This window comes from Phyllostomus hastatus, unplaced genomic scaffold (genome assembly GCF_019186645.2).
Source record: "Phyllostomus hastatus isolate PE091 unplaced genomic scaffold, TTU_PhHast_1.1 phas_contig_551, whole genome shotgun sequence".
Taxonomy (NCBI): Eukaryota; Metazoa; Chordata; class Mammalia; order Chiroptera; family Phyllostomidae; genus Phyllostomus; species Phyllostomus hastatus.
The window spans coordinates 1,569,217-1,640,934 of record NW_025333909.1 but is presented as its reverse complement, the minus strand read 5'-3'; the positions used below and the strand labels follow the sequence as shown (position 1 = coordinate 1,640,934).

At 46.6% G+C, this 71,718-nt stretch overlaps 1 protein-coding gene and 1 pseudogene across 1 annotated transcript; both read left to right on the top strand.

Moving 5' to 3' along the window:
- Positions 1–15,349: 15,349 nt before the first annotated feature.
- LOC123824250 lies at positions 15,350–19,041 on the top strand (annotated as a pseudogene).
- A 6,569-nt stretch (positions 19,042–25,610) lies between these two features.
- NALF2 (NALCN channel auxiliary factor 2) lies at positions 25,611–53,639 on the top strand. The gene is made up of 3 exons (XM_045847534.1): positions 25,611–26,612; positions 50,256–50,427; positions 50,823–53,639. Exons 1-3 carry the CDS (start codon positions 25,752–25,754, stop codon positions 51,206–51,208), a joined length of 1,419 nt encoding a protein of 472 aa, XP_045703490.1. The 5' UTR covers positions 25,611–25,751; the 3' UTR covers positions 51,209–53,639.
- Positions 53,640–71,718: the final 18,079 nt, after the last annotated feature.

Below are 71,718 nucleotides of genomic sequence, written 5' to 3'. Positions count from 1 at the left end.
ATAGAAAATCCAACAAAGAAATTGAAGTTATAAAAGAAGAAAAAATGGAAATCACAGAGCTGGGAAAATGCAATTAAGAAATGAAAAACTTGCCACATAGGCTCAATAGTAGAGTGGAGAAGACAGAAGATAAAATCTGCCCCTTTGAGGACTGGTTAGTAGAATTTACTATATCTGAAAAACAGAGATAAAAAGGATTTAAAAAAAATGGAGGGAGTCTCAGATGTCGGAAGGACAATAAACAAAAATCCAACATTCTTTTCAACAGAGTTCCATAATGAGAGTGAAACTAAAAGAGTATTTGAAGAAGTAATGTCTCAACACTTATTAAAATTGGTGAAATACAAAAACTTACTAAAAGACACAAGAAGCTGAAAGAAACCCACAAAGAATAAATTCAAATAAATCCAACCCAAGGCAAATCATAAGTAAACACTGAAGTATAATCCATAAATGAAAATTTTGATATGCTAAACTTCACCACAGTTAAAAAACATTGCTCTGTATAAGACTCTTTTAAGAAGGTAAAGTAAACCAACTAAGAAGGAGAAAATTATTTGCAAATCACATATCTGGCAAAGAATGTGTGTCTAGAATATGTAAAGAACTCTCAAAACTCAATAGGAAAAAAAGAGAACAATCCAGTTAGAAATGTGCAAAAAATACTAATAGACATTTTGCTACAGATTATATGCAAGTGGCAAACAAGCACATCAAAATATGTTCAGCATTATTAGCCATTAGGGAAATCCTAATAAAAACATACCTATCAGAAAGGCTAAAATAAAAAATAATTACAACACCACATACCGACAAGGATGCAGAATAACTGAATCACTCATTGCTGCTGGGAATGTTAAATGGTAAAACCCCTCTGGAGAGCAGATGAACAGTTTCTTTAAAAAACTAACACACAATCTTCTGGTCAAGATGGCAGCATAGATAAAGTTGGCACTCAGAACCACCCACAACCACATCAAAACTACAACTAAACTATAGAACAATCATCATTCAGAATTGCCTAAAATAGCTGAACAGAAGTCCTATAACTAAGGATGTAAGTCAGTCAACTGGATACTAGTAGTAGGGGTGGGGATGTGGTAATCAGCTAGTCCCCCAGCCACATGTGGCAGTTATAAATTGGGAGAGATATCTCAGCTGCAGAGGTCTCCCCTGAGGAGCATGAAGTCCCAACCCCACACCAGGCCCCCTAGCCCACAGTTCCAGAACCAGGAAGAGAAGTCTCCATAACTTCTGTCTATAAAGACAAGTGAGGATTGTGGTTCAGTGAGATAAAGAGTTCCTGTAAGCTCAGGCATTCATCTTAAAGTGCCTGTGCATGGACTTACTCTGACTCACTCCCTCTGAGCTACAGCACTGGGGTAGCAGCTTAAAAGGCACCAGGAACATATAAAGAAGAACTAAATTGTCTGGCTTTAGGATGAGGGCTGAAGGGGCAGCTTTCTCCCAGACAGAAGTGCTGGCAGAGGCCATTGTTCCCTTGCTGAGCTCTCCCCCTGACAGAGCCCAAAGGCTGGCACCATATCTGAGTCTCCATTGACCTGGCTAACACTGTTTGCCCCACCCTGGTGATATCCTTAAACCCCACCCCACCCAATTTGCAGGTCCACCCAAAGCCCTTTACAATGGTTTTTCCATATAAACAGCCTCTTGTGGATCATGCTTCAGACTTTCCTAAAATCTCTCAAACACGCAGCATCTGGCCTCTACATACTCTGTACCCCTTGCTAAGTGGCTCCAGGCCAAGACTAGTGGCAGCTAGTCTCAGTTCATAGCTTGGCCTCTTCCAGGCACCTCCAAGCCCAGAACAAGTAGCAGCCATCTGCAGATCACTCTGTAGCTCATGCTAAATGATCCCAGTTAAGGCACAGGCAGTGACTGACCTTGTTCTTCACCTCCCTGGAGGCCTCAGAGCCAGTGCACTGATGGACAGTTTTAGACCACGCCAGATATACTACCCAACCACCTCCACTGAAGGAGCAGACTCAGCTGGCACCAAAGCCCCACTGAAGTAAGTCCTGCCCCATAGGATTGATCCCTGCACAGCAGCTCCTCCATTATAATCATAGCGAATCTTTGCAGCCAGTTGGCCTGAGGGTCAGTTCCTCCCACTGATGCCAACAACAATCAAGGCTCAACTACAACAGGATGGTGTAGACAGCCCATGTGGTAGGGTGCATGTGAAGACCCCGGCTCAGGTGACTGGGTAGTCTATGCCACTGGGACCTATAGGACACTTAATATATAAGGCTACTCTACCAAGACTGGGAGATGTAGCAGCTCTATTTAATACATAGAAACAATCACAGGCAAGCAGCCAAAACAAGAAGACAAAGAACAGGTCCCAAATAAAAGAACAGGGGAATTCTCCAGGAAAAAACCTAAATGAAATGGAGGCAAGCAATCTACCACATAAAGAATTCAAAGCAATGGTTATAAGGATGTTCAAGGAACTTAACGAGAACTTCAACAACATAAAAAAGGGCATGAAAAACATAAAAAAGAACAAGTGAGAAATTTTTTAAAATACACTACTGAATCCTGGCTGGTATAGCTCAGTGGATTGAGTGCAGGCTGCAAACCAAAGGGTCACCAGTTTGATTCCCAGTCAGGGCACATGCCTGGATTGCAAGCTGGGTCCCCACTGGGGGCCACATGAGAGGCAGCCACACACTGATGTTGCTCTCCCTCCCTTTCTCCCTCCCTTTCCCTCTCTCTAAAAATAAATAAATAAAATCTTTTAAAAATACACTACTGAAATGAATAATATATTACAGGGAATCCACAGTAGAGTAGATGAAGCAGAGGACCAAATCAGTAATTTGGAAACTAAAGAAGCAGAAAACACCCTATCAGAACCCCTCAAAATAAGGATAGTGTAAGGGGCCCCTAGGTCAACCTTAAGTATACCAATATTCAAATCATGGGGATGCCTGAAAAAAAAGAGGGCGAGCAAGGGATAGAGAACCTATTTAAAGAAACAATGACAGAAAACTTCCCATACCTGGTGAAGGAAATAGATACACAAGTCCAGGAAGCACAGAGTTCCAAACAAGATGAACCCAAGGAAGCCCATACCAAGACACATCATAATTCAAATCCCAAAGATTAAAGAGAAAAAGAGAATCTTTAAAAAAATATTTTATTTATTTATTTTTAGAGAGAGGGTAAGGAAGAGAGAAAGAGAGGGAAACATCAATGTGTGGTTGCCTCTCATGTGGCCCCCAGTGGGGACCCAGCCTACAACCCAGACATGTGCCCTAACTAGAAATTGAACCAGTGACCCTTTGGTTTGCAGGTCTGTGCTCAATCCACTGAGCCACACCAGCCAGGGCCAATAGAGAAATACACATTTTTAAAAGAATCAAATGGAAATTCTGTGGTTAAAAAATAGAATAACAGAAATAAAAACAATTCACTAGGGGGGTTCAAGTGTAATTGGAGCTGATAGATAAAAGAATGTGTGAACTTGGAGATAAATCATTACAGATTATACAACATTAAAAATAGGAAAAAAGAAAGAAGAAAAAACGAAGAGCCTCAGAAAAGTGTGGGATATCATTTTTGATACTAAGTGTGCTAACATAAATGTAATGTGAATATCAGGAGGAGAGGACACAGAGAAAGGAGCAGAAAAACACTCAAAAAGAAATGACATGAAACTTCCCAAATTTTATGAAAAACATTAACCTACACATTCAAGAAGTTTGATCAACTCCAAGTAAGATAAAAGCAAAGTGGTCCGTACCTAGACACATTATAATCAAATGTTGAAAGGCAAAGACAAGGAGAAAATCTTGAAAGCAGCTAGAGAAAAACCGATCATCCCATGCAAGGAACCCTAATAAGTTTAACAGCTAACTTCTAATCAATAATAATAAAAACTAGAAGGCCATGGGGTTACATATTCAAAGGGCTGAAAGAAAAAAATTATCAACCTAGAAACAAATCCAGCAAAATTATTTTTCAAAAATGAAGGAAAAATTGAGACATTCCCAGTTTGGCAGTTACTCTAAATGTAAACATGGAGTTACTATATGAGACAGCAATTGCACTCCTAGGTATATACCCAAGAGAAATGAAAATATATTTCCACACTAAGATTTGTACATGAATATTCATAGCAGCACTATTCATATTAACCAAAAGGTGAGAACAACTCCAATGTTAATCAACTGATAAAAAGATAAATAAAATGTTTTATATTCATACAATGAATATTATTTGCCCATAAAAAGGAATGAAATACTGATGCATGCCACTACAGGGATGAGCCTTGAAAACATTATGCTAAGTGAAAGAAGTCAGTCACACACACACAAAAACATATATTTTATTATTCCATTTATGTCTATATCTATAGAGACATAAAATAGAGTAATGGCTTTTTAGGACTGGGACCAGGGGTAGGGGGATCTGGAGGGTGAAGGGTTTCTTTTGGGGCTAATGATGGTTGTATGACTCTGAGCATATACTAAAAACCAGCCCTGGCTGGTGTGGGTCAGTGGATTGAGCACCAGTCTGCAAACCAAAGGCTCGCTGGTTCGATTCCCAGTCAGGGCACATGTGTGGGTTGTGAGCCAGGTCCCCAGTAGGGAGTGTGTGAGAGGCAACTGATTGATCTTTCTCTCCCTCTCTTTCTCCCTCTCTTCCCCTCTCTCTAAAAATAAATAAAATCTTTTTAAAAACCCAGTGAATTAGACATTTATATGGGTAAATTGGATGGTATACAAATTATATCTCAATAAAGCTTGACTAAAAAGAAAGTTTCTGATATACTCAACAACATGTAGAATATAAAAAAAATTATGACCAAAAGAAGTAGAACCTAAAAGAGCATATACTTTGTTATTCCATTTATATGAGATCTTTTTTTAAAGATTTTATTTATTTATTTTTAGAGAGGGAAGGGAGGGAAATAGAGAGAGAGAGAGGGAAACATCAATGTGTGGTTGCTGGGGGTCATGGCCTGCAACCCAGGCATGTACCCTGACTGGGAATCGAACCTGCGACACTTTGGTTCACAGCCCGCGCTCAATCCACTGAGCTACGCCAGCCAGGGCTTTATATGAGATCTTAAAACAGAAAAACTAATGTTTGGTAACAGAAAATACATTCATGGTTGTCTAAGGGGCAAAGGATTAACAGAAAGTGGAAATGAGAGAACTTTCAAGTGTGATAGAAGTGTTTTATATCTTGATTTAGGATTGTAGAAATACAGTGTACACATTCATGAAAACCCATTGAGTTGCACATTTAAGATACATGCATTTCACTATATGTTAAGTTCTATTTCAATTGAGAGAGTGTATAGGAGACAGGAGAAAGAAGAGAAGGAGGGAGAGAAATAGAAAGGGCAGGGCCAGATAGGAGCTACTTATAAGGTAGAATCTATAATTTTGGCATCTGATAGGATACAAATGATCAGACAGAAGAAGGGGCCTAAAACAACACAACATGGTAGAGTGATATTCTGTAAGAATCCTGACTTTAACCCTGGCAGGTGTGGCTTGGTTAGAGCATAGTCCCTGTCATTTCCAGTCAGGGCACATACATAGGACACGATTTTGGACTTTGAGGTGGGTGCTTGGGGTTCTTAGGAGGCTTCAGGCTGGTGATTTAGGGGGTGAGCACACTCAGAGAAATCATCCCATTTCCAGTGTTTTGAATGTTCTTTTTTGTCCGTTCACTTCCCACATCCCTAGAAGAAATCTGAGGTAGGGAATCTGGATACAGGCTAAAGTGGGCAGCAGCACCTCCCAGTCATGGCCTGAACTTCACCAGTCTTGCAACTTGGCTGAGTGTGTCCTGCCACTGTCCCAAGAAAGAGCCATGTTCCTGACAACACTGCAGAGAGGGTGGGGCTAGCTATAAGGAGCTGGGGGTCTGACTGCATTTTATCCAAACATCACCTCAGGTAAGGAAAAGTAACCTTAGTTACCATGGGGGGGCAGCAGAGGCCAATATACAGCACCCTTGGCTTAGACTCAGAACTCCTGGGTTAGAATCCACTTGCATGTGTACAGGAGTCACAGCCCAACTCAGTTCAAAAATCTCAGGCAGGGCAGCAACACCAGCCTGCAGGCCAGTCCAGACCTGACCCAATGAGGGGGTAACCGAGGAGGGGGGACAGTTCAAAGAGCGACTAGAGAAGTCAGAGAAGAGGAAAGCCTCCAGGACAGTGGAGCAGCCTTGAGGAGTGAAAATGCCACAGTCGTGAAGCCCAAAACATGCCAAGGGAAGAAAACAATTATGTGCATATAATTAGCTTCAGTCCTTACTATGTCTGTGCACAGAAAAATCTCCTTGCCCCACTGACTCTCACATAGAACATTCTTCTCCCACTTTTGATATTATAGCCTGAGCTCTCCCACCCTAGAAGAACTCCTGCTCATAACAACTGCCTCAAGTTCTCCCCCAGATAGCTCTAGAGATGGCTTTTCTTTTCAAGTCCACCATGCTGGTTTCTCTGGCCAGGAAGAGACACCTTCTCACTGTTATGTTCCATAAATGTAGGGTACCCAGATTCTGTAAGGATGCATTGCAACTCAAGGATTGTAGAAACAGTTTCACACCTTCCACACACCAAAAGGGTGAGTCATCACTGATTTCTTAGGGAAGAGTGTGACTCCAGTAACCAGTGCTAGCTTGATTAATTACTAAATTCAGAAGATATTGAGCCCTGGCTGGTGTAGCTCAGTAGATTGAGTGCTGGCTGCAAACCAAAGGGTCACTGGTTTGATTCCCAGTCAGAGCACATTCCTCAGTTGCAGGCCAGGTCCCCAGTGGGGGCCACGTGAGAGGCAACCACACATTGATATTTCTCTCCCTCTCTTTCTCTGTCCCTTCCCCTCTCTCAAAAAATAAAGAAATAAAATATTTTTTAAAATAAAAAAAATAATATGCATTTTTTTTTAAAAAAAAAGGAAAAAGAAGAACATACGGGAGCCCTGGCCTGTGTGGCTCAGTTGGTTAAGCATCAGCCTACAAACTGAAAGGTCGCTAGGTCGCTAGGTCGCTGGTTCGATTCCTGGTCAGGCTGGGCAAATGCCTGAGTTAATGGTTTGGTCCCTGGTCAAGGTGCATTTCAGAGGCAACTGATCAATGTTTCTCTCCCTTTCTTTCTCCCTCCCTTTCCTTTTCTCTAAAAATAAGAAAAAGAAGCCCTGGCTGGTGTGGCTCAGTGGATTAAGTGCCGGCCTGTGAACCAAAAGGTCGCTGGTTCGATTCCCTGTCAGGGCACATGCCTGGGTTGCAGACTGGGTCCCTGGTTGGGTGTGTGGTGGGGGGCAGCCAATTGATGTTTCTCTTGGTGTTTCTCTCCCTCCCTACCCCACCCCTTCCATTCTCTCTGAAAATGAATAAGTAAAATCCTTTTGAAGAAGACATTGGACATCCACATCCTGAAAATGAGCCAAAAGCCAAAAGCACTCCTGAAAAATAGGTTCTTACTGGGAGAGTCCGGAAGTGAACTCAGACTTCAGAACAGGAAGAGAAAGCCTGCTAACTGATATATCCAAGCCCAAGATGGCATTTACTCAGGACAGCACATAGCTGATAGAATAAACAAGCCCAGATATGAGTTTAGACCAACCGTGAAGGTGCTGAGCTTCTCTGAGGAAGCCTCACGTGCTTGTACTCCTGAGCTCCTAGACCATGTGTCATGTTCTAGCCAACTCCAAGAGTTCTACTGGCTTCCTTTCTGAAGGCCTAGGGATTCAGCCTCTTTTCCTTTCCTCTCTAATCCCTTTGAGTGGGGCACAACTCTCCTTCAGGCTGGCTACAGAGTGAGATAAAGTCTGTCTGGCACTCCCCTAAAGACGGCCCTCAGGTAAAGCGCTCTACCGATCGCCATCAAGGCGAAACAGAACAGAGGTTACAAAAACAATACATTACACACAGTAGGTTAGGTGAATTATGGCAGTGACATGAACATAAAATGGCAAAGGTTCCATCTTCCTTAGTCCCTAGAGGAGACTGAGATTGAAGAGTTTGAGCTCTGTCTCCTGACTCCCTTCTGAGATGGGAACTGACTCTGTGAGGCTTTTTTCCCTCTGCATTCTTTATCCTGTGTGTGGATCACTTCCCCCAACACCCTCAACATGTTCCTCCTAACTCATTCCTGAGACACAAGTACATGTAGTTTCCCTTTCTCTGCATGGGTGATCAGTACCTCTGAGGATGTTTGCCCCGGTGGGTGAAAACCAGCACCCAGCACACAAGCCTCTGCTATACACAGAAATTGTCCTCTCTGGGAATTTCCTCACAGCAGAGAACCAGACTTAATAATCTGCTGGTGTAGCCCTGGCTGGTGTAGCTCAGCTGTTTGAAGCATTGTAACTGAAAGGTTGTGGGTTCTATTCCCAGTGATGGCACATACCTAGGTGTGGGTTTGATCCCTGGTGGGGTTCAGGTGCTTGTGACACTCAGTCCAGCCACATACAATGGCCATCCCAATGCCGATCCCCATTCTGGTTGCATACAGAGGCAACCAATCAATGCTTCTCTCTTGCATTCATGTTTCTCTCTCTCCCTTCCTCTGTCTCTAAGAAAACAATGGGGAAAAAAGTGTCCTCAGGTGAGGATTTAAAAAAAAATCCACTGGTGTATGTGTCTTAAGCAACAGAACATCATAGAAAGAATTAAAGGGGAAAAACAGGGAATGTGCACTTTGTCATACAAAGAACACTTCACAGTGAACTCATTTACTGAGGGCCCTGTATGAGGCACTTTAAAATCATCATGACATTTTATCTTGACAACAACCTTATGAAGGAGCTATTTTTCCTCTTTTACTGATAGGGAAAGTGGTAGGCTCTGACGGCTTGTGCTTGGAAATGCTGGGCTGGGATATAAACCCAGGCCTGCCTGATTTCAAAGTCTGTACTCTTTCCATTGCCAGTGTGCTGCTTCCTGAACAGGGTGGGAGCCATAGACTAGAGCCTACAAGGCCAGCTGAAAGAGGCAACTTCCAGATCATAGTACCATGTCCCATACTTTAGGAGGGGAACCACAGACTGTCCAGGGGTCAGAACAGCTAAGTGCCAAAGTGCAGGGTATGCACATGCCAGGGTATGCCTCCTTCCCACACATACTACCCAGAAACAGTGCAGGAGCAGGTCATGGGAGAGACTGAGTGAGAAGCTTGAGTATAGGCAACCCTGGCCTTCCTTGGGTTAAAGTCCCAGGTCATGCATGGACCATCATCCATGGTGACTTGGACTCTAGTGCTCAGTCCAATTCTGCTGCTTTAAGATGTCTACTTGGTTCCCTTTTCTATCAGCAGAGGAGGAGGCAGACAATGATTTGGTATTGAGTGGTGGAGAAGGAGACCCTTCCTTACCCCCTGGGCCTACCTTTCACCACTTTGCCACCTTCACTAGGCAGCTCCCTATGGCACAATGAGGCAGGAAGTTTCCTGGGGATGAGAGGGGCTTTCTGGCCTTCATAAGCAATCTGCACCAGGTCTTAGACCAGGAGTCTTTTGACCAAGGCCTTGCCCAGCCAACGGGGCTAGCTCCAGAGAGGATCTGAAGAACTATGCTGGAGGTGCTGCAACTGCCCGTTGCCAGCTGGAAAATCTACCTCTGTCTCTATAGGTAGGTCTCTTTTTCTAACAAGATTTTACTTCTTAATTTTTTTAGAGAGGGGGGAAGGAGAAAGAGAGGGAGAGAAACATCAATGTGTAGTTGCCTCTTGCACCTCCCCTACTGCGGACCTGGCCCACAACCCAGACATGTGTCCTGACTGGGAATCGAACTGGTGACCCTTTGGTTCACAGGTCAGTGTTCAATCCACTAAGCCACACCACCCAGGGTGGTAGGTGTCTTCTTGACCCATAAGAAAGTATTCAGTGAATAAAGAAACTGCTTCCATTCTTAGGAGAAACCCATTACACTGAACAGAGAATCTCCATGGGGGAAGAAGTTGTAGTGGTCTCCCACCCCTGGACCACTGAATATCCCCTCTCCCCTTAGGGCCCTGGCTCCTACTCTGACATCGCCACTAGCACCCCCTTGGTAAAACAGAACACAGAGTCTCCCAGATTGGAGCAAAGAAGACTTTGGGAAAGAGGCATGCAGAAGGTAAGCTCTCAGTCCCAGGACCTCCTTAGAGGGCCCTGTGGCAGAGCTCTGCTGCTTGTCCATTGCCACCTCTGCCACACACTCAGCTTCAGGCATGTGCCACTCTCTTTTTAAAACTCTGGCCTAAGAGGGCCACAGAGCCCATCTTTGGTTTTCCCTGAGTCTAGGGGAGACAGCAGGAAGCATTTGCACAAAAAACTTCCTGAAGCACTCAGGAAAGCACAAGGCAATGGCAGAAATCCAATTAGCCCAGTTCCACAGCCCACATCTCTGAGTCAGCCACAGGTAACTGTCCTCTGGGATGCCCAGGCTCTGTCTAGACTTCATCCAGGCTCCGGAGTGGCAGGGGCTTTGCTCCTTCCTTCTTTGCCCCTGGCCTGTTCACAGGGCAGGCACCTCTTACCTCAAACCTCAGTGAGCTGGTATTTGAGGACTGGGTTGCCTCCACAGCCAATGCTAAAAGATTAAAAAATTAAACAAACCTGAGTTCCAGACTTCCTAGAGGCATCCTCCCTGGCCCTGGTTTCCTCTCTGACAAACACATTTCTTTCTCAGGTGATCCTCAGGACTCTGTTGGGGTTGATGGCATTTATTATCCCACAGTGCAGGTTGAGAGTCAACCCCTGACTTTGAGAGGCATGGCTTTGACCTGTACAGGCCCCACATTCTGACAACACTTCAGCCTTACAAGACCCTGAATATCCAAATAGCAAGAATAATCCTTAGGGCCCTGAGTGATGTGGCTCAGTGGGTTGGGTGTCATCCTGCAAATGGAAGGGTTGCTATTTCTATTCCTGGTCAGGGCACATGCCTGGTTCCAGATCAGGTCCCCAGTAGGGGGTGTGTGAGAGGCAACCAATTGATGTTTGTCTCTCATATCAATGTTTGTGTCCCTCTGTTTCTCCCTCCCCCCCTAGAAATAAGTGAATAAAATCTTTAAAAAAGAGTAATCCATAGATAGTGTAATAAATGGCATCCCAATTTTCTGTACTTTGAAATGTGAGGACTTTTACTCAGCCCAAAACAATACCCTTTATTTAAAAAACTTTTTGCATACAGCTGGGGCAGTGTACTTCCAACCTTCCTATGGGGAGCATGAAGAAATAGCTTTAAATGTACATGGGAAAGCCCTGGCTAGTGTGGCTCAGTGGATTGAGCACTGGCCTGAAAACCAAAGGGTCACCAGTTCAATCCCCAGTCAGGGCACATGTCTGGGTTGCAGGCCAGATCCCCAGTAGGGGGCACGTGAGAGGCACCCACACATTGATATTTCTTTCCCTCCCTTTCTCCCTCCCTTCCCCTCTAAAAATAAATAAATGAAATCTTTTTAAAAATGTACATGGGAAAGATAAAAATTGGAAGCCAGATTGACAGTAAATGCTGGAACCAAGAGATTTAGAAGTTGAAGAGCCTCCACCCTACAACCATCTTCAATGTCAGAAAAATAGTGAACCTCCCAAATATGGACTAGCAGACAGCTCTTTGGAGGATGGAAGGAAACAAATGAGGTGATCTCAGTGAGGCTAGGATCTTAGAGTAATTTCTTCCATGCCTTTTCCATTTTCCGTCCCAGAGGATGTCTGAATCCTCTTTGCTCAAGCCACACTTTCATTACGTATCAAACCTGAGACTTGCAAAGCCTTGGATGGCAAAAACTTTAGATATCATCTATTCCTCTTGTGACTGTTTAGCCATGAGCAGCCATTCAACTTCTGCTTAGATACCTGTTTGAAGATATCATCACTGCAGGGAATCCACTGCCCCTAAAAGCAACTATGAGAGAAAGTCCCTCTGTTTCTACATGTTGTGGCTCATAGTTTTTATTAAAATAGTCATACTAACAAATCTGTTAGAGTAAAGCCACACTTCTGTGATGGGGTGAGGATGGTCTCATTGAAGTGTCTATTCACCCACTCACTCACTCATTCATCCATTTATTCGACAAATACTGAGCATTTATGTGTTAAGTGCTATACTTGCTGCTTAAGGAACAGGGAAAAACAAAAACAGACATGAATCCTGCTCTGATAGACTTTGGAGTGTAGTGGTTGAGACAGTAATAAACCAAAGAATTACACAAATAAAGGTGAAATGCAACTGAGATAATAGCCATGAAGAAGGGAAGAAGTTCTTTGAGAGATATGACAAAGGAAACTGACCTAGCCTGGGGGGACTGGTCTAGAAAACCTTCCCTGAGAAAGTGATACTGGAACTGACATTTGAGTATTAAGTAGGGTTAGCCAAACAAAGCATATGGAGGTAGGATATGGAGAGAATGTTACAGAAGAAGAGAACACATGTGCAAAGGCCCTGTGGCCACAAAGGAATGGCGGATTTGGAACTGGAAGAGAGTCCATGTGGATGGAGCACAGAGCATGAGGAAGAAAGTAGTGTGAGCTGAAGCTGGAGATGTAAGTTTGGGCAAGACCTTACAGAACCTTGTAGGCCCCATTAACAATTCTTTCTTTTATGAGCTACAGGAGATTATTGGAGGGTTTTTATACAAGATAATAACACAATCATATTTAACTTTTGAAAATGTCAGTCTGGATGTTGCATAGAAGATGAGTTGGAGAGAAGCCAGTGCAGATGTGTAGAGACCAGTCTGTTGTACTGGATAAAATGAAAGATGATTGTAATGTGGACAAGAGTGGTGGCTGGCTGTGTCATTGACAAAATGTGAATGGACTAAGCAAGTTTTAAGAAGTAAAATAGATAGAACTTGATGATGATTGCACATGAGGGAGAGGTGTTGCCAGAATGAATCCTAGGTGATCCAATGCAATCCAGCAAATTGCATAACTGGATAGTTGAGGGTATCATGCCTTGAAAAGGTGGGAAGTGGTAGAGTTTGATCTTCATTGTACTGAATTTGAGTCATTTTTCAGTCACCTCAGTAGAGATATATGTGGGGAGACCCAAAAAACCCCTGGAACTATCTTCAGGAGGGTGGGCCTCACGTAGTACTGGCTTCCCCCACTAGGTGAGTATTCTAGGAACCCATCTGTATCAGTTCATCAGCTGGCCTTGTTCTGAAAGGCTGTGTTTGGCTTCAGTGAATTTTTTTTAAGAATCTTTCAACACATTTACCCATTTTATGATGGGTGATTTGCCAGCACAACTGCCCACACCAGGCTGAGTGTTGAGCAGTTTTTGATCAAAAATGGCATGACCCCCATGCCCCACCCTCCCTATTCACCTGATCTCACCCCCAGCAACTTTTTTGTTGTTGTTTTCCAGTATGAAAAAAAGTCCTCAAAGGAAAACATTTTGCTGATGTGGAAGAGATGAAACAAAAAATGGCAGAAGCCCTAAAAGGAATCAAAACTGATTAGTTCAAAAACTGTTTTTTTTAAAGATTGTATTTATTTATTTTTAGAAAGGGAAGGGAGAAAGAGAGAGAGAAACATCAATGTGTGGTTGCTGGGAGTCATGGCCTGCAACCTAGGCATGTACCCTGACTGGGAATCAAACCTGCAACACTGTGGTTCACAGCCCGTGCTCAATCCACTGAGCTATGCCAGCCAGGGCCAAAAACTGTTTTAAGAAGTGGAAAAAACATCTCATTAGGTGTATCACATCGAATGGAAAATACTTTGAAGGCAACTAAAGTTTAAACATGTAAGAATAAATACACAATTTCTTATGAATAGATTCGGGGTTTTTTGCCCCCCCCCCTTGTAAATATGAGATCCATACCATGCACATGGATGAGATTTCCTAGTGAGAGAGTATACAGTGAGAACATAAGGCAGCTTTGAGGAACTCCAACATTTACAAGCTAGTTAGAGAAAACTGAGCCCCAAAAGAAACCAAGGAATCTTTCAGGGAAGTAGGAGAAAAACAAAAACAAAAACAAAAGGGAGGCCAACAGAAGAAAGTGTCCTAATACAGAGGAAGTGGTCAATTATGCCAAATACCACTGAGAAATCAAGTGGATTATGGCTTGAAAGCATATTTTGGATTTAATGGCATGAAGGTCATCAGTGACTAGAGTGGAAGCACTTTTAAGGTAGTGACAAGGCAGAAGCATGATTGAAGTTGGCTGAGGAGTGAATGTAGATAACTGTCTTGAGCATTTTATTGGGAAGGGCAGAAGAATGAATGATAACTGGAGAGGGGTGTGGAAGTGAGGGGAGCATTATTTTAAGATGGAAAAGACTCTTTTACCTGCTACTGAAAAGGGTCCAGTTGAGAGGAAGAGGTTGATTACATAGGAGAGAAAAGGGATTGTCAATAGTGTGAGAAGGTGAGCAGGGATAAACTACAAAAAATCAGTGCAGGGAATGGTCCTCTGAGAAGAAAAGACACATCTTCTGTGACAGAAGGAAAGTCCTACAGAGGGATAAGGTAATGTGGGAAGCCAAGGCCCTGCCTGATGTTTCATTCTTCCCAGTGAAGTCAACGATGAGGTTATCTGTTATGAGACAGAGTGAGAGGGTAGACATGGAGGCTTGAGATTTAAGAGCAAAGAAGATTTGAAATAGTCATCCTGGAAAGTGAAAAGTCTTAAAACAATTTAATACCTAGTAGGATTGTGAAGCAGCATTGAGGGTTCATTTGGGATTGGTGATTTATAATGAAGCAGGTCCAGTTCGGGACAATGTAGATATTGTGTTGACCAAAAAGTCCATTTAGTTTTTGCCATAAAATAAAGGATACATTTTTCATTTTCACCAATAACTTTATTGTTTTGGCTATTTTGAGTATGTCGGCTATCTCCCACATGGTATAACATTGATTGTTCTCAATAAATGTCTCAATTTCACCACTATCAACTTCAACTGGTCTACCCAACCATGGAGCATCATCCAGTGAGAAATCTCCACTTTTGATGCATTTGATCAGTTACAGCACCTTCTCTATACACTTCACAAATCTGTTTTTACGTTTCAGTTGTGTTTTTACCTTTCTTGGAAAAATAAAGTATAATACGCCAAAAATATTGTGTATTGTCTTCCATCTTCAATATTAAAATGGCTACACAAATACAAATTTTGATAAGTTTTTTAAAATGAATGCTGATATGACAGTTGTCACAATACAATCTAACAAAATTGTTTGGAATGAAGTTAAAGACAACTAAGTGCTACTAGAACCAAATTACAGAAAAAAGTTGTATGCACTTTTCAGCCAACCCAATAGTTGGCTAAGGTGAAGTACAAGAGATGAAGATGTTTAGGAACCACAAGGTCCAAGTGATGGCTGAATAATCAACATGGACATTGAAGTCCCCTAGAATGATGGCAGGACTTGCAGTGAGCAGGTGAGGGAGTCACCAGTGAGACAGAAACCAAAATCTTCATTGAGAAAGAGAGTTCTTTTCCTAGAACTACTGTTAACAAATCACTACAAACAAGGTTGCTGAAAGCAACAGAAGTGTATTCTCTAACAGTTCTGGAGTCCAGAAGTCCCAAAGCAAGGTGTTGGAAAGGGCAGTTCATTCCAGGGGCTCTGAGGGACATCTATTTCACGCATTTCTACAAGTTTCTGGTGGTTGCCAACAAACCTTGACATTCCTTGGCTTGGCTTGTGGACCCATTTCTCCAGTCTCTTCCGCTGTCATCACACGGCCATCTTCCCTCTGTGTGTGTCTCTGTGTACAAATTTCTCTCTTTTTGTAAGGACACCAGTCAGGAGCCCACCCTAATCCAGTATGATCTCATTTTCACTTGATTACATCTATGAAGGCTCTATTTTCAAATAAGGTCATCCTCAAAGGTACTAGGGATTGGGACTTCAACATATATTTTTGGGAGATACAATTAAACCCACTACAGAGGATATGACTAGGAGGTCTGTACTTGACAACTGTATGTGAAGGGGTGAGTGTTGTATCAAAATGCTGTGAGTTTCAAAAGAGCTGTAGTTTTGGCAAGAGGGAGAAAAACAAATGGCCTGAAAGTAATGAGGAGCAAAGAAAACACCTATCCCACTTCCTGAATCTATGGTACTAGAAAAGACAAATATCCTCACATAAGAAGGCAGCAGAGGGCGCCCCGACCAGTGTGGCTCAGTTGGCTGGATGCTGCCCCACAAAGAGAAAGGCTTGATGTTTGATTCCAGGTCAGGGTATCTGCCAGGGTTGTGGGTTCAGTCACAGTTGGGGCCTGTATGAGAGGCAACTAATCAGTGTATACACGTGAATGAGAGGCAACCAATCGATTTTTTCTCCCTCTCTTTCTCTCTCCCCTCCCCTCTCTCTAAAAAGAAATAAATAAAATATATTTTTTTAAAAAACTGAAGGGATTGATTGGGTCAAGAAAAAAGCAGAGCAGTATGAGAATCAATGTGAAGATAGACGTGAGGCTTCCAGTTGGGGGTGGAATAATGACTTTGGGAGATGTGGGGCAGGGTGAATTTGGTCCTAGTATCTTTGAGAAGTTATCAGTCTCTGAGCCTTGTGGTCCGAAAACCTCTGTCAGCCTGAGTTTGTGACAGCTGCCAGAAATGCAGACTCTGCTGACTACAAGCTCTAGGGTAATGGTGGCCCCAGAGGGGTCACCACTATATCTTTGTGACCTAGAGTCAGATGGAGTCTAGGGTGAGGTCACTGTGTCAGTTACCCAGGGATGAGGCTGGATTCCTCATACTAGAAGTTGGAAAGGAGAGGGAAAGCCCAAGACAGACTCCATTATGAACATTCACTTCTCTTGATTTTGACTACACAGGTATTGAAATATCTAAGATGAATCCTCTAGGTTGTAGGTCTTAAAATGAGGTCCTCTATCTCTCTGCCCTATCTGTGCCAACTCACCCACCACAGCCAAACAATCAAGAAAGATGCAAATGCTCTCTGCTATAAATCCAGGCAATTATCCAGAATCACTAACCTATCTGAGTGGATGTAAGGTAAGCATGAATTCTTGTGTTCAAATTCTGCCTCAGCCAACTGCTAACTTTGGAACCTTAGACAAGTGACTTTACCTGTCTGTACCTTACTTTCTTCATCTGGAAAATGGAAACAATAACTGTTCCTACCTTCCAGAATTGTTGTCATGGAGGATTAAGTGACTTAATGTATATAAATGCTTAGAACAGTACCTGGTACATACTAACAACCATATTAGTGCTTGTTTTTAGTGTTATTAATTCACCATCCTTCCACTTAACCACTGGAAATCTCCTGGGCTCTGAACCCTAACTTAAATAACTGCTTCTGATCCTTCCCCTGTGAGGGCTCTTGCCTGGGTCTGCTCACATCTAGACCAAATCAGCTCAGGTCCTTCAACTGTTCCTGATATGATGTGGCTGCTCGTGTACCAACCTAGTGACTCACATCTGGACACTGTGCACTTGGTCATTGTATCCTTGTTTACATGGGCTGTCCAGGATAGAGCACAGTGCTCTCTGGGTGGGATGCAACAATTGTAGAGAAGGGCAGAACCATCTTTTCTCTTGTTCTGGTTCTATACTCCTATTAATGCAGCCTAAAATCTAATTACCTCTTTTGGCAGCATCATTACTCTGTTGGCTTGTACTGACTTTCCAGTCAAATCAAGGTCTTTTTCACATGTGCTATTGTTAAACCAGGCAGGTCTCTCTATCCTGTGCTATAAGAACAAACCAGCTACTTGCTAGGAGAAAGTCAGTCCAGCAGTCAAAGCACAGTATCTGAGGGGTTTAGTAATAAAAGAAAGGTGGTCTAGGCAAGCAGTTCATGGTTGGAGTTCATGGCAGTTGCTACCGGTTGCTTGCCCAATGAGGATTTCCCTCTTCTTCCTTACTTACCGAATCCCACCTTTGTTCAGAGCCAAAAAGTGCCCGGCTAAAAGCACTAGATTTCCCAGCTTCCTTTGCATCTAGGAGTATCCATATGACACAATTCTCGTCAGAGAGGTGTAAGTGAATGACAATGGGGAGAGTGTTCCATTATGAATAAAGAAGCAAAGCCTCTCTAGAAGGTCTTTTGTCCTTAGCCTTCTTGCCCTGTCTGTAGCTGTTTCCCCTTCTTATCTATAATACAGACGTGAGGTCTGGAGCAGCAGCAGCTGTCTTGCAACCATGAGACAAAAAGCAAATAGATAAAAGCCTGCCCTAAGCATGGTGGAGATGAAAAGCCAGGGTCTTATGGCATTGTTGAACAGCCTTATCAGGTCTGGACCATCCCAGGAAATTTTTGGTACAAAAGACAAATAAACCTTTATTTAAGTCACTATTTTAGAGTTGTCTATTATTTGTGGCCAAAAGTATACATAACTGAAATAGGGTTACAACATAGGAAAACTGGGGATCCAATTGGAGGGTAAACATGACTACAGGGATTTAGACATTAAGAGATAAAAGTTGGGGGGAGCAAAGCCAACGCCTGGCTGGGTATAGCAGCAGCACCAGCCCCACCATGCCATCCCTGAGGGTTTCCTTAGCCAGTTTCTCTTCCTCCCATCTACAGCATAGGTAATATCTTTGTGAGCCTCTTCAAGAGCCTTTTGTGGCAAAAGAGAAATGCACATTCTCATGATCTCACAGTGGGCCTGGATGCTGTGGGGAAGAAGACCACCATCCTGTACAAACTGAAGCTGAGTGAGATTGTGACCACCATCTGCACCATAAGTTTCAACATGGAGACTTGGGAGTATAAGAACATCAGCTTCACCATGTGGCACATGGGTGGCCAAGACAAGATCCAGACTCTATGGTGCCTCTACTTCCAGAACACACAAGGTCTCATCTTTATGGTTGACAGCAGTGACCGAAAGTGCATGAACGAGGCCTGAGGGGAGCTCGTGTGGTTGCTGGCAGAGGACAAGCTTGGGGATGCTGTCCTCCGACTCCTGTTCACAAACAAGCAGGACCTCCCCAATGCCAAGAATGCAGTAGAGATCACAGACAAGCTGGGCCTGCACTACTGTGCCACAGGAACTGGTACATTCAGGTCACTTGTCCCACTAGTGGGGACAGGCTATATAAGGGACTAAACTGGCTGTCCAACTAGCTCTGGAACCCAAAGTGAGCCATTCTACTCTCTTCCCCCTCACTCCCTCCTTCACCCTCGCTTTCCTCTCATGTGGCAGCCGTGCCCCTGTGGTGTGAGTGCCAGAAGCTGTCCCCCTGGCTGTTCCCAGTGTGCTTCACCATGTTGTACATGTGCAGATGCAGCATGCAACTGGGTTTTTATTTAATGTAAATACAGGGTCCAGCAGAAGTAACACTTGCTTGAGTGTGGTTGGTAGGGTAGTAATATGGGTGTAATAATGTATAGTTTAAATTTGAACATTTCACCTAAAATGTTATATGATGTGCCTGAGTGTGATAGTGTTATGTTACAGAATTCCATGCCTATGATTTTGTAATATAAAAGGGCTGTTATTTGTGCTGGACCCTGTAGTTCTTGTTTCCAATGAGGCAATTTCTGGTACTCCTATGTAATATTACGTAGTTGTTTTTTGTTTGTTTGTTTGTTTTGTAAAGTGAGAATCAACTCACAATTTAGTACTGAAAGATACCCTCAGATCTTTAGTACAGAGAGTTCCCTGGATGTTAGGAACCCAGGGCCCCTAGGAGTTGATGTCAGATTAGCCCAACACTCCTCCCTTTGGGCTTTAGATCTGTGTTTAAATCCATTGGGATGGTTGGTTTTTAACCCAACTCAGTTCATTTTTTAAAAAAAGAATGCATTTATTTATTTTCAGAGAGGGGGAAGGGAGAGAGAAAGAGAGAAAGAAACATTGATGGGTTGCCTCTCACTGCACCCTGACCAGGGACCAGACCCACAACCCAGGCATGTGCCGTGAATGGGAATCAAACCAGCGACTTTTTTGTTTTGCAGAACAATGACCAACCAACTGAGCCACACCAGTCAAGGCCAAACTCAGTGTATGTTTAAAACAGTTACAAATACAAGATAAGAAGACAATGAACACAGAAGGGAGAAATTTGCCTGGTGTAGGTTCTGCCACAACAACTTTAGTCCAGTATACCTTTGGTCTGTCTCCCATCTGAAGCATGCAGTGGGCAGACCCAACCACAGTTCATTCTGCATGGTCACTCAGTCCCTGATTGGCTGTCTCACTGGGTCATCTGCATCCCATAGCGTTTGTGCTTGTACCTGTGCTTACACCACTGCCCAGGGGATGGGCTGCAGCCACCACTCAGGGATCCATTGGAGGGACCTCAGCTTTCCTTTGGGTGCTCTGATGGAACCACTCTGGCCAGAGTGGAGGCTCCCCCATGATTCCCATGCACACTCACTGGTTCCAGGTTGTCTGGGTGTCACCAGTAGGAATGTGAACAGGTGGCTGTTCATCTCACAGCCCCCATGCAAGTGTGCTTTCACTCCCTCAGCCTGCAAGAGCCAAATTTGATGTCAAAAACAACAACCTCTACTTTTTTCTTTTGTATTTTGACAAACACTGAAGAAGCTGGAGCTATTAAACTTTACTGTGGAACCTCTTATTGCTTTCAATACACAATGTTTTGTATACTTGTTTTCAGTTTTCATTTTGACCAATGAGCACTGTAATTATAACTATTAGAATTTTTTTTAAAAGAAATACAAGCGGGCAGTTGAGATCAGAGGAATCCATCACTAGGCCATCAGGCCTCAGGCACTGGGTGGAGCTCAGGGTCAGGACTGTCACCTTAGAAGGTAAACTAAAAGACCATGGCTCGGCCTAAGCCTTGACAGGGGACTGGTGGTCAGGCAGGGTCTCTGACTGCAGGACTGAGACATAGAACATGACACAGATGGCTAGGGATCAGAACTGAGCAATATGGTAGAGGCTAAGTGGAAACTTGAGGTCAGACAGACTGGTGGCAAAAAAATACTACTTGATGCTGAGTTCCAACATGTAGGGAGGGGCTATTTCAAACCTTCCTATCTTAGGACAGGTGTAGTAGCCTGCAGGTGAAGGGAAATTACCCCAACTATGCAGGGAGGGGGGAACCAGAAGGTGTGATCCAGGCAGAGTTTGAACAGCTTCAGCTGAAGCTGTGCATTAAGCATCCTGACACTGTTCTCACAAGTTCTTAGATTCACCCTTAACTTCTTGCTTCCATCTTTTGCCCATGACCTTTTAAAATCTGAGTTTAACAGAAAGTTAACAAGTGTGTAACCACACTGATCTCTTTAAATGGCTCCCGCTTTTTCTTCTCCCTAATTGTCAGAATTTCACCACGGGAAATCCTTCCCCTCATCCCTCTACTCCAAGGGGTCTGTTCCCTCCCCAGTTTGACAGCACCCTATCACTCTTCCTGGACACTCTGGGGCCCTCAGAAGTAACCCACCTTTATCCTGTCTTTGGCCTCTTCAGACCTGCAAGTAGGTGGGGAGAAAGGGCTTGGAAGAAGGCAGGCAGGGATGCACCATTTCTGGGAAGCAATAACCCCCTTCCCACAGGGGTATTTTGCTCCAGGGGCTTGATTAGATGGCAATGTCTTCCCTCTCCTGATCCCAATTTCTTGTGTCATCTACAGCAAGAGAATGAGAGCTTCTTCTGAACGCTGGGGTGCTACCTCTTCTCTTTTGTGTTCAGTGGGTACTGTGTGGGTAAGCTACTGTTATGTTGTGCTCCTGGGATAAATGGACCTTTGTGAGACACTTTTCACCCTGTGCGTGCTGGAGGAGAGGGAGGGGTCTTGCCTGAGTGACTTCTCCCAGAAAGCTTCAGAGGTGCTTAGCGCTGATAGCCTAGGCATGGCAGCCTGCTCATTCATTGGAACTCGGGTGTGTCAATCACTGCAGCCATGCCAATCAGCTCTGAACTAGGTATCTGTAAGCGATTAGCCTTCTTTGTTAAACAGAACACTGAACCCTCCAAGGACTGAACAAAGAATGGCTCTGGGAAGAAAACAATTTCTAGGTAGGCAGGAGCAATCATGCCAGTGCCACTAAGTCAAACCCTTTGGTTTCATCCTCTTTCTTCAGGCCCTGTCCCTAGTTTATTCTTTCCATTTAGGCTTATCCTGGGTCCTTTCAGCTTTACCTCTGTTATTTCCCTCCCTTCTCCCTAGCGGAATGCTGCATTCTTTGTTCAGCCCTTAACATCTTTCACCTGGACTACTAACTAGTCTCCCAACCAGTTTCCCTGCCTCAAGTCTCCTCCCAACCACTACTCCAATCCAGCCTCCATCCTGCAGCGAAATGAATCTTCTAAAAATATAAATCTGCTGAAAATCTCTCAACCTCTTCTGTGGCTCTTAGTACCCTTGGGATAAAGTCCAAACTACTTAGTATGGCACCCAGGGCCTTTCGTGATTTGATTCCTGCCAAATCCTCAGCCTCATTTTTGGAAGTGCTCCCATTTCACACCTAGTCACAATGAACTACTTTGCGGGTTTCTGAACATGCCATTCTTGGCTTTGCTTCTGGGCCTTAACACATGACATTCCCTCTGCCTGGGACATCCTTCACACACCACCTTCTCTGCTGTCTGTCCAATTCTTACTCATCCCTTAAGACTTCAGCTAAATTCCTTCAGCACCAGGCATGTATTTTACTCATTTCTTTATCTTGGACACCTAGTACAGGGTCTGTAACATAATAAATCCTCAATACACATTTGCTGAATAAATAAATTGAACAAATGGCCCCCAGCTCAAATGGCTCTGTGCAAAATCATCTCTGAGGAGAGCTGACAGTCATCAGTGTCCCCATCTATAAGAGGGAGCCCTCTCCTCCCTCCCACTCATATTATTCTTATTCCACCAGGTTGCAATGCCTCCTTTAAAATGTCTGCCTCCCTAATTCACCTGTGAGCATGTCGGGGCAGAGCCATGTCTGATCCACCTGAGTCTCCTACCTAGTCCCCAGCATAGTGCTTGAAACATAATGAATGAACAGGCCTCCCAAATGCCTGATATTTTTGTTCCTTGTCTCATATCCCTCTACTCCCTTTCCCATGAATTCTCACCACCTATACAGCCAAACTGTCACACTCGTGGCTTCACCACTATGCAAAGCTCCTTATCCCTGAAATTTTTCACTTGCATTCCTTTCACCTGGACTGCCCTTCCCAACCACCCACTCAATCATGCTGCTTCTTTAGGAACCAGCTCAAACTCTCCCTCTTCCAGAAACTCTTCCCTGTTACCATCCCAGCCCACCCTGGCCAACCTGTTAGTAGTGCCAATGATTCCCATCTATCTTATTTAGCCCTTGGCATCCCCTCATGATACTCAGGGGAAGACCAAGACTCAGAGAGAGAAAGGACTCTCTCAAGGACACAAGACATGTTCAGTGGTAGAACTATTTATTACCTGAACCCAAGTCTCCAGTCCATAAATCCTCCTGCTAGCCAACATATGCACCCTGTTTCCTCATGTACACTGTAATTTCCTGTAAGGCAGGAAGGACTGTGTCTTCCATGCATTCATTTCCCGGGGCTTTACTGGAGTGTTAAAAGAGCTCTAGGGTCCTGAGTGCTGTGTCTCAGTGGGTTGAGCGCTGGCTTGGGAACGGAAAGGTCACTGGTTCAATTCTTCAGGCATGGACTGTGGGCCAGGTCCCTGCTTGGGGGCAGGTTGGGGGCGAGCTAGAGGCCCAACATGCAGCTCGATATTTCACTCACTCTTTTTCTCCCCGCCTTCTCCTCTATTTAAAATAAATAAATACATAGATAAATAAATAAATAAATAAATAAATAAATAAATAAAATCTTGGCTTCATTGGTTACAAGCTGTGTGACCTTAGGCATCTTAACCACTCTAAACCCCAGCCTCCTCATTTGTAAATAAAGACAACAGTACTGCCTGCTTCATAAGATTGTTGTGAAGATTAAATGAAGTCATGCTTGTAAATTGCCTAGAGCAGTAACTGAACACCTAGAATACATTCAATACAGAGTTTTTTTATTATTATTCTTAATATTAACAAATCCTTAAGGTAATGGTTGATTAAAAATCACAATGTGGGAGTTACTGGGAGTGGGACGAGGTGAGTAAAGGAAGTAGCCAACCGGGACACTTAGAAATTTGGTAGAATCCAAACAAGGTTAGTGGCGTGGCAGAGCGTTTGTTCGTTTGAGTTCCTAGTGCCATGTGATTGTGTGAGGGCCCAAGCACATGGTTCCATCCGGGCGGCGCAGCTTCCCTAACTCTTGCTCGTCTATTCTCATCAGCCCTATAGGGGGAGCCAGGAAGCTAGGACCTGGAAGAGGCTGCTGGAAATCTTACTAAGGGCAGAAATGACACCCCATCACTACTAAATATCTTAGCCCACTGTCTTGCCCCCTCCAGGACGCTCTCCAAACTGTGTCCTGCACAGCTGCTAAGCTGGGAGCTGTCCTTCAGCACCAGGGGCCGCCTTGGCCTCGGGCAGGACGGTGAGGGCGAAAGCGGAGTTAGGGACTCTGGACTGGTCCGATCCGCAGCCGGCTGTAGCGTCGCCTAGTCACGGGGATGGGGGAGGCGACCCAGGGAGGCAGCGAGACGCTATGGAGATGCCTTCTGCTTCCAAGAACTACCCTCAGAAAGCCCCTAGTCCTCGTGGGGAGTGAGCGGCCGCCCTGGGCAAGCAGGCGGGCTACCGGGTTGGCGGGGGAGGGGGAGCACCAGGGCCTGGGACTCGGCGTGTGGCGTGTGCACGCGGGGAGCGGGCGGACGAACGGAGGCGCTGAAGTGAATGGAGTTGGGGGTGGACTGGAAACATCCCCAAACAGCACAGGCTGCGGCCGGCGGGGGCTGAGGTGGGGGGGTAGGGGGGGTAGGGGGGGTGGAAAGAGTCCTGAGGCGCAGGCGCAGTCGGGGCCCCAGTCCCGCTCCCTCCTCCTCTTGGTGCCTCTTTCTCCGCCCCGCTCCCCCCCCAACACACTCGCTCACGGGCTCTCAAGGTGTTCTCCGCACAGCGGAAGATGGCGACAGACTGAGGGGGCATGGCCAGCGGGAAACACGGGGCCGTGCCGCTCGGCAGCCGCCACAGCGGTGCGGGCGAGAGGCGGAAGCGAGAAGCGCACTAAGTAAAGCCCGGCGTACGCGTCCGGCGCCTGTGGCGCCGCCTGGAGCCAGGTGGCCCGCGCGAGCCGGAACTCCGGGAGCAGCAGGCTAGCAGCCGGAGCGCAGCCGGCCCGGGACCGGCCCCAGCCAACAGCCAGAGCGCGAGCGAAGCCCGAAGGGCCGGGCAGCGGGCCGGCCGGCGGGCCTAGGAGGGCGCGAGTGAGGCAGGGATCGGCACGGAGCGGGCAGCGGGCGGACGGGCGGGAGCGGCGCGGGGCGAGGGAGCGGAGCGGAGCGCGGCGGCGGGGCCCGCACGGCGGCGCTGAGGGGCGCAGAGCTGCGCCGAGCCGAGACGGTCGGAACGGAGTGCTAGGAGGGCGGCCGCCGGCGCCGAGTGGAGTGTCGCGGAGCAGAGGGCAGCTGAGGGGCCCGACACTATGAGGAGCGCGGCGCTGCCGCCGCAGCCGCCACCGCCCCAGTGCCCCGCACCGCCCCCCGCCGGGACGCCGGGCAGCGCCTAGCGGGCCGGGCGGCCGCGCCCGGACTGCCAGCCAGGGAACGCGGGAGGGGCGCGAGGACGGCACGAGAGCGCCCCACGACTCCGGCCTGAGTGGGGCCCCGGGCCGTCCGGCCTGCCTCACCATGCAGCCCCCGAGGTAGAGCCTGGACGGCGCCGAGGAGCGCGGAGGAGTGGCGCGCAGCCCGCTAGCCCGCCCGAGACTGCCGTCCGGCCTCGCGCCCGCCTGCTCCCGCCAGCCCGGACCCCCCTGAAATATGTTCAGGGGCGCTTGGATGTGGCCCGGGAAAGACGCCGCCGCGCTGACTATCTGCTGCTGCTGCTGCTGCTGGGCTCCCAGGCCAAGCGACAAACCTTGCGCCGACTCCGAGCGGGCGCAGCGATGGCGACTGTCCCTGGCGTCCCTGCTCTTCTTCACCGTGCTGCTCGCTGACCATCTGTGGCTGTGCGCGGGGGCCCGGCCCCGGGCCAGGGAGCTTAGCAGCGCCATGCGGCCGCCCTGGGGGACCGACCGTGAGCGGCAGCCGGTTCCTCCTCGTGCGGTGCTGCCACTGCCGCCGCCACCGCCCGGCGATCCCAGCGCGTCCCCGGGCACCTGCGGTCCCCGATACAGCAACCTGACCAAAGCCGCCCCCGCCGTGGGTCCCGGGCCGGACTGCGGCGGCGTCCCAGAGCCCACGGGGCTGGACGCAGCTTGCACCAAATTGCAATCTTTGCAGAGACTTTTCGAACCGACTACCCCAGCCCCCCCTCTGCGGCCCCCTGACTCTACTTCCCGTGCCCCGGCCGAGTTCTCCTCCGCCAAAAAAAACTTGCTCAAAGGCCACTTTCGGAACTTCACTCTCTCCTTTTGCGACACCTACACGGTCTGGGACTTGCTGCTGGGCATGGACCGCCCCGACAGCCTGGACTGCAGCCTGGACACCCTGCTGGGGGACCTGCTGGCCGTGGTGGCCAGCCCGGGCTCCGGGGCCTGGGAGGTGTGTAGCAACTGTATCGAGGCGTACCAGCGGCTAGACCGACATGCTCAGGAAAAATATGACGAGTTCGACCTCGTGCTGCATAAATACTTACAGGCGGAAGAGTATTCAATCCGGTCCTGCACGAAAGGCTGTAAGGTAGGTTCTGGCGTCCGCAGCCACGCGGCGGTAGTGGTGGCGATGGGACCGGGGGAAAAAAGGAGGTCTAGCTCTCTGGCCACCACACCTCCTCCTATCACCCCCACTGTTCGCGGTGCTGCACTACCGTGCTACTTTGGGACCGCCCCAGAGAAGGGGCTTCAGGGATTCAGGTCAGGTCACTCCCTGGCCAACTTCCATTAATTCCCGGGTTGGGAATGGTCTGACTGGGGCCTCCTGGCGCGACGCTCCGCCCCGCCTGAGCAGGGAGGGGTCACGGGTCCCAGGCTGGCAAAGGGGTGAAAAGAGGGATCTGGCTCTTGCAGCCTCCATCTTCAGCCAGCGGTGCCCTCTTCCTTTCCTGGGCTGGAACTGAAAGTCTTGGAACTGGCTGGTGCAGGGGGAAGGCCAATGGCAGAAGGAAGAATATTGGCAACCTAGCCCTCACCCTTTAGTCCCTGAGAATGGACTGGAAGAGGGGCACCCTGCTGGTGGGGAACACCATGGCGTTGACCTTATATGACCTGAGGTGGCCGGTCAGAGCCTAGGCAGGTGGAGCCCAGGGGTACCTGCCTGTCTTCTCCCAAGGAGAAGCTGCTTGCCAGCTCCTCTTCCTGTGACAAAAGAAGGAGCTGGGAACAGACCACAACGACTTGTGGGAGGGCCACTGAAGGTTGGTGCATTACCCAACTCCCAGTGCCTTCCCAGCGCCCAGGGGTGGCAGTGGGAGGACAGCTGACTTTCTGGCTGCTGGAAACAGGAATCCAGAAGAGAGACGAGGCCACTGCAGAACAGGCCTGCCTAGGGCAGTGCTGAGTTGAGAAACTTCCTGACCCTCAGCAGGGTCGCTCTGGACAGTAGGTGTATGGGGGCTGTAAACAATTGGGACACGGTGCTACTGCCCTGTTGGCTCAGCCCGGCCAGGTGGCCTGGCTTTGGGAACAAAGAGAACAGCAAGGTCAAAGGGTCAAGTGACAAGGAGACAGAGTGGGGTGGTGGCCTCACCCATGCTCAAGTTGAGGGGCTGAGAGCTGGAGAGGGAGACAGTTGTCCCCTAGTCTAGCTTGTCTCTCACCAAGGCTTCGGGTAGGGTCAGAAAGTGCCCCTTTCCGTCCGACACGGCTCCTGTAGACTTCTGCAGGATTCCATGTTCTTGGTGGGCTCCTTAGGGATTTAGGCGCGGGGGTTGGGGAGGAAAGGGGTAGCTCCTTGCTCCTGACTTCACTTTCTCCTTCTCCTTTTTCCTGTTCTCGTAACCTAGCTGTCTCCCTCCCGCCTCTCTGAGCCTCAGCTGACTCACTGCCTCACTCACACTACCAAATGAGATATTCCATTTCTTAAAGGTGTATACAGACAGATATACACACAGACACACTGCCATACACCACCACCACTGCTCAGGGCAAAGTCACAGAGAGATACAGAGGTACTGTTACACCAAGCAATGACATAGAAGCAGACACCCTGTCACACGTGTACATATTACCACAATGTTAGAGACCCAAAAGCAGAAGTCCTGTCACATGAAGAAGGACACATTTTGTCATATAGCTAGAGACACACAGCCTTGGTGTCAGCCACAGATCCACACATTCGGTAGGAACAGAAAGACATGGTCCACTAGCAGAAGGAATAAAGAATGTGGGTCTTTTATGGCCCTCAATTCAACCCCACAGTCCCAACTTTCCTTTTCTTCAATAATTACCAGAATGAATGAGAGACCACACCACAACTTTCCCATGAGTTTTTCCCCATGTTATAGTTGACTTCAAGCTGTGTCCGATCCCACACTAAATAATAATCACTTGTGCTGATGCTTTTTACCAAGCAGTTTGGTGTAGAAGACCACTGATCTCCAGGATTTAGGCCTTATCAGCCTCTGCCACTTGTTAACAGTGTGACCTTGGGCACATCACTTCACTTCTCTAAGTTTTCACTTGGTTGATTGTAAAACAGGAATAATAACCCTTGCTCTGCCCACATTCTGAGTCTTTCATGTGAGAGATTCAAATGGAAAGAGGTAGCTGACAGTATTTTGAAATAATAATATAACACCTGACATTGGTGTCATGGCTAGGGTTTTAACCTCTCTCCCATATATTATTCCATCACATCTGCCCAAGGAGACTGGTCATGCTGGCATCATTATCCCCACTTTACTGATGAGGAAACTGAGATACAAGGGGATCAAGCAGTTTGCCCTAAGATCACTCAGCTAATGAGCAGGAGTCCCAGGCCTCCAACCCACAGGCTCTGGTGCTAAGTCTATGTTTTTTTGCCAGGGCCTCCCATCAAGTTCCCAGTGGCCAGGGTCCTCCCTCCTCTCCTTTGTCTCCCTGTCACTGTTGCTCTCCCTCTCCCTCTCAGGTGAACTCTGCCTGCTCTCTTGCTGCCTGCTGTGCCAGGAGACAGGCAGTGCCAGCTCCATAGCTTTCCTCGTGTCTTTCCCACCCTTCTCCAATGCTCTGTCACTCCAGGGAGGCCTAGACCTAAAGGGCTCTCGATTCCAGCTGTACTGTGGGCACTAAGGGAAAAGACAACTCTGCCCTCCTCTTTCCGGCAACCCCCTCTCTTCACTCCATCGTCCCACTTACATCCCAGGCCTTCTCTGCCAATCTCTGATCCTGCCCCCCTACTCTGAGCCTGCCTGTTCAGCTCCAACCCCAAATGGGATCCCTTGGAGTGGATAAGCATCCTCAAAGCTTTTCCTGGATGTAGAACCCACAGCCCCAGGCCAGAATGAGGGGGCTTCCTCTACTTCTGGGATCCACGCCTAGATCAGCTTCAGGGCCAAGTGACCCCCATCCTTAGGACCCTGTCCTGAATGTCTCAGTCAGATCCTTCCTGGGCAGCCCCAGAAACCCTGTTCTCTCCCTCTGTGATATCTGCCCCTGTTTTGGGCCACACAGGGCCCCATGAAGCATACCTATCCTCACTGCTGCCTGCGACACCTCCCAATTTAGTACCAATTGCAACATTTGCTTAATGTGCGACTGACTTCCTCTCACACAGCAGGGCGCTGTTAACTTAGGCCATGCCCATCCCCATCCTGGCCTCTCCCAACCCCAAGACCACGCTCCACTTCCTGTTATCTCCCTGTGCATATACCCCAAAACCCTTTCCATGCCCTCCCATGGCCCTCCTGGCCCTGTCTAGGGTTACTGGACAACCACCTGATTCCCCACAGCTCTCCATCCTCCCAGCCCCACCATGTTCCTCCCTGGTTCAAATTGCCTCTTCCCTCACCTCTGCCCTTCCCCCTTCTAACTCTGGGCATTGTGATTGAGGGGAGTGGTGGAGGTGGGAGCAGATCCCTGGCCTCTTCTCTCATAGCTCTGATCCAATAGGAGCTAGAAGCCCAAGAGAAGGATAGGTTTCATCTCTCTTACCAGCCATTGGGTCACAACAGTAAAGGTCAGTGCCAAGGATGGATGTGATAGTTCTGCCCTATTCTGAACTGGCCCAAACCCACAGGGAAGGCTGTGTGTTTGGTTCTGGGTCTCACACTGAGCAGGTCAGGAGAAGGCTGGTACCCAGGTTCTCCTGGACAGAGTTGAAGGAGCTCTTTCACCTGGAGAAGAGGCTTTGGTCTCTGCTTTCTGACCTTGGAGGAATTGTCATGGTGCAAAAGAAGAGGCATATCCTGCTTAGCCCCAGGGGACTTTGTAGTTACAAAGTCCTGGGTTCAAACCCAACTCTTTCATTTACTATCTATGTGACCTTGAGCTATGGACGTTTTTGCCTCAAAGCCTCATTTTTCTCATCTATAAAATGACCCTCAGCCCTGTGAGGTCATTATTAATGAGAAGTCTGCAAATTACCTAGTTCTGGCCCAGCAGAGTCACTCAATTAACAGTTGGGTTTTTGTTTTCTTCCAAAGAGGGACCAGACTGCCTTAGGAGGAGGGCAGCTCCTATTCCCGGCAACTGTCTGGCCTGATTCAGGCAGACCCCTGGAGGAAATGCTGTGGAGAAAACTCTAATTCCAGATGGGCAGAGTTGGATCAGATGACCTCTGAGGTCTCTTTCAGCCCAGAGTTTCAGCCCTGAGCAGAGCCTGCTCCCCAAACAGCAGCACTGAACAGGAAGGGCTGGGAAAGGAGACCTAATACCCACACAAGGGCGGCGGGGGGGGGGTGGGGGGGGGGGGGGGGGGGGGTGGGGGGGGGGGGGGGGCAGTGCGGTGCGGGTGGCTGCCCGAGACAGTGCCTTGCCTTCTGCCCATATCCATTGGGTCCCTGCTCTTCCTCCACGCTGGCTGGCAACTGTTTCTGCCTTGCTGCCTTCCTCTCTCCTCCCACCTGCCACAGCTTTCCTGCCAAATAAGACTCCTGGGCTAACGCTGGGGCTGAGAGCAAGGAGCTCAGGGCACTGGGCAAAAGGCAGGAACCCCAAGTTGGCCAGTGGTCCCTGTTGTCATCCAAGCTCACAGGCCCACAGTCAGCCTCCCTGACCCAGGGTTGGTGCGAGCAGAGAAGGTGCTCTGGTCCCTGTTTTGGGGTGGAGGAAGGGAGTGGCAATCAAGAAGCCGCCTTCTGGGAATCAGGACAAAGCCTCCTCTGTAGGAGGGGCTACAAAAGCTCACTGCCCAGGAATTTGAATGTGGAGTTTCCTAGAAGGGACTGGGACAGAGAAGAGGCCACATTTCTAGCTCAAATGACGATATAGTGGGTTAAACGTGGGCCAGAGAAGTGTCCTTACATGGCCCACATTTCTCCAGACCCCTGACCCATCCCCACTATTACCCCACATATTCCTGCCAAATTGTTGCCCACACTCAACACCCTCCATCCACATACCGATGATGGCACAGCCTCCCCAGCCTTCTATTCAAAGATCACCCTAGACCCTTTCCAAACCACAGTCCATACCTCACTGTCTAGTCCATTACCTATACCTTCTACACCTCCACTCCGACCTCCACTCCTCCCAATAGTTGCCTCCACCCCATCCCACCCTTCCTTCCCCTCCCCCTCACTCCCTGCCCTGCTCCTCTCTTAACAATTGACCTATCTGGTCTTCCATCCCTCTCCACTCTTTTCATCTCCCCTCTTCCTCACACCCCTCCCAACCTTTACTTCCAGTCCTTACCCCCAACTCTCCTGGCACTGCACCTCTTGCCCTTGACACCTCCATACCTTCTCACCCCTCATACCCCTCCCACCCTCACACTTCACCCCACTTTTCCCTATGCCTCCTCTGATCCCCTCTTTTCCTGTCCCCTTTATCTCTCCCCTTCCCTGTCTGCTCTTTTTCTCTTCCCTCCCTTCTCTCCTCCACACTCAGGGTAGACATGTGCATGTGTACCCATGCACACACTTAGACACACAGACTCACACAGACACACAACCGTCTTCATGGCTGGTTCCTGACTAGTATAGTCACCATAGCAACGGGAACCTCCAAGAGGCATACACTGGTATCTCCTGGAGGTGAGGGGTAAGGGGAGTTAAATGGAGGAAGGGAACCTAGCAGTCTCCCACACAATCTCATGGACTGGCTGAAAGAGTCTGCTGAACACAGTGGAGGTGTAGGGGCTGAGGAAAGGGAAAAAACAGTAGATGGGTCTGAGATTAAAGGAGGTTCAAGGGTCTCCAAACACATCACAAGCATGAGAGGGTGCTTCTGAGCCATGTAGGTACATGTTGGTTTCCTCCCCAGGTATCAGGACCTCAGGGAAAGGGCACCCGCCCTTCTGGGTATGTGGTTGGGTGTGGAGGACAGCACAGCAGGCTCAAGGGTGAGAGTCTGTGCCAGAACAACTTCTCCCTTGGGGCAGTTCCTTTGTGTTCCCACCATCTGAGGCTGTTTACCTGCTGTGTGCCCATGCACACTGGGCATCAGACCTGCCTGTTCTCAGCTCATGCCTGAGGCACATGCGGATTCCAGCTGCAGGCGTTTGCTAGACATCCAGGGGCAGCCTGTGAGGTGTTTAGACAAATACAGGCTTTCAGAAGCACCATGCTCCAGCTCTGATGCTGCTGGCCTGGGCTCCGGGAGACATGCGAGTTGTGTTCCTGTGGTCATGCAGAGCAGAAACGCTGGACTAGACTTTTTTCTATGAGCATAAGAGGAGATTCAGAAAAACCTGAATTTTGACACCTTGAGCCAGGCAGGTGCTTAGAAGAAAGAGCATGGGCACCAGGTGAGTTGCAGCTGGCCCTAGAAAGGGAAGAAGTTAATATGGAGTAATGTGCTGCCAGGGCCAAAGCACCTGTTCAAATGGATTCTAGAGAGAGGAATTGGAATCTAAACCACAAGCCCTGGGGCCAGAAGGCTGGGCAGGCTGGTGCCAAAGGCGAAAGGGCTAAGAAAGGAAAAGGAGAAAAGGAAACGGTGAGCTTTGGAATGTTTGGGAGATGCCAAGGTCTTTGTATGTGTCCACAAACTCATTTTATTCTGACAGTCATCCTAGCAGGCAGGTACTATAGTCATCCCCATTTTACAAGTGAGAAAACTGAGGCTCAATGAGGAAAAGTGCCCTACCCAGACTGCATAGCTAAAATGTGGGAGGATTGTAATATAAACTTAGGAATGTCTGTTCTTTCCCTAGTGCATGCATGTATAAAAATGTTAATAATCTCCAGCTGCCTGAGGCAATCCATGCCCAGCTGGCTGCTGAGAGACTGGTGTGGGAAACTGGACTGGTGGCAGGTGAAGTCCAGCAGAGCCTTAGGCAGCTTGTAGGGGCCCCTAGAGCATCTCAGACCCAGAGCGGAGACCTACCAACATCCTCTTTGTTCAATACCCTAGTCTCATGTCCTTGAGACCCAGTGCCAATCACCAGTATCCTCTTGGGACAGTGATGGAAGAAGGCATGAGGAAGGGAGGTATGTACTCCCTCCTTTTTTCTGCAGGCTCTGCAAATGAGATGGGAGGAGCCAGGCTCCTCTTGCCTGGAGAGAAGGTATCTGTTATAGTCTCAGCTTCCATCTGCTGGAAGTATCAGCTGGGGCAGGAGAGAAGGTCCCCTAGGCAAGCCTAGTACAGGCCCAAGCCTGGTCTAGCACCTGCTGGGAGAGCTAAAAGGGGAAACAGTGACACCTTGTAACCCCTGAGTGTGCTTAGGCCTGGCCTGGGCTTTGCTGTATTTTGCTGTGTATAATGAGCATTTTTTTGCCCAAATTTTTTAGGGAAAAATAAGGATGCACATTATACAAGGGTATAATGATTGGCACAATAATCCCATGTATAATGAGCACAAAGACATGGGTGTGCATTATACATGGCAAAATATGGTAGTTCGCATGTGGGGGGCAGGGGGTTAGGTGAGCTCTGTCCTGGGATGGCTAGGCTTTTCTTGGGGGTAGAACTCACCAAGTGTCAACCCACCAAGTTTTGCCTAGAGAGAAACACTTGGTAGTGGTGGGGGTAGCATTTCCTGTCTTTTTGTTTGATTTTCAGTAGATAGTATGGCTGATTGTGAAAGGTGAGCCTATCTGCTTAGTATTGCACTCAACTAAAGCTTCCAAACATCCTACTCCTTCAGAATTATTACAGACTCAGAATCTTTTAAAAATACCTTTATTTCCAATTACAAAAAAAGGGTCTTTGAGAAACTTGGCAACATAAAAGTATAACAGGAAGAAGTTCTCAGAAACACTCTTAATGTTATAGTGTATTTTCTGATATGGCTTTTTGTGGTAGATGGATGGATGGATATAGAAATAGATATATAATCTTTTTAGTTTTTATTGTGGTAAAATATACATATAAAATTTACCATTTTATCCACTTCTAAGTGTGCAAATCCAGTGGCATTAAGTACATTTGCAGTGTAGTACAACCATCACCATTATCCATTTCTAAAACATTTTTATTCTCCTAAACAGAAACTCTATACCCATTAAGCAGTAACTCCCCTCCCTCCTCCCAGCCATTGGTAACCTCTATGCTACTTTCCATCTCTATAAAGTTGACTATTCTAGGTACCCCATACAAGTGATATCACACACTATTTGTCCTTTTGTGTCTGGCTTCTTTCACTTAACATAATGTTTTCAAGGTGCATGCATGCTATAGCGTGGATCAGTATTTGATCAGGACTTCATTCCTTTTTATGGTTGATTAACATCACATTATCTGGATATACCGCATTTTCCTTATCTGTTCATCTGTATGGACACTTGGGTTGTTTCCTCTTTTGGGCAATTATGAATAAGCTACTATGAACATTCATGAACAAGTTTTTATGTGGGCATATGTTTCATTTCCTTCCACCTTTTGTCTCTTGTGAATGATGTTGTTATGAACATTGGTATACAAGTATTTGTTTGAATCCCTGCTTTCACATTCTTCTATGTATCTAGATGTGGACTTGCTGGATCACATGGTAATTCTGTGTTTCACTCTTTGAGAATCCGCCATACTGTTTTCCACAGTGGCTACACCATTGTACTGGTACATTCTTACCAGCAATGCATGAGGGTTCCAATGTGTCCACATCCTCAGCAGCACTTGTTATTTTTCATTTTTTATAATAGCCATCCTAATAGGTGTGACTATATAGTTTTACATAGTTGAAAACATATAGTTTTTTACCCTACTTTTTAACATTTTATTAAAAGTTATACTGAGCATATTTCCATGTAATTAAATATTTGTAAACATCATTCTTAATGAGTGTGCAATATTTCATCACATGAGTATAGTGCTATTTTTACATAGCGCAATACAGTCCTCTGTTAAGGTATTTTTACTGTCAATTTGTACTATTATAAATAATGCTGTGATTAATATCTTTGTTCATGAATCTTTGTCAGACCCATGTTTCCTTTCTTTTGAATAAAAACTATCTCAATTTTTTTCTTATTTCTCTACTTGTCTGAGTTTCTTAAATCACAAAATAATGCATACTCATTGTACCAAATCTAACAATACAGACGCTTGTAAAGAAAACATTAGTAACCTTCCCAGTCCCACTGCCCTGAGGTCACTAATGTTAACCATTTGCAGAGCCCCTCTCTCAGAGCTACAGAAGCATCTGCATGCGTTTTTCTTCCCTTGGTTTTGCATACAAATAGGAGTGTAAACATGAATTCTGCATTGTGAACATTTGAGATTAGTTTTACAGGATCAGAGCATTAACCTTTTTAAGGCTTTTGGTATGCAGGTTTCTTTCTTACCAAATTTCTTTCCAGAAGAATTATTCTAATTTATACACTTGCCAGAAATGTGGTACTAATTTACCACTCCTTTTCAGTATTATCATATTTTTGAAGCTTTACTAATTTGGAGTTGAAAACGGTATAGCGTTGTTTTTTAATTCACAGTCCTTAGGTCAAACATTCATTTTTCTTGTTTATAGTCAATTTGTATAGTGTGTTTTGTGAATTATCTGTTCATGTCTTGTGTTTCTCTTATTGATTTGTATGTACTCTATAATATGTATTAATGGTTTTAACCTTTTCTGATCACATTTGTGGCAGTTTATTTTCATTTGTTATTTGAATCTTAGAGATGAAAGAGGAAATGGGAAAAAGGGAACTATGCCAGCCACTTTTTATATACTTTATCTCACTTAATTCTTACGTCTGCCTTGTGAGGTGCATATGTATTTATCTCCACCTGACATAGGAGAAGACAGGCTCAGAGAGGTTAAGTAACTAGCTCAAGGTCATTCCGCTAGTAAGACTTGGAGCTGGGATTTGAATCCAGGTCAAATCCAGGGATTTGACTGCCAGAAGGCAATGAATGGTGCTTCCCAATCTGTGTCAGTGTAATTATACTATAGGCAAAGCCTTGTGCTTTTACTGACACCACTTATAGAAAGGTAAGGATAGGAAGGTGCTTTCTTATCTCCATTTTGGCAGATGAGGAAAGCATAGATCAGGATGTTTAAGTAACTCGCTTGAGGTTTCGTAACTGGTAAGAGCAGATCTGAGATTTGCCTGCAGGACTGTTTGAGTTTTAAAATGTTTGACACTGTCTTCTCCCCCATACATGCTGCCATTCTAGGGACCTTCGTTTAGGATCCAAATTGAGTCCCAGAGAGGGAAAGTACTTTGCTCACAGTCACACAGCAAATTAGTGGCTGATATGCTGCCTCTTTATAGGTGATTTGTCCAAAACCACACAGCCAGTTAGTGGCAGGCCCAGAGTCTGAGCCTAGCTCTGGCTAACTCTCCATCTTAACTGGAGCAAAGGATTTGCAATGAAGAACATTTATGGGGCAAGCTGAGCAGAAGGAGCTATTAGGTAGAGTGTGCAGCTGCCCCGAGATCTTTCTGAATGAACAGACTCTGGCATTGGAGTCTTTCAGAAAAAGGCAGTTCCAAAGGCCCCTACTTGCTGGGACAGAACTCATGTCCAAAGGCAAGAAAACCTTTCCCCAAGGAAACAGCTGCTCTCCCTTCAACAGTTGCCAAAGATTATAGCAGGAATAGTGAGCCTGGGGCTCTGAGTAGGAAGCTGGTGGGTTTGAAAGAAACAAAACAACAGTTACCTCTTTTCAACACCTCTATCTCCCAGGGGTGTGTATGTGTGTGTGTTTGGAGAATGGAAGGAAGGGAGTGCTTTGATGGGGGAAATGATCCTCTTTAGCCCCTAGTACCCAAATGTTCTCCCCACCCCACACACACCACACCCTTACGAAGAAAACTTTACTCATAGAGTGAATGGGCTGCATACACAGATTTTAGAAAAGTACCCTCCCATCCAGTCCTAGAAATTTCTCCCCACTTGACCTGAAATTCCATCAGAAAGATTTGTTGAAGTAACAAGTTCATTATTTCCATTGTGATAGTGAAATTTGAGGAACCACCCAAGGACCAATGTGGCCCCTAAGAGTTTGGGCACTGAAGTCCAGGTAAACCTGGCTTCCAATTTCAGTTTGAAACCTGCCTTCTCCATACAATAGTGGTTGAGACCTGGAATATATTCTTTCGTCTCTCTTGAAACCTCCCTTTCTTTGTGTTTGAATCTAAGAAATAGAGTCCTTAGGAGGCTTAAATGACATACAATATGCTAATCTCTTAAGACCACAGTGTCTGAAATCAAAGTGTTCAAGAAATGATAGCCACCATTATTATTATCGGTTGTGTGGCCTTTGGCAAGTTTATTTAAACTCTCTTGTCCCTCCTGTCCTCACTTGTAAATATGTTTCCACCTCAGGGGGTAGTTGTGAGGACTAAATGAGTTAATAAATGTCAGTTGCTTTGAACAAAGTCTAGCATATAGTACGTACTTAATAAATGGCACCTATTCTCACCTTAATTAGATCTGTTTAATCCAAATAACAGCTTAATACCCAATTGAGATTGACAACACTGGGGTGGTGTTGCTTTGGAAAAAGGAAAGGTAATTTGGGAGCAGAAGGTGAAGTGTCTGATGCGGGGGTCAGAGGTCAGGAGCGAAAAGGCAACTGACAAGGTTTACATGCTGAGGTGGACCAATGCCTTGACTTATCTAACCCCCAGCAACTAAGCACAACCAGGCACAACAAAAGCTATTGACTTTTTATTTTATTGAAGGATTTAGCTGTCTTACTACAAGCAGCACCATGTGAGCTTATCAGGTCTCTGTTTTCCCCAGCCTCTCATCTGACTAGCAAGGCACTGCATTTGGGGAAAGAGGTAAGGCAGGGGCAGGAAGCTGGTTTCACAATGATCTCTGCAGAAGACTAGAGATTGCTTCCAGGAATTTGGCTCCAGACTAGCAACACCAGGTAGATAGGTGTGCCTTGGAGGGGCGGTGGGATTTTATGCCACACATATGGATGTGCAGCTCAAAGGGAGCAATGGTTATCACTGTCACACTAGCACCATTCCTGTGGTGACCTGGACAGCCACTGGGCACAAAGGCCCTCAAAGCTCACCTCCTATCATATTAATTCCTCTCTTTGGCTGTGGAACCACTCATTCATTCTCATGGTGTGTTAAGCTGACCTGACCCATGCCTGTGGCCAGGACAGTGGTGATTGAGTAGTGATCCAGGACCGGGCAGTGCAGGGCTTTGGCACTTCAGGGCTTTGGAACTGAGTCTGGTGAGGTTGGTCAGGTCAAGTCTTAGCAATTTTGCTTTATTGTTTTTGAGGTTCATGGCTATAAATCAGTTTATATTTTTATCTTATTTTATCAGAGTAACATACTTCCCTAATTTTAAAAGATATGTATAAATATACCCACTCTTCAGAGTTAGCTATTTCTTTTGATATTTATCTCTACATTATTTTAAAAATGTTTATTGGTTTGAGAGAGAGAGGAAGAGGGGGGAGAGAGATTAACATCGATTGGTTGCCTCCCATATAGGCCCCATCCAGGGATCAAACCCGCGACCTAGGTATGCACCCTGACCAGCATCAAACCCCCAACCTTTTTGTGCATGGGACGATGCTCCCACCAACTGAGCCACCCAGGCAGGGCTATCTCCATATTTCTAATGGTATACCAATACTGCTATTTCTTGACTTTTCTGTTTTAAATATCTGTGTGTATATGTGCGGGTGTATACACACATATACATACATATACATGTGTATATCTTATATATATTCTTGTTAGCATATGTACATGCTAATATATGTGACATATATGCTATAGCTAGTACTTGTCTTTTATGTAATAAATATAGATTTCAACGCTTATAATTAAAACAAAAGCCCTCTGCTCCAACCCCCTGAGCCTCACTCTTCAGAGTTAAATACTTGCAAATAGCTTAGCTGTTTCTTCTGATATTTACCTCCACATCTCTAAATGGCATGTCAATACTGCTATTTTTAATTTTTTTCTGCTTTAAAAGCTATTGACTTTTTATTTTATTGAAGGATTTAGCTGTCTTACTACAAGCAGCACCATGTAAGCACACATACTTCCCCTCCCTTCAGACATCCAATGTGGACATATCACAAGTTAGGGTTTTAACAGTAGTCCACGTTCATGTAATTAAGGTTATGACTATGTTCGTTCACAGCTGAGTCATGTAGAGTACTGTGATTACATTTTCTTTCTTGGTCAACTTGTTTTCCTGGAGTTAATACTTGCTTTTCTGTTTGTTTTCTATGGCTTTTTGCTAGTGCATCTCCAATTTCTCCATCAGAGCTCTAAAAACCCAGCAAACACATTAAACAACCCATTATTTCCACCATTCTCTGGAGCTCTTCACCTTGCTCCAATGTGGGCTAGATGCTGGGCTAGAGGCTTAGTTTTCAAGTACTTAGCAAATACCTCTTCGTTATATCCAGCTCCATGTGAAACCCTGAAGACAACGCACAGATAAATAAGGTACAATTTCTGTCTTCAGGGAGCCTACGGTCTCAAGGATGTTTAATTTATACAGATATCTCACCAGAATGCTTGTGCTCCTTGCAGGGACTTTTACCTAAGTTGTCTTTGTTCCCACACTGTAGGGAGGCCTTCTCCTCTCCATCTCCAGTGAATCCAAGAAGCATACGGTACTGTCCCCCAGAGAGCAAATGTGGTCTTGGGCTTCACTAACAGAAGCAAAGCTTCTAAGACAGGAGGGTTGATACTGCTACTTGACCCTTTTTGTGTCGATAAAGTCTCTCTGGAGATTGTGTTCAGTTGCAAGGGACCCAGAGAAATAGGAACTCATCTGACTATGAACAACCAGGAGAAAAGACAGAACTGGAAACCACATTCCATGAAATAGTTGAAAAAACTGGGAATCTGGCTTCCTGAAAGAGTAGTCTATACATAGGTATCTCCATGTTTCTTTCCTCATGCTCCCTTTTAAATTGGCCACAGTCTGGTTTCTTACCCCACTGCTCCACTGAAACTGCTCTCCTCATGGTGAGAGTCCTTATCTGCAGAACACCCCTATTCTTTGAAAGTCTCTCCTCCCCTAATTTACAGAATGCCACTCTCTTCTGGTTCTCTTCCAGTCTCTTAAACCATTCCTTCATCTTCATCAGACTCCCTTCCTTCATCTGCTCCTTAAATGTTAAGTGTTTCCCAGGGATCCACTGTTGATCCTTTTTCTCTCTGCTCACTCTCCTTAGGCAATATCGCCCACTTCCTTGGCTTCTACTATTGCTTCATCAGTCAGGGGGAGCTAGTTTATGCTCTGGTGACAAACAACTCCCAAATAGCAGAAGCTTAACATACAACAAATGGTTATTGCTTGCTCACATGTCCAAAACAGGTCAGCAGGGATCAGGTGCTCATGATAGACACCCAGAGACCCAGGCTAGTAAAGGATTCATTTCAACTCAACACTGCTTCCTTCCACAGTCAGCAGCAGAGGGAGTAGAAGGTGGCAAATCATATACCAGCTCTTAAAGCTTGTCCCAGGAGAGATCCATGTCACTTCAATTCACATTTCATTGCCCATGCCTAACTTCAAAGAGTGTGGAAAAGTATAGTCCTGTTGTGTTCCTGATGATTAACCCCTTAACTCTTTCTTTGAAAGATTTTATTTATTTTTAGTGGGAGAGGGAGAGAAACTTCAATATGTGAGAGATACATCAATTGTTTGCCTCTTGCACACCCCCAGTTGGAGACCTGGCCCATAACCCAGGTATGTACCCCAACTGGGACTCGAATTGGCAAACCAGTGACCCTTTGGCTCACAGGCCAGTGCTTAATCCACTGAGCCACACCAGCCAGACCTAACCCCTTAACTCTTGATGACTCCCAAACGTTGATGAGAGTTTGCCCAGACCCTCCCTCTGAACTCACATCATTGTGTCAAACTGCCCCTTTGACATTTCTACCTCACTGACCCACATTACTTCAAAGTCAACATGACCAAACTGAATTCATCTTCTTCACTATCAATATCTCTTCCTCCTCCTGGCTTCCTTTCCTTAGCCCTGCAGAAGTTGCAGCTGATCTGAGAGATACAAACAAACTCTTTTCTCTTTTATTAAATATTGTTACATATATCGGGTGCATAGGTTCAAGGTCATGACTAGCTGTCTGTTTGTATGTGACTAATGTTAAGCCATAACAACACAGATATGACTCCCTTGACAAGCAGAAAAATTAAAAGATGTGTTAGGTGCTGTGCATCCAAAATGAATTGCTTATCAAAATATTTTTACAAGTGTTGTGAAAAGTATTTATGCCTTGAGCATAGCAATATTGTTTGCAATGACTGTTACAAATGTTTTACAAAGCCAACTATTGATGATTCTGATTAATTAAGTTCAAGATGTTTCTTGGTTGTATTTTTTTAGCAATATCCATGTTTCCATTACTTGAAAAGAAAAAAATTGTATTCTTCATGATTTTATATTTCTTTGTTTAATAATTACTAGATTGTAACTGAAAATAAAAATCATGTATTTTATTACATAAATATAATAAGTGCAAATTTGTAGTGTTTTTAATTTTTTTCACATTTCAGCACACACTAGTAATGAATGTATCTCTTGGATACACACAACCTACACTGTAATTTTTTTTTACTGCAACCTCCGCAGGGTTAATGGATAAAACTACTATTCATCCTGCCACTCAAGCCAGAAGCCTGATAGTCATCCTGGACCCCTCCTCCTCCCTCCTTCCTCACATTCATAAGTTATCCTATTGATTCTACTTCCTTGACATCTCTTTTTCCCATCCACCCCCTTCTCTCTGTTTCTTAATTCTGCTGCTACTGCCTTTGTTGAGGTCCCCATTATCTCTCCCTCAGATTGTCACAGTTGTCTTCTAACTGGTCTCTTACCTCCAGTCTTGATGCCTACACTCCCCACATAGTCTGAAAAGTTAGTCACAGAAGTGATAAGCAATCTTTAAAAATCACAATTATTTAAAACTTGTTAAAGGCTCCCCCTTGCCTATAGGGGAGGACCCCAGCTCCTTCTCAGTATCCAGAGCATATGATCATATGGGCATGGCCTTCCTCTGCTTATCACTGTGACTTACAATGATTGCTTCACAGGGTTATATCTCCTCCTTGAAGATGTGACAGTCTTGTCTTATGCATCTCTGTGATCAGTAGCTCCCCGGCACAGTGCCAGGTACTTGGAAGGTGTTCAGGAAGTGATTGTTGCACAGACAAATGGGTGGGGAAACCTGATTCAGGGAAGTTTACAAATACCTGCAGGGCTTCTACGGGAACAGGAAGCTGACTATTCTGCATGGGCCCAGAAGACCTAGTAGGAACCATGAATAAAGCCGCAGAGGCATTCTGTCAGCCCAGAAGCAGAAAGAATTTCTTTAACTGCTACCATTGTCTGAAGGTACGAGCTGCCCAAGGAGATAGTGAGTGTCCTGTGACAAGAGGGTCACCATTATTAGTAGCTGCATAGAAGTTGGTAGTGATGTTGGGCGTGGAAATTCCAGCAGCAGATAGGAAAGTCCCCATCACAGCCCCTTCCATTCTGAAGTGGTCATCAAGCTGCCTTCTCTGCTCACCTGATCGATATGGATTACCTAGGCCCCATAATAGCTGCCCCTGCATTCAGGATACTGCTTCTCCACTCACCAGGCTGACCCTGGCCAGGCCAGGGCCATCCATCCCTTGCTCTATGAGCAGATGTTCTAAGAGGCTTGGAGGCACCAGGACCCTCTGGAACTGCACGTGCTCTAGGTTGTCATTCACCTGCCCAGCCATCTCCCACACATTTCCTCTAAGCCAGGCCAGGTCACTTTTGACTCATGACTGTTCATTCTCAGAAGCAGGAAAGTTGTTGCTGATTTTTATAGCCACTTAAGTAAAGCCATGCCGTCCACCTGGATTTGCTCCATAAGGCCTGTAATCCCAGGATGACTCGGCCTATCCCAGTGAACTACTGCTGTCACCAGAGTTATGTCCATGGTCTCCTTCCCCCAGGCTAGAGACACTAACTTTGACCTTACCCTGTTCTGATCCAACTTTTTGAAAGGCCAGAATCAGGAATTGGAGCCTAATTCTATGTCTCCTGAGGGATGCAGTGCAAAGAGGCATCAGACTATTCATCAGAGCACCTCCCTTCTCATCTTGGCTTTTCTGGACCTCAGTTTCCCCCTAGGTAAAATCTGAGGGTGCAGTGGCTATTTCTGTGCTGTGGATAGTAGCTTTCATTCCCAAGCCCAGCCCAGATTGCCACTCTGCCTCCACAGGCTCAGCAGCTGCAGCTCCTGGCCAAGGGTCCCAGGGGTACATTAAGAAAACAAGCAGCCGTGAAGAGAAGGTCTGTAGGGAGGATTTGGATGGGAAAGCACATCCTAAGGAGGGGAGCCCCGTTGGAATTCAAGAAGGAAACTGCCGACTTCCTGGTTGGCAAGAACTGAAGCTCTCCTCTCTCAAGGGTTCTCCAACCCCCAAACGAAGGAGTCCAGAACAGCCTCCTCTTCCTAAACCCTCTAGCCCAGACTCTTGGCTTTGGGCTGTGTGTGTATGCATGCACTTGTGTGGCACTTGAGTGCAGTCAGGCAGCAGCCTGGGGGCCAGAAGTCAGGTGCTTCTTTCCAGAGGAGCACAGGGATGAGGATGCCCTGGCCAGGGCTTCCAGCCAGGGAGCAGGAAGGTGAGGCTCTTCATGTCCTCCCTCTCTGCCCTGAATTGGCAGCTGCAGAGTGCCCAGGACGGGTGGGGATCCCCTTCATCTTGCCTGCTGGCATTTCAAGAGTGGCTTAGCAGCCCAGCTGGGAGGAGGGGTGGGACAGCCTTTCCAGCTTCCTTTTTGGGTTAATTGGTGTTCCCTCTAGTTACTCCCTGCTTCCTTCCCCTCCCAGTTCCCATAGCAACTTGGCTGTAGCAGCTAGAACTTGATTGAGCCCAGCGGTGGCCTGACTGAAGTAGGAAAGGGGGTTCTATGGGAAAAGGATGGCACTGCCAGGCCAAGGCTTCCCACCCCACCTGTCCTCTACCACTACCTCGGGGGCCCAGGACAGGTAAGCTCAGAGGACAGGGCATGATGAAGAAGTCTTTTCTACTACAGCTGGAGCTGGAAGAACCTGAAAGCCCAGAACAGGCCTGGTTCTTTGCTCTCCTCCCCTACTGACACCCTTGTGTCCTGCCTGCCCCCTGAATTTGGACTTCAAAGTTAGTGGTAGGATTACCTAGTTAGAAGAAGCCTGGAGTTGGAGTCAAGAAACCAGGTTTTAACTTCCTGCCTCTGCCACTATTTTATGTGACTGTAGACAAGTCCACTCCCTTTCCTAGGCTTCAGTTTCCTCACCTGTAAAATGATGGTGGTACAGCTAAGCTGATAGTTCTCTACATATTAAAATTACCTGAGCTGTTTTGAGAAACTACAGATGTATGGGCTCTACCCACAAAGATTCTGACTTTGTTGGTCTGGAGAGTGGTGTGAACCAGGCAGGAACTTTTTTTTTTTTTAGATTTGTTATTTATTTATTTTTAGAGAGAGAGGAAGGGAGGGAGAAAGAGAGGGAGAGAAACATCAGTGTGAGAGAGAAACATCAATTGGTTGCCTCCCGTATGTGGCCTGGCTGGGAATCAAACCGGCAACCTTTCACTTTGTGGGACAATGCCCAACCAACTGAGCCACACTGGTCAGGACAAGTAGGAGCATTTTTAAAAGACTCTCTGCCCTGGCCAGGTGGTTCAGTTGGTTGGAGCATTGTCCCATACACCAAAAGGTTGTGGGTTTGATTTCCAGTCAGGGCATAGGTTGTAGGTTTGATCTCCAGTCGGGGTGTGTATGGGAGGCAAGCAATTGATGCTTCTCTCCCACATCCATGTTTCTCTCTCTCCCCTGCCCCTTCCTCTCTCTCTAAAATCAATAAACATATCCTCAGCTGAGGATTAAAATAATAATAATAAAAATAAAAGACTCTCTGAGTGATTCTAATATGCAGCCAGAGTCAAGAAACTAGAGCAAAAGATTACCAATCCTCTGGCCCTGCCTGAGTCTTGAGTCTTGGAAAGTCTTGGCTCAGTGGGTCTTTCAACTGACTATTGTCTGGTTTGAAGACATTTCCTTTTCCCTGCATTCCCCAGCTCCAGAGAGCACCACTGCTTTCCTAACCTGGCTCTTGCTGTCCTTGTGGACGAGTGCCCAGGGCCCCCGTGCCTACACAAACAAGCCAGCGGCCTTTGGCTCACTTGTAACATTGATGAGACAGGGCAAGCTACTTAGGCCCGGCCAGGGAAGAGGGCCTCAGAGACTGAAGTGGGCTCACTGCCCAGGTGGTAGCACTGAGAGCCAGACTTTTCACCTGAGAAGGACCCCAGGCCATACCTGAAGCAGGTGGGCCAGCAATGGCCTCAGCTGGCAGTCTGTGGGACCTAGGAATTAAATTACCTCTTGGCCCCTGGTTGCTCTTCTTCCTCCATTTCCCCTTATTAGCTGCTTGCCTGTTCTGCCTCACCACCCACAAGCCTGGTGTCCTCCTCAGGCAATCTGCTCACCCACTTGTTGCCATGGTGACTCTGGCTGGTGGGGGCTTGAGAGAGGGTCGTAGCTCTCCCACTGTCGAGCCACTCCTCTCACCCTCTGCCGCCCTCTCTCCCTCCTTGGATCTCCTCCCTCTTTTTCCTTGAGCAGACTTTTCCTGAGCAGACAAGGGGAGTGCACAGCCACCACAGCTTGTCATTAGACTAATTGCAGTTGCCTGAAGGGAGGTCTGGAACTCCAATGGAGCCTCCTCACCTAGGTGCAGAAATGTTGACCTGGAAGCACTCAGGAAGAATCTCTTAGGGGCCTCTGAACCCCTACGGTGGAAGAGGGAGTGATTCCACACAGTTTGGGGTGAAGCCTGAGGTGGACTCTAGGTCCAGGGTGCAGAGATTGCATTGAGGCTGCGGACAGTCTCATCCTGGCACTCTGGGGTCTCTAAGGTACCAGGGCCCTCCGCTGTAGGGATTTCCTTTTCTTTCCTGCCTTACTTTTATTTCTTTCGCCTACCCTCCTCCTGCCCTCATATCTCTTTCTCACCCCTACTTTCTTATACTACTCCCATCCTCCTCACTGCCCTTTCTCTCCTTGCTCATTCTTACCCTCATCTTTCTTATTCCCTCTTTCTTGGCCCTTATCTTCACAGTCCCCTCTTACCCCCACCCCTCACCCCCTGCTCTTTCTTACATTTGTCTCCTTTCACCTGTACTTCACCTCTTCACTTCCCTTACACCCTCCTTCTCGTGTTCCCCCTCTTTCTCCTTAACCCTCTTTTTTCTACCCCTGTTATCAGCACCCTTTCCTACCCTCTGACCCCCTACTCTTTCTTATACACCTCCTCCCTTCTACCCCCTTACCCCACAGCCACTCTCTTCTACCCTTGGCCCCATCTCTGACCCCTCCAGCTGTCTTCTACCCTGCCTGTTACCTTCATGTGTCCTTTTCCACTCTCCTTTCACTCCCTTCTCATTCTTTTGCACATGCCTTTTATCCCAGTAATTTCATTTTTAGTTCACATAAATAAAATGTAATGCAGGCATCCAAGAGACATGTGTACAAAAGATATTTCCTGAAGCATTGTTTGTAATAGTGAAAACTTGGCAATAACTTAAATGTCTATCCACAGGAGATCAGTACCATTTCCAGTCCATTCATACAAAATCGTTCTCTGTTCTCTTAGCACACCATGAGTTCACTCACCTCCATAGCTTTGTTGAAGCTATTGCCTCAGCCTGGAATGCTGTTTTGTCTCATCTCTACCCAACCATCTAAAATCCTACTGTGAGTCCTTGCTCATCTATTATTCCCTCACTGAAATCTCCCCCAACCTTTGTATTTGCTCCCTTCCAATGGCCAGTGGTTTAACCTGTCCTATGGTATGGATCATATGGCACATATGGCAGAGATTCAAGTTCAATGTGTCTACCCATGAATCTGGAATTTCTCTGACAGTAGGGTCCTGTCCTCATTTATTCATCCTATTCATTCAATCAGCACAGTTTTCACGTATATTGTGCTGAGTACACGGTCCATTAGACAAGCCCATGTCTGTTTTCATGCAGAGAAACATAAAGCAAAGATGCAGCCAAAGTCATCCTTGTGGTGAACAGTTAAAAAAAGAATAATGAGGTGCAGCCTCTGGCTAGAGTGGTCAGGGAAGACCCTCTCTGAGGAGGTGATATTTGAACTGAGGCATGAGAACTAAGAAGGCCAAAAGCAGCGGGAAGAGCATTCCTGGCCAAGAGAACACTATGTGCCAAGTCCCCAAGGTGGGAAGAAGTAGGTCATCCTCAAGGAAAAGAAAGAAAACTCCACGTGTGGACATAGCGTGATGAGATTGAAGTGAGAGGTAGAAAATGAGGCTGGAGAGACAGAGGAGCCCAGTTATGTAGGGGCTTGAAGTCTGTGGTCAAAAGTTGGGGTTTTATCTTAAATGCTTTGAAGAGTTTGAAGGAAGGTAATAACATGACACAAGGCATGCCTTGAGGTTGCTCTTACTCCTGTGTGAACAGTGAGTTGGAAAGACCAAGGGGTAGAGGCAGGAAGGCCAGATAGGAAAGTGTCATCCACGTGACAGATGTCAGTGGCCTGCACAGAGCTGTGGCAGTGGAACAAGAATTGGTATACCTTGTGGATGGACTATGTGTGGGGATGCAGGGAAAACGAAGACTGAAGGCTAATACCTAGGATTCCAGCTTGGACACCTGAGTTGGTGGGCATGGCCTGAAATGGTCAAGACTTGGAGATGAGAACAATGATTTAGAGTAAAAAAAAAAAAAAAAAACAATCAAGAGCTTCATTTTAAGATTTAGAGCATGTTAATTTTCAGTTGCCAGTGAGATATCAAAGTCCCAAGCAATGCTTTGTTCCTTTCAGGGTTGATTTGCACCACAGCCCATTACCACCCATCACCAATGGCTCTGCAAAAGGCCAATATGGAATTACATTGCTAGACTTCATGTTCACAGTGGAATTACTTGTATTTTAGTGTAAATGTTTGAAGTCAGTGTGAGATGCTCTGACCATGTTGCTCAGAGTGTGGTTGAAAGGCCTTTGGCAGCAGAATGACCTGGACCCTTGTTCAAAATACAGATGTCTGAGCCCACCTCAATCCTCTTAAAGCTGAATTGGGGGCCTGCTACATATTCAACAGGTGCCCCAGGGGATTCTGAGGCACTTGGAAGTCTGAGAACCATTGCTGTGAGGAGCAACTATGAGAAGGTGCCCCTGAAGAGATGGTGACTGGGTGTCAGCAGGGCTCTAACCCCAATTGTGAGAGTTGCCTGGGCATCCTGTTAAAATGCAGGTGCTGCCCTAGCTGGTGTGGCTCAGTGGACTGAACGCTGGCCTGCAAACCAAAAGGTCACCTGTTCCATTCCCAGTCAGGGCACACGCCTGGGTTTTGGGCTAGGTCCCAGGTTGGGGACGTGCTGGAGGCAACCCAGTCGATGTTTCTCTTGCATATTGATGCTTTCCTCCCTCTCTTTCTCCCTCCCTGCCCCTCTCTCTAAAAATAAATAAATGAAATATATTTTTTAAATAATGCAGGTGCTGTCTCTGACCACTGTGGCTCAGTAGGTTGAGCATCATCATACAAACTGAAAAGTCACGGTTTGATTCCCAGTCAGGGGCACATGCCTGGGTTGTGGGTTCAGTCCCCCATCAGGGCTGTACAAGAGGCAACCAATCGATGTTTTTCTCATACATTGACGTTTATCTCCCTCTCCTCCCTCCCTTCCCCTCTCTCTAAAAATAAATAAATAAAATATTTTTTAAAATGCAGGTGCTGACTTGGGTCTGGGGCAGGGCCTAGGATTGATTCTATACTTCTCATGAGCTTCTAGGTAGGTGGTTATTGCTGCTGGCCCAGGTCCACCTTTCAGTAGCAAGGAGCTAAGTCAGTGGTTTTCAGTAGGAGATAACTTTGTCTCCCCAGGAGACATTCAACAATGGCTAGAGATGTTTTTGAGACAATCAGGGTGTGGGGTTGCAACTGGCAGCTACTAGGTAGAGGCAAGGGATGCTACTCAATATCCTACAGAGCACAGGGCAGTCCCTACTACAAAGAGTTAGCCAGTCTAAAATGTCAGTAGTGTTGCTGTTGAGAAACTCAAGGCTTGATGATAGCCAAAGGGTATAGAGCAGAGAACCTTTCTTAAATAGAACCCAGCACCTGACAGCAGTGGGCTAGATAAGGGACAGGAAGTACACCTATGAGGTACAGCAAAGGTTCCAAGTGAAACATGGCATGTGCCCTACCCTGCCAGGGATGAGCATGGATTAAGTAGAGCTTAAAGGTATATGTGGTGCCCAGTAAGGCAGATTCCTGTTTTTATTAAAAATAACCTCTCATATTTGTATTGCATTTTGGAGTTTACCAAACATTTCCCTATGCATCATAGTATTTGATCCACACAACACCCTAATGAGGTAGAGCAAGGATTATTTGATCTCATTCTTGAATTACCATCATCAGCCAAAGAAATGTTTGTTGAATTGAATAGAACTAAAATTGGCCACATTATAGGTGACCTCGGACAAGTTAGGACACCTCTTTGGGCCAATTGTAAAATGGTAGGGTTGCATGGGATAATTGGTAAGGCGACTTCCAGCTCAGGCATAGGAATAATTTTGTGATTTTTACCAGTGAACAAATTCTAAGTCTTGGATGATTGAAGCCTCGGGGACTGAGGAGTCCTGGCTATGAGATGAGGGATCTTAAGGTAGGATGGAGCAGTTGTGACTCAAACCCTTCTTCTCTCCTCCTGGATCCTGGGGTTGGGTTGGTGAGCCCATCCCCACCTTCATAGACTACAAGTTCACCCCTCCTCATCCCTTCCCTCTGAGGTGGGAAGGGGCTGACACCTCGGCTGACACTCTTTCCTTTTCCCACAGGCTGTCTACAAGGCCTGGCTGTGCTCAGAATACTTCAGCGTGACCCAGCAGGAATGTGAGCGCTGGGTGCCCTGCAAGCAGTACTGCCTGGAGGTGCAGACCCGGTGCCCCTTTATACTCCCCGACAATGAGGAAATGGTGTATGGAGGGCTCCCAGGCTTTATCTGTACAGGTAAAGGCAGGGCCCTGGGGAGGTGGGAGGAGGCCGGGGCCCAGGGCAGGCAGCAGGTCTGGGGCGTGATAGCAGGGAGGACAACAGGGAAGTCAGGTTTGAAAAAGGTTAGTGTTTGGAGGAGGAGTGGGCAGTGAGGTCCCCGGGTTGGGATAACAGCAAATGGAACAGGGGCAGTGAGCGAATGGCCCTCTCTCTATCTAAAACATGGCTGTCTGGGGAGTCATCCCAGAGCAACCATCTGTGGCCCTGATAGAGAAGAGTCCAGTGAGGGGTAGGGGGAAGGGAGTCTGGACATGGCTCCCACAGCAGTTGGTGCCAGTGTTGAAAACCTAGAAGAGGCACAGGCCTCAGCCCCCTGAGCTCCCCACCACACCTTCCTTATCCCTTGGCAGGGTTGCTGGATACTTCGCCCAAGCGGCCGGAAAGCAAGTGCTGTGACGTGCAGTGGGTGTCCTGTGAGTCGGAGAAGAAGAAGTTCAAGGAGTCTGAGGCCCCCAAAACCCACCACCAGCAGTTCCACCACTCCTATTTCCACCACTACCACCAACAGTACCGCCACTACCACCCCCGCCACGATCCCCCAGGCCGCATTGGCCACAAGCCCTCCCTGCTGCCGGTCTCTGGGGGTTCCCGCCTCAGCCCCAGCAGGATCCGGTTCTATGTTCTTGTTCTCATGCTCCTCCATACCATGGTGTCCTTCTCCAGCAGCCAGAGTGGTGGAGGACTGGGGCTGGAGGCACTGCCTGCCCTAGATGAGGGCCTGACTCGGGAAGAGTGATGGCAGGGAGGGAGGACAGACCTCCACCACACACCAACATCAGCTCCAGCTCCCCCAGGGGGATAGGGAGGGGGCACCTCCCATGGGAGATACAGGACCAGATGGGGGGCTGGGGAAATGGGGGACTACACATTGTCCCCAACCTATCCCCACCCCAAAAGCAGCTCCAACAGAAGGGCCAGAGGGCCCCAGGGAGCTGAAAAACTCATCCAGGAGAAAAAGGCCAGAGCAGCAGGCACCCCCTCCTAGGCCCCCATCCACGGGGCTTAGCAAATGAAAAGGGGGAGAGTAGGGGCTGGACATGCCTACCCCTGCTAAGAGCCCTGACCCCAGGGAAGGAGGCTGCTCACCCAGCCTTGGCCCTGCAGGAAATGTTAGGGGGCCCAGAGGGGAGAAGCTTTTCCCCCCCTCTGCATTCCTTTCGTTGCCAAGATCCTTAATTCCCTTCTGCCCACACCCCTACAGGCGACGGCAGACGGTGCAGTGGCCCTCCTCCAGTGGGAAGTGCCAGACTGGGAGGTGAGGTACGCACAGGCGCAGCTGGGTCAGGACCCCAGTTCAACTGTGCACCACCAGCCCAGGCAGTGAGGGGTAGGAATGGGGGACAGACTGAGTGCTGAGAGTGGGATAGGGAAAGGGGAGAAGAGAGCTATGGACAGAGGGCTCAGAGAGATAGCTAAACAGGTTATTGCTACCTGGCTTTGGGGAGGTGGCTGATCAGCATTGAGGCAGGCTCCAGGACTGCTCCCAAAATCCAAAAGGGTGGGATAAGGAGCCCTCTAGGGAAAGAGTGCGGCCTCAACACAGACGGCTGAGGGCACATGTCAGACTGCCACTGTCCGAAGGGCCATATCTTACAGAAGGTGCACACACTCCCAAGGGCCACTCTTGCCCTGGAGATCTTGGCCTTGGGGCCAAAGACATTTCCATTTCTGATCTCCATGGGGAGGAGGGACTTAAGCCCAAGTGGGTCAGGCCTGGCCTGGGTCCCCGTATTCCCCTGTCTCGTCCTAGCCCAGGCCTCCATGAAGGAGAACCTGGTGGCACTGCCCCAGGGCTTTCCAGAGATGAGCCTCCCCTATCCGCACCCTGTCCCCATCCCCAGCCTACCAAAGAGTATTCGTTCCTTCCCACCCCTGACCCCATGGGTTACTATCCCAATTGTGGAACAGCCAGACCCCCTTTTCACCCTGTAGTGGGTCCCCTGATCCAGTCACCCCTGCTCCTTGCTGGAGAACATCTAGAAACTGGCAAAAGGACCCACTGAATACAAAGAATGTGCTGTTGTCATCATTGCCTGACAGACTTGAACTCTTTAGACAGGTTAGCGGGTTGATCAAGAAAAGAGGCATCAAGAGCCCTCTGGGGACCATTAGCCTTGTGCTGATCTCTTGAGAGTGGGAGGATACATTGCCTGGAATGTCTCAAAGGCAATAGGAAGCCAGAATGGTGTTCCTGGCACAGACCAAGGGGCTTCGGTGCCAGAAGAGCCTCTGCTCTAGGATGTGAAGGGGAAGGGTGGGCCCAGAGCCACATTAGTAAAACCAAGAAGGGCATCAGGAGGGAACAGCTGGAATCAATTGGCTTGGGGGACAAAGGTGAGACTTCCCTTATAGAGAGCAAATCATTCAAGGGCCTCAGCTGGGTTCCAAGCAGACTTCATGAGACTGTGGAGTCCTCCCCTGCCAGTTTCCTCATTTCTCACAGTGTGCCCCTTCCCCTGACCCATGTGCCCTGCGCACACACTCCTGTTTGGCCCTCAGCACTTTGGGCCTAGCCACATACCCACTCCCTAGAGTGCTCTTTTCAGCTGGGGAAGGAAAGAGGTGCTGGCTCCTTTCCAGAGATGCTTATGTAGATGTGAAAGACCCTAGGTACTGCCTTCTAACTCCTGCATCCTCAGGAGGGGAAAAGGGGACTGGGAAGGAAAGGGGGACCTTAGGGCCCTAGAGGGAATGGACCCTTGGAGACTCCCATCCCTTCTTCCCCCTCACCAAGTGCCCAGGAGACCCCTGGCTCAGACCAGCCCAGGCCCTTGCCCAGTGGCAGGGGAAAAGGGGCACCTCACTCCACCTCGAAGTCATTTGACTGTCCCTGTCCACCCCACCACCCAGATCTTACACCACCCCTCAAGCTGCCCTGCCTTCCACCATAGGTAGCAGAGCCGGGCAGCTTTCTTACGCCATTTTCTACACTGTGCTTCATGCGTAGGACTTTCTTGCACTAGTTTCTATGACTGAGTCTCCAAGCTGGATTCCTAGTAGTCCCCTGTCCCTTCCTCCCTCACCCAGCTATGATTCAGTTGTCCCTCTTCCCCTGCCTCTGTGTTTCGGTGAGAGTCTTTGTATGTGTACTGCTTTCTGTTTTGTTGCATTGTGGGGCAGAGGCCTCTCTGCTCTTGTTTAACCCCATAAAGAAATAAATGGTAAGACTTGATGATAACCCTCCCTTCGTGGTTGTGTTCTGTAGCGTCAAGCACTGCTGCCAAGGAAATAGTCTATGGCTGATGGCAGGGGTGGGGAGGGGGGCAGGGAAGGAGGGACCAGAGGATGCTGACCCTGTGCCTGACCCCCTTGATGGCTCAAGTGTTCAAAACATAAATGGGGGTGGGGACTCTGTAGTAGGCCATTCTAGACAGGGAATCACAAACTCAACCTCCTGCAGGGATCAGGTGGTAGTAAAGTTGCCCAGGTAGGGGTCAAGTGCAGACTCTGGCATTGCATGTGGTGAGGAGTACAGGGTGCATGCAGGGTACAGGGGGACCACTCAAGCCCCAGGTTGTCTTTGGGAATGTGGGCCCAGCATTGCCAGATCTTTTCATTTTTCGGGGGATGTCAGGACACAGGGTTTTTACACAAAGCCCTCTGATTTCTAAATGTTGGCTCGAGTCAAACTAAACAGACCTCTGTGTGGACTAAACACATCAGCAGGCCCCACGTAGCCTGGGGATGAGCAGTTTTGCATGTTTGTCACAGCTTTTGGTTCTAGTGTACCAGCCTCACCTCCTACCCCAGGCCCGCCTTCCCACCCTGGGAGGGAAAGGCATTCAGGAAGAACTGCTGGGGGTGGGGCGGCAGGCAGAGCCCTCCTTATAAACAAAAGAGAGAGCAGGAGTTAGAAGGGGACCTGTCCTCACTGAACTGCTGAGTTTCTTTGCCAAGAAAACACAAGTCCCCAAACTCCTCAGAAGTCAGCATAGTACAGAGGTTAGGGAGTGGTGTCCAGAACCAGAATGTATGAGTTCAAAGCCTAGTACCATCATCTGCCACTTGTCTGACTTTGCACAAGTTCCTTGACTTCTTGAAGCCTTTGTATCCTCATCTATCAAAAGGGTTATTGTGAGAATTAGATGATGTGCACAAAGCACTTTGCAGAACAGTGGCACAAAGGAGTGTTCAAATGCTGATGTTTATTATTGCTATAATAATGTGTCTTCTCTTTCCTTCACTTCCACCTAATTGGTCACCAAGGTCTGTCAATTCCATCTCTGTAATATATGTCAAGTTCTTCCCCTTTCCACCCCCACTGCCACTTGGCCAGTTCAGGCCCTCAGTAGCTCTTGCCCGGACTATTGAGATGGTTTACCAAGTAATCTCTTACTCATTCCCCCCAGTTCCAATCCAACGTCCCCTAGCACAGTGTGCTCAGGTGCTTAGGAGACCCTCCAGAAATACTTTGTTGAAAGAACTGCTGCCATAATGTGTACATCTCATCCTCGTAAAGCAAACACGTTACACCCATGATCAAGAACATCAGATGGCTCCATGTGGCCTGTAAAATCAAGTCTCAACTTCTTAGCATGACTTTCAAGGCTCTTTCTATTCTGACCCTATCCTTCTAGTCTGCTCTTCCACCACAGGCTATCATATCACATGTGTGTCCCAGCCCCATTTCACTGCTGCTCAGTCATGAAATGAGTCCTGCACCTTTTCATCTGCCCTTCGCTTACATTGTTTCTTCTGCCTGAAATGCCCTCTCTGCATTGCTGCCTACCACTGCCTTACCCAGCTGTCAAAGTCCAACTCAGATGCTCCCTCTTCTATAAAGACTTTCACATTCTCCCTCTCCCAAGCTGAAAAGAATCTCATCATCTTCTGTATTCCTATGGCACTTTGTACCTTAATTGTGGTACTTACTACATGCTATCTGTATTGAATTCATTCATTCATTCATGCATTCATTTAAAACATACCTATTGAGCCCTGGCCGGTGTGCTTCAGTTGGTTGGATTGTTGTCTCATAAACTGAAAGGTCACTGGTTCGATTCCCAGTCAGGGCACATGCCTAGGTTGTGGGTTTGATCCCCAGTCAGAGTGCCTACACATGTAAAGGAGGCAAGCAATCCATGTTTCTCACATTGATGTCTCTCTCTCACATGGATGTCTTTTTCTCTCTGTTACTCTCTCACTCTTCTCCCCCTAACCCTCTTGCTAAAAAAAAATTATAATGATAAATAAAACTGTACCTATTGAATAGTCACTATATGTGAAGTACTGTGCTGGGGGGTTAGAATATGGCAGTGATCCATACATTATGCATGCACAAGATGATATGATGTCATACACTAAAAAAACATAATATACTTACTATAACATTCAAGTTTGTATTTCACCAACATGCCTATGAGGAGAGTCAGGAACTCTTGGTCTTGGGCATAGAAAAGAATCATAGGGGACTGGAGAAAGCTACATACTCATAGTACTGCAGCGGTAAAGGGCCCAATGGCTGTGCCAGGGAAGTAGTCGTACCTGCCATACATTGTCCTTTGACCATTGCAGTCATCCCTCTGAATGACCCGTTCGACCTGGGACCAGGCTCTGGTGTTCTCTCTTCAGTTCAGTCCAACGGCAGACAGCCTCAGTCTATTCCAGCCTCAGTATTGCAAGGCAGGGGACAAGAAGGGGAGGGGTGGTGGTGGCAGTGGCAATGGCTCACAACCCTGGAAGTGCAACAGAGTCACCTGGAGAGTTTTCACTCTGGTTCCACCAGCAGAGATTTGGGTTTAATTAATCTGCGTTGGAGTCACAGCTTCAGCATTGTTTAACAAACTCCACAGTGATTCTAATGTGCAGCCAGGCTTGGCAATCATGCGATGAAGAGAAGGCTGGAACTACATGAAGTTCTTGTTATTTGAGGATAAGTGGTGCTAGAAAAAGGCCACTTACCCTGAATCCACTTGAAGCAGAGACCAACATTTCACAGCAGAGAAGGGGAAAAAGGAGGAAAGGGTTTGACTGAGATTTTGCCTTGAGAAATAAAATCGAAAATGTGGAAAATATTTTTGTTTCAATTTAAAATGTATAAATAGCCTTAGCCTTGCAGCTCAGTCAGCTAGAACATCATCCCGATACACCAAGGTTGTGGGTTCAATCCTCAGTCAGGACACATACAAGAATCAACCAATGCATGCACAATTAAGTGAAACAACAAATCAATGTCTCTCTCTCTCCCCCTTCCTCTCTAAAATCAATAAATAAAATACTTTAAAAATCTTAAAAAAATAAAATGTGTAAATAATTGCAACTATGCACTAATTCTTAGAATGAACCAAAAATGAATCAAGCACTGTGGAAATAACATAATTTTCCTGACCAGAGTGCATGAGAGCACAACATCGACTTTTGCCACACAATCATAATCACATAATCAGTATTTTTTATTACTGCTTCCATTTCATTGCTAATAATCCATCTCTTTAGATTTTTCTGTTTCTTCCTGGTTCCTTGGTAGGTTTTCTGCCTCTAGAAGTTTGTCCATTTCTTTTAGATTGTCAAATTTGTTGGCATATAATTATTCATAGTATTCTTTAATGATTCCTTGTATTTCTGTGCTGTCGGTTATAACTCAATAATAAACAGTCTTGTTTTGTGTTTCCAAAATTAGAGAGTTTCTTCCATTATTGCAAGGACCTCTTGTTATCCTTTAAGAGTTGAATTATGCTCTTTGAAGCCCTGATCCTGCCATTACACAGGTCAATTTTCTCTTCTGCCAGTGGTAACTGGTCTATCTCTGCCAAATCCCCATTCATCAAGGACATTACATGACATTAGAGCTGGTCTTCAACATCACTTGCATTGACTTCATGAAACTCTAAATCTTTCTCAAGACCTGAGGTTTCATTCTGAAATTTGCTGCATTGTACAATGTTAACAATTAACAAGACTCTGAAAAAGACCTTAGTAGTGGGCATAGGTAAATGGTATCAGGGTGTGAAGTGAAGGGAGGGACTTGTGTAGGACTCCAAATAGTGAATATTTTGTGCTATGGCCACTTTGCTTTTCATAAAGTCCCCTTTCCTTTTTGGGTTTTAATCTACTTATCTCTACAATGAAGGGATGGGATTAAATGTTCTTATAAAGGTTAAATTAACTTCAATGAAATAATGTATGTGAAAGCGTTATGCACAGTTCCTAACACAGAATGGGAACTCACAATTCCTGCTCTTCTCTCCCAAAACATTTTTAGATTCTTTTAGAAGACACTAAGGACAAAGAAGGAAAAGGAGAGAGGTACATCAGAGTTACTAGAAAGAAGACCCAGAACTTCTGCCCCAGGCTAAAGTTTCAGTCTCATTGCCATTTCCTCTTGTCATATTCTCTGTGGAGGGGCACTAAGCACTGAGCACCTATTAGACTAACTGCATATGGGTGTAGAATCCAAAGATCAGACAGGCCATCTGCCCTCACAAAGGTCCTGGGTTGGTTGGGGAAAAAAAAAACAGATGAACAGAAATTGTTCAAAATACCTCTAGCATCTGACGATTTTTTCCAACTTCATTGTCCATAGACCAGGCCACCATCAACTCGCTCCTGGTCCACTGCAATGGCCTCCTGACTGGTCTTCCTGCTTCCAAGCTTGCCATCAGCACTCCCTGCCACCCCCACTACATTCCACCCAGACTGATCTTCTAAAAATGCAAATCAGATCATGTCTCTCCCCTGCTAACATTCTCCAATAGCTTTCCATCTCAACTGGAATAAAATTCATGGCCCACACAGCCCTGCACAACCTGTCACTTGCCTACCTCTCCTATCTCAGTCAGTATACTCTTTTCACTATCCACCGTGCCTTATTACTCTTCCTCTGATGTAGGAGGTTTATTGCTGTCTCAAGACCTGTGTATGTGACCTTCCTCAATCTGAAATGTTTCCCCAGGTTTTTACAAACATGGCTCCTTCTCATGATAAGATCTCAGCTCACATGTCATTTTCACAGAAAGGGCTTTCCTGACTACTCTAGTTATGGTAGTGCCCTTCTTGCCCCAGACAGTCTATCACATTGCTCAGCTTTTTATACAACCTGGTGCTGGTAACTATTTGAAATGATTTGGTTTACACATGGGCTTTCTGGTCATTGCCTTTCTCTTTATTTGAATGGAAGCTCTGAGTGGAAAAGGATCTGTGTGTCCCCTGTCTCCCAGTGCCTTAGTAAATGTTCGCCCAGTAAATGGATGGGGATGCAGGGCGGTCATGGTTTATACAGGCAGAGTGATAGGTGGTAGGATGTGTGGAGTGGATGGTGAGAGATGAAGCTTGGAAGATGGCTTTGGGAAGCTCTTTAAAATCAAACTAGAGAATTTGAGCTTTATGCAGAGACCCATTGGGAGCCATGGAAGATTGTTGAGCTTACGAGGAATATTCTCAGTTGACCTGGGGTAAGATTCACCTAATGTCATGTGCCGGGTGGATTGGTGGGTGAAATGAATGGCCGGTCTGGTTTAAGAGTTCCTCAACCACTAGGAGCCCCACCTGTGCATTCACTTGCCTCCAGGGCTTCCCCTGAGGCTCCGTGCCCTTAGCTCCACCACTCTGGGGCCACACAAGCCCCCTTACTGCCTTACCCACCCACCGGACGCTGGGTGGCGCTGTGGCTCCTCTTACCCGGGCAGAAGGCGTCAGGCAGGCGGAGGCGCTGGCCGCCGAACCGGGCCTGGCGCGGAGGTCCGGCGCCGCCAGCCGAGCGGGCTCTTTTTGTCCGCCTCTTTCTCCCCCTTCCTCACTGCCCGGCGTCCAGACCCGTTCCCGCCCCCACCCACATCCTAGACCTCCTTTGCCTGTTTTCCTCTCTCTGGCGTTCCTTGGCTTTCCGACCTTGCAGGCCAAAGTGGTGCCAGAGGCGCGGGGGCCTGGCGGGATGCTGGAGCAGCTGGGGCCGCGTGGCTCCCTCTCTTTGCAGCCCTTCCAGGCCTCAGCCCTTCCAGGGTCCTAAGAACCATACAGAGCTCCCTCTGCCGCCACCCTGAGCAACCAGCCAGCGGGTCCAGCCAGGCCTGAACTAAAGGGAGGTCAGGGCTGCAGGGGCAGCCTTTTGAGGAAAAGGGGCCAGAGCCATTAAGGGCCAACTCACCGTTTATGTTAATAGCCCTGCCTTTCTTCTTGGCTTCTGGAGCAAGAAGCCAGTCATTTAGGACTCCTCTGGTCCCTTCCACTCTCCTACGCTATGACCCAAATATCCTATGTCTCTCTCTATGCATATTCTGTATCCTAAAGGAATCCCTCCAGCCTCACTGCTGTTGTCTGCCCAGAGCCTCATTATGCCCCAACTGGTCTCCCCATCTCCAGCCTCCAGCCTCCAGCCCCCAGCCCCAGACTTCAGCTTGCAGTGCCAGTGCCAGGAGCCTCCCAGAGCATGGGCCTGGCATCCTACCCCAATAATGGCTCCAACTGCTTGGAAAAATCAAAAGCTGGCCTTTAGAACTATTCACACCCTGACCTCCCCATTTTGGCTTCACCTCTACCCCCTCATAAGTTGCCCTGAATAAAAGAGGATCTAGAATAGGCACTGAATACAGTGAGAGGCTCAATGGGGCATCTACTGGGACAGCTCTCACTCATGATGGCACTGTCACAAGACTGAAGAGATGCAGAGAACACACGGCCCGCCTCTCCTGGGGTCCAGGAGCTCAGCCATACTTAGTCCTTTGCCCCCTCCCTTTGTCTCCTGTCCCACCCGGGATCTGGATCTGTTCTGCTCTCCTGTGATCTCTCTGTTCTCTTTCCCATCTGTGTTTCCCACTCTCCTCTGACCCTCCTGCTGGTACAGGAGGCTCTTTCTCAACACCAGTATTGCACTAAGTGGTTGATGACATGCATGACCAGGTTTCTCCATAACACGGAGTCTCGGTTTCAGCAGTTTCATGTTTTTGTTTTTTGTTTTTTCTCTCGAGGAGCCTAATACTCACTGATGCTAAGACTACAGATCTAAGACTATTCATGAGGAAAGGTTGGAGGCACTTGTATTGAATTTAGCCCTGTTGAAACCCAGCATACGACTGTGTCAATGAACATGGAAAAGCACACAAGTGAACAGGAAAATTGATAAAGACAGATTTATCAGCAAACAAAGCACCAGTGGTTGATTTTGGGCTGCCCTGTGCCCTTGGACTCCAGGAATCCGTGCCCAGAGTTAGATATGGCTCATTCATGGTAATAGAAGCAGCCTGGTGTAAGAAAGAGCTTGGGATAAAAAACATAACCATGAGAAAGGTGGACTAAGATGAGACAGTTCACCTTCCCTGGCTCCCTCTCAGGGGAGCTTCTCCTGGGAAATGACAGCTTCCTGTCCCCCAAACAACCTCTATTGCTAATACTATCCTCTTCTACGTGCACTACACATGGGATACAGTGTCACCCTGCTCCTCACAATAACCCTGTGCAGTGTGGATAATGAATTTGGGTTGCCAGATGAAGAAACTGAGGCTCAGTGAAGCCAAAAGACTCACCCTTCTTCCCTCCCCCCCAGCCCCACCAAAAAAGAAAACCATTTAAAAAAAACCCTCAACAAAAGGCCAGGGCTAGAAGCCAAGAATTCCAACTCCAAGACCACTGCCAGCATCTTCTCTCCCACAGTTTCATGACCTGTTGAGGACTCAAAACGAGGCCAACTGGCCCCAGCACTATACCCTCACTCTGTGCTCAAGAGCAGATATAAACACAAGCAGTGTGGCTGAGGCGGCAGAAAGGGCTTTCTCCTGGCTGCCACCTGGCCTGGGGCAGTATGAGAGCAGGGCGAGACTCAGATGAGGTTTGTAGGCCCAGCAGAGCAACAGCCAGCCTCAAGCCAGACTCCTGCTAGAGCTGAGGTCTCCAATGAGAGGGCTTTGGAAGCCTGTTGTTTGGATTGGCAGTGTTGGTCAGTGCAATGCTTAAATTTGACTGACGTTTCCTCAATGAGGCAGTTAGGGTTTTTTTTTTTTTTGTAATTTATTGATTTGAGAGAAAGAGAAAAACATCAATTTGCTGTTCCGCTAATTGATGCATGGATTGGTTGCTTCTTGTATGTGCCCTGACCGGGGATTAAACCTAAACTTTAGTGTATCAGGATGACACTGTAACCAACTGACCTACCTAGCCAGGGCTGAGACATTTAAGTTTAATAAAAGTTCAATAAGAATATAGTTATTAAGAGCATGGCCTGGATTTGCATTCTGACTCAGCTATTTGTTCTGTGTGATTCCGGGAAGGTTACTTAAACTTTCTGTGCCTTGCTTTGCTCATCTGTAAAATGGAGATAAACAATAATACTCTACCTCATAGAGTACAATGAATATTAAGTTATGAGATCTAAACCACTTAGAATGGTGCCTGACACATAGTAAGTGCTGTATGGGTATTTGCTATTATTATTATTATTATTATTATTATTATTATTATTATTATATAAATTGAGGAGTGTTCACATATAATCCATATTTCTAGCTTTTAACAATTCAGAAGACCTGACAGTACTGGGCCCCCATGGTCAGCTGGAACCAAATCTGCCCTCTGAGGATGGAGCATGCTCTCTCTTAGTCAGCCCCAGCCCCACAACTCCCCATTTGCTCCCTGACACTGAAGGTAGGTGTCAGGTGCCTTTTATCGTATTACATGTAGCTTGCTTTATAGGTTTCCATTGTCCATCTGGTTTTTAAAACCAGTCTGTCATCCAGCGGCTGCCTAAATGGTTCAAGGGACAAAAAATGTGACTGAGTAGAAATTGATAGCCAATGGGGATATTGTTAGCCAATGTGGGTTAAACCCCTACCAGGCTTTTGCTCCACTTCTTCTAATGTCCCAGAATGGCACTTAGTTGCATCAGCTTGAAGATCAAGGAAAGAAGCAAAGTGGTAAAGGGAGGCAAAATTAACCTGTGATGTTCTAGAGCATTCCCTCCTACAGCCTCACAGTTGGGTTTAAAATCTGGTTCAAGGGTAGTAAGATATACCCACACACATGCCAAATTATGTATGCTCAAGAATAGTTTTTGCATCATTGTGAATAATAGAGCTGATTAGAAGGAACCCAAATGTCATCAATAAAAGACTAGTTAAATAAAATTCGATGCATTCATACAATGGAATATTGTGCTACTATTAAAAAGAACAGGAGCAGTGTGTACGGAGTTCTTCCATTTCTGTGGGAGGGGAAATGGGAAATAGAAATATAGAGGGTCCAGCAGAAGAAGGCCTGCTTGAGTGTGGTTGGTAGAGTAATAATATGGGTGTAATAACTTATAGTTTTAATTTGCCCATTTCACCTAAAATGTCATATGGTGTGCTTGAGTATGATATTGTTATGTTACAGAATTCTGTGCTTATGATTTTATAATAAAAAAATTTATAATAAAATGGGATGTTACTTGTGCCGGACCAAGTGTGTGTGTGTGTGTGTGTGTGTGTGTGTGTATTTCTTTGAATATATATATATATATATATATATATATATATATATTTCCTTGTAGTTGAATAGAATATCTCCAGAAGGATATACACACATGTTATAAGTGTAAAGTATCTGTGGAAGGTTATATCAGGAAAGTGATGACCATGGTTGTCTCTGGGGAAAGGAATTGTGTGACTTGGGAAGGAAGGAGACATACTTTTTTCTTTTTCTTTTTTCTTTTTAAGATTTTATTTTTAGAGACAGGAGGAGAGAGGGAGAGAAACATCAATGTACAAGCAAAATGTTGATTGGTTGCCTCTTGGAAGAGACCCCAACCAGCCACCTGGCCCACAACCCAGGCATGTGCCCTCACCAGAAACTGAACCGGTCTTTGCAAGACAATGCCCAACTCATTGAGCCATATCAATCAGGCCAAGACATACTTGGTTTCAAGATACATCTTTTTATTCTTTTTAAATTTTGTACCAGGAAGCTAATTAAAAACCTCAGGTTTTAATATTGCTTTATATAGTTTATTATTTTTTATTGTTGTTCAAGTACAGTTGTCTCCATTTTCCCCCCACCACACCCCCCCAGCCATCCCCACTCCACATCCTTGATTTAAAAAATCTCATTTTAAGAAATTCTGCAGGAGCTTTGGCTGGTGTAGCTCTGTGGAGTGAGTGCCAGCCTAAAAACCAAAGGCTTGCCAGTTCAATTCCCAGTCAGGGCACATGCCTGGGTTGTGGGCCAGGTCGCCAGGAGCGGGTGTGCAAAAGGCAAGCACACATTGATGTTTCTCTCCCTTCTTTTCTCCCTCCCTTCCCCTGTCTAAAAATGAATAAACAAATTTTTAAAAGAAATTCTGCTGCAGATACAAAAGGAAAATTACAATGAACAAACAAAACTGACTCCCAAGTCTCTCAAGAGACAACCTGAAATCACCTGTCAGCCAACGATGTCTGCATAGGAGACAGCCCAGCACCTGTAGCATACCAACCCTTTCTTAGTAAACTGTGTTACCAAGTCATTTCCACAGTCATCATTCCACATCCAAGTGTACTTAAAGCAGTGTCACTTTGGTCCTTCTTGCCCAGGCCACCTCCTCTGCTCTGGTCAGCTTGGCTTTACTCAACCTCTAAAAAATCCTGGTTTGGACTGCCTCCTGGGCACTGGAAACTGAAGCCTTCTGGGAATGGCAGCTGAAATGGAAAGGGGTTTGGCAAGAGTGATACACCCAGCCCTGACTGGGTAGGTCAGTTGATTCAAGTGTCATCCCAACACACCAAGGTCATGGGTTCTATTCCAGCCAGGGCACATACAGGAATCAAACAATGAATGACCAAATAAGTGGAACAACAAATCAATGTCTCTCTCTCTCTCTCTCATCAACGAATAAAAAATTTTTTAAGAGATACTGGATTTAAAAAAAAAAAGAGTGACATACCCAAATACTGGGACTTAAATTCTGTTTCTCTGAAAGTACTTCTCCCAGGCATCTGGAAGGGAGCTCCAAAGGGGGCAGAGGTCTTGTGTCTGGGTAGGGCACCCTCCCAAACATGGCCCACCTCCTTTACCTGACCAAAGGTCCCCAATTCATTCCATCAGACTTCATAAATCTTTTTTATAGAATACTGCAAACTACCCTGACCAGTGTGGCTCATTTGGTTGGGCGTTGTCCCACAAAGCAAAAAGTTTCTAGTTTGATTCCCGGTCAGGGCACATGCCTGGGTTGTGGGTTCAGTTCCCTATCAGGGTGCTTATGAGAGGCAACTGATCAATATTTGTCTCACATATTGATTTTCTCTCCCTCTCTTTCTCCACCCCTTCCCCTCTCTCTAAAAACAAATAAGCAAAATCTTTAAAACAAATAAAACTCTGCAAAGCCATGGGCCAGATACAAAGGTCCCAAGATGCTGGGAGTGCAAGATAAAGGACACAGTGTGCCTGTTTTCTAGGGACACAGAGTCTAGATTCTGAAAAACGTCTGAGTTGGAAGGAATCTGGGGAGATAACTGAGGTGATGGTTTTCACCCAGAATTCTGTGGGAACCCTTAGGCTATGTGGAGGAGCTTCAGGAGTTCTGCAAACATCAGATGTGTGGGCAGACTTCAGCAACCAAGACCTGTAACCCTTCATTTCAAACCATTGATTTGATCAAAATTGTCTCATAATTCTGATTGATTTACTTGACAGTAAAGTAAGGGACATACATTTGAACTTAATAAACACATTTTCATTAACAAATAACTGTTTTCATCTGTTCTATATAGTAGGGTTCTGTGTAAGATTTCATTAAAGTGGGGGAGGATTCCACTGCTTTAAAAGGTTCTCCTTGTTTGACAGAGCAAGAAACAGACTCAGAGAAAAGAAAGGACTTGCCCAAGGTCACACAGCCTACCAGTTGGGCCTGGACCAGCAGGGTCCCTGCCAACCAGTACTAGGCTATGTATGTCCTAGTATTGAATCAAGAATATGGTTTCAGTATTCAATATAAAATCCAAATTAACAATTGAGTTCACTTAGGGGCATCCTACCCTGTGGGATCTTAGCAAGGCTGAAACAGATGTCCCAGGACACTTTGGAAATCAGGCAGCCCTGCAAACCACCATTTTTTCCATCACATGAATTTCTTACAGGGCCGAAGCTTTCAACAGGTCCCAGGTCTAGGTTTTTTTCTGTCAAAGTCACCCCCACCCTCCTGATCACTATGTTCTCTGGAGCTTTCAGGGATTCCCTCAAGCCAGGCCCTGGGCTAAGACAGCCAGAATTTATTACTTGCTCAACATGGCTTGACTCCCAGGGTCTGGGTCTGAGTTCTGAGTTTCTTGCCTGCCCGTCCTGGGGGCTCACCTCTCTTGCCTTGTTCCAGCTCATCCTGCCCCCTCCCTCCCAGGTGTTTGCCCCCTTCCACACCCGCTTGCTGGCAGACATTCCTATGGCCTCCCCCCTTAGCCACCACTCCCCCTGAAACCACTACTGTGGCCTTTTATCTTTGCCCCAGAAGCTGAGCCCTCCGGTCCCTTAATTGTTCAGGTTGCTCTTTTCTGAACTCACTCCAATTGAGCTCCATAAATTGAAGATAATTGGACTGTCTCACTCAAGTTATGAGGCCCTGGGGCAGTGTCTTCTTGGTATGGTACAGCCCTGCCCAGGAAGGGGGTGGTGAGGGGAGGGGCACAGAGCAGGCCAGCCTAGGGGTCTGGCTCGGGGTCACAGTCCAGACATTCCACCACCAGCTAAGCTTTGTAGCCCTGACCCCTGCCATCTGAGCTAGTGTTCACAGGTCAATAACCCCAAGGAGAGAGGAGCCAACTCTTTCCCACCAACAATGTGGAAAGCAATGGTCTAGTGTATAAGGTGGTTTTTTCAAATAGTGTCTGAGAAGTGCCAGGGCTCTGGATGAAAGGCCTTCTTTGGGGGATCACCTGAGTGGGTCAACAGGGAAGAGCTAGAAGCTCATAAAGGGAAACTCAGACTAAGGAAAATCCAGGGCAACTTGTGAACACGTGTCACTCTACACAATAACATCTCCCCAGAGAAGCTTATGTTGCCAGTCATCCTGGGCATTGCTAGGAGGGTTGACTTGGCCACATCCAAGGTATTCAGGGAGACGGGGATAACTATTGCTCTAAGGAGCAGCTGGAGCAAGGAGAGAGGGGCTAAAGAAATAAAGTTTTGCACCAGACTTAGGCCTCCCTCTCTGCCTGCCATCTCGTGACATCCCATTGCACAGGTACTACAGTGGGCCAGGACATGCATATCCTAGAGCAGTTTTTTGGCCATTCTCCCTGGAGATGCTCTCTCTCCACCACAACCAAGGCCATGCTCCACAGGCTTATTCCTTTCTACTTTCCATTTTGTCAGAAGTTCCCATCACTCTCTGTCAATACCCCTGAAGGCAGTGGAGCCCACCATCATACCCTCAAGGTCTGTTACGGATCCTGGCACAAAGTAAATGTCTGTTGGGGAAAATAAGTGAATTAGCAAATGCAGTAAATATGGTCTGAATTCTTCCATGCCTCAGACCTTTACAAAATCTACCTCCTTTCTCCCCTTGTGAGTCTAACATCATAGCATCCCCTCATGGGAAGTGACAAGAGGAGGTCATGTTGTCCATCCTCTTGCCTCCAGTTGCGACTGCATCCAAATGTCCCCAGTCAGAAGGTTTCTAAGACTTTCATAAAAGCAGGTGGGAAGGGAAGCAGCTGGGCTGTTGTTGAAAGAGTACTCAAACTTAGAATCAGAAGACCTGCTATGAGATCTGCTCTTGTACTCACTAGCCAGAACCTAAAGTACAAGAGAGGAAACGAGGCTGGAAAATAGGAACAGGCTTTGTATGTCACCCCAGAGAGCATTTGGACACCCATTCATTCAAGAACACTTGACTAAATACCTACTATGTCCTGGGTACTGTTCTAAAGGCTTTGTATCACTCTGGCTGCTGGGTGAAGCAGTCTTTGAGGAGCGAGAGTGCAGACAGGGAGACAAGTTAGGAGATTGCATCACCAGTCATGTTGAGAGATAAAAACCTGAATGAAGGCAGTAGCACTGGAGCAAAGCAGACACACTGGGGAACTATTTAGGAAGTAGAATTGCTAGGACTCGATGATTAATCAGATGTGGGGGTTGAGGGAGAGAGAGGACACACCAGATAACTACACCCAGGTTTCTGTTGTGAGAGACTTGAGTGAATAATGGTGTCACCAATAAAGATGAAAAACACCTGGCTCTGGATTCATAGTTTGATGAAAGGATTTAGGAAGATAATGAGCTTGGTTTGGAACACATAAAATTGGATGAGGAGGAGGAGGAGGCGGCGGCGGCGGCGGCGGCGGCTAGATAGCCTCCTTAGGATGAGGCTATCTAGGGAGAAACAATGAGGGCTAATGACAGAACCTTGAAATCTGCCAACTTTTAAAATACATAGAAAAGATTATGTGTGGTGCAGCAATGAAGACTGAGAAAAAGCAGCCAGTCAGAGGGGAGCCATGTAGGAGAATATCACGAGGGACAAGGTCAGTTCTGAAAAGGCAGACATGGTTAGCACAGATGGTGTGGAGAACAGGTCCAATAAAAGGAAGTGGGCAAATGTCCCTATGGATTCTGCTCTGACCACTGCCCATGCAGTTAGTCGAGCAGTGGGAGCCTGGTGGCTGTGGATTGAGGAGTAACTAAGAGGTAAAGAATGGAGACACTGAACTAGGCTGCTCTTTCTAGAAGCTTGACTGATGAAAAACAAATGAAGGTGGTAACTGATGGAAAATACAAACAAAAGAGAGAGGTTTATAAGGTGAGCTGTGTGCACACGCACACTCGAAATCTCAGGGGAACAAGCCAGCAGAGTTTGAAGATTCAATAAAGAAGGAGTCATGATGATAGTATCCAGAACATAATTAGCCTTGTGAAAACAGCAGAACAGTCATCTCAGAGCAAAAAGAAAGAGGAAAGAACACTAGGAGATGGAAATAGGCTTATACTTGTGAAAGAGGAGCTCATACCATGGCCTATATTCAAAAAGGGGCAGTGCTGGCTGGTGTGGCTCACTTGGTTGGAGCATCATCCTGTAACCAAAAGGTTGCAGTTCAATTTCAGGTCAGAGCACATACCTACGTTACGGGTTTGAACCCCCGTCTGGGCACATATGGAAGGCAACCAATCGATGTTTCTCTCTCACATTGATGTTTCTCCCTCTGCCTTCCTCTCTCTCTCTAAAAATCAATGAAAAAAAATGTTCTCAGGTGAGGAAAGAAGGGGGGATGTCCAAAGTTTTACAATAGTGGTTAAGGGAAATGGGAGAGAGTGTTGAGTAGAAATGAAAGGATCAACAGTGTTCAGAAAAGAAATAAAGTTAGAAATCATACACTCGTAGTGGTACCCATCTGACTGATGTTCAAGTTTTCCTCCAGAAGTTCCAGCAGAACAGAAGAGGTAGATTTGCCAGTCGATTTAGGGTATGGGATTTGTAAGGTAAGTATGATAGATAAGCAATAGGGCTTGCATGGTGAAGCTATACTAGTGAGAATGATCCACCACAGGAGCCAGGATGTATGGGGAAACAAGTGAGAATGGGGGATTGCTAATAAATTAGGAGGAGATGGTGGGTTCAAGGTCTGAAGTGGTAATTTAGACAGAAAAGGTACCAGAGTAGGGAAGTATAAGATTGTAGTGGGACTGTTGGAATGGGAGAATTCAGGGGTAGCAAGATTCTAGGTGATGTCAAGGTCAGAATAGGACCATGAGAGTGATATTCCTAAGTGTAGTAGAAGTGGAAGTGAAAGTCATTTGAATTAAGGATGTCAAGAACCTTCAAGGCCAGAGCAGTAGTCCTCAATCCTGGCTTGCAATGGAAATATAAAAAACCGTCATTGCAATACTGGTACACTAGAATCACCTGTAAGATTTTTTTAAAGACTTTATTTATTTTTAGGGAGAGCAGAAGGGACGGAGAAAAAGAGGGAGAGAAACATCAATGTGTGGTTGCCTCTTGTGCAACTGCTACTGGGGACCTGGCCCACAACCCAGGCATGTGCCCTGACTGGGAATCTAACCATAACCCCTTCGTTTGCAGGCTGGCACTCAATCCACTGAGTTATACCAGTCAGGGCTCACCTGTAAGATTTTAAAAATATCTATGCTAAAGCCACATCCCTAAACATTCAGATCCAATTGGTTTGAGTTGGTTCTAGGCATCAACAATTTTTAAGTTTTACAAGTTGTTACCCAACAGGGGGCCTGGCTCCAAATGAGTTTGCCTCGGGCCAGCTGGTAGTGTGTGGGTTCTTGACTTCGTGCAGGAAAGATTTGACAACAGGAGTCCAGGTGATTTTTAGAGAACGTTTATTAAAGCTGGGGACAGTGAAACAGAGAAGGGCCTAGGATACTAGGCGGGGAAATGAGCCTATGCTGGGCAGCTTTGGCTCACTACATCACAGAAAAGGGGGCCTTTGGGACAGGTTCAGGGGGTTAGCCTGAGATGAACTGTCACTGCCCATTGCTCCCCTGGTTGCAAGTCTCGTGGGGACCCTGGCAGTTTAGGAGCAGATGTGCACCTGTAGGGGAAGATGGAGGGAGGGAAAGGCATGGGTGTGCTCCTGGGAGGGAGAGCATATGAAGGGACCTTCATTTTGAGGGGTTTTAAAGGCTGCACATTTAGGAGAGGTCTTAGGGGAGGATCTCAATAGAATATTCATCAGTTTTATGTTGATGCACCAAAATGAGATTCATTCCCTTAACTTCATCTGTCCTTGAGTGTGGTTGGCAAATGGCACTAATTGGATTTCTGCTATCTCCCTGAGTAGGGTGGTTTAAGCTATTTACCCTTTGGTTGGGGAGAAGTGCAAACCATTTACTTTTTTTAAAAAATATTTTACTTCTTCATTTTTAGAGAGAGGGGAAGGGAGGGAGAAAGGGAGAGAAACATCAATGTATGGTTTCCTCTTGCACACCCCTTACTGGGGACCTGGCCCACAACCCAGGCATGTACTCTGACTAGGAATCAAACCCACAACCCTTTGGTTTACAGGCCAGTGCTCAATCCACTGAGCCACAGCAGCCAGGGCGCAAACCATTTACTCTTAAGTGCCCTTGGTTTAGGGAAGATAGAATTTACTAGATGGCTGCAAACTGCTTGTTTAACTATCTGTCTCACTTTCCCCACTCCGCTTGTCCTGGCTTACTGGCTTGTCTCAAAGTGATTGCAGGTCGGGAACCACTGTGCTAGAGAAATAGGTGGAATTATTCACATGGGTGTTGAAATCAGCCAGTATGATGATGACAGGAGTTGAAGTGGAGAAGGAATATAAACCGGAGGGATCAAAATCCTCTAAGAATATGCTTCTGACTGGTGTGACTCAGTGGGTTGGGCATCATCCTGCAAAACGAAAGAAAGGTCACTGATTCTATTCCCAGTCAGGGCACATGCCTGGGTTGTGGGTCTGGTCCCCAGACGGCTTACTTATGAGAGACAAATGATCAATATTTCTCTCTCACATCAGTGTTTCTCTCCCCCTCTTTCTGCCTCCATTCTCCTCTCTTTCTAAAAAAAAATTTCCTAAGAATGTGGGAGAATGGATGAAAGTGATTGGTGGTGGGGGGAGGCTAGAGGGTGATAATGTCAAATGGAGAGTGTTACAAGAGGAAGGAGTTTCACCTGATAATGAGCAGCGGTCTGGAAGCAGCTTCAGGGATTCAGGTGTTGCTGAGCCTGCTTTGAGGCAATGTGCGGGGGTGGGGGGATGTAGGAGGTGTCGGTGGGTTGTAGAGGAAGTACTGTGCCCAAGAAAAGCCTGAGTTAGTGCAGGTACAGGATGCACTCAGAGAAGAGGTTTAGAGTGTAGAGGAGTTTGCTTGCCTTAGAGTGGCGTTTCCAGAGCACATGTTGGAATCAGGGGTGCCATACTGCTCAGCTCCAGATGCGCCATTCACATTGGGATTGATGGGGCTAGCAATGTGGCAACTCCAGAACAGTGTGAGAGAGTGAGAGAATGTGATCATGTGAGAATTCAGTGCTTCTCCCCATACTTCCTGCTTCAGGGTTCCCTTTGGCTTCATGAAGGATTGATTCACAGTTTTGAGATCCCATTCAATTTGGGTGGGTCTCTTCTAATGGCCTTCCCCTTATACTTCTCAATTCACTTTTTCTCTGAAATTTTCTCAATCTTCTCAGCCACTTCTTACAATGTTCCTGGTGGGTCCCAGCTTGAAAGCATACTATTGCAGCTTGGTTTCACTGTGTCATCTTCCATTTAAAAGTCAGAGTCAAGCCAGGTTCTCTAAGGGAGTGGCTGGTCTGTGGTTTCAGAGAGGCTGCGGGGGTATTTTGGGGTCTTTTACCACAAGGCTCCCCTCAAGCATTGTCTCGTGCAAACC

Coding starts and splice junctions, on each gene's coding strand:
- NALF2 (XM_045847534.1), top strand. CDS start 25,752: ATGTTCAGGGGCGCTTGGATGTGGCCCGGGAAAGACGCCGCCGCGCTG. Junction 26,613..50,255: donor CCTGCACGAAAGGCTGTAAG/GTAGGTTCTGGC, acceptor CTTTTCCCACAG/GCTGTCTACAAGGCCTGGCT. Junction 50,428..50,822: donor CCCAGGCTTTATCTGTACAG/GTAAAGGCAGGG, acceptor ATCCCTTGGCAG/GGTTGCTGGATACTTCGCCC.